The following is a 60,948-nucleotide window of genomic DNA, read 5'->3' as shown; positions in this document are numbered from 1 at the left end:
CAGATTCTTCATTGGTTTTCTTTCACTCTCTATTTTGGCTTGTATTTGTACATTTACTGTGACTTGAAAACCCAAAGATCTCCATTATGTTTGTAAATGATGAAGTGCTGAAGAGATTTTAATTGTTATAGGTTGAAGATATATAAAAATGAGGCATACAAAAAAATATAACATTTATGAATCCTACACAATAAACATACTTTACCTGAATCTTCTGCATGTCAATTACCTCCATTTTGTAATTGACCGATTTGTGTCTCTATAATAGGTATTGCATAGTAAGTATTATCTGAGTCTATTGTGGGGTCATGTCCCTTTACACAGCAGCCTGTAGTGAATGTGGAGCTCTCATAGCACTCGTCTCCTCCCTGCCGTGACTAGCATGTCTACCTGGAGACGAGATGTAACAAGAGACCGAGGTGACATGACAAGCTGATATTGTCACATTATACCTAGATTTGTCACAGCAATATCCTGTTACCAGGGGAGCTGGGTGTGTGGGTGTAGGGAGGTGGATACACAGACAGTGGGGGGATCTACAATCACATCTGTCTTCATTAAAAGCGACGCTCCACCACGGGAATAGGAGAATCAACATAGACAGCTCTTCTAATTTATGTATTCATCAACTTCGGTACATAAGCAGCTTTGTTTGTACCTGTTCTCCCATGACACACACACACACACACACACAGCATCTCCTCACCGTGCCAACGTACAGTACAGTACTCAAACCACGCTGGTCTTTATCTGAAATGGTTTTATTTAAATATAAATATGTGTACAAAGTTACAAGCAACAATAGCTCATTTTTAGCAAATAAAATCCTTAATACATAATTAAAAAACAAAATGAACCAAACCAACAAATGGCAATTAGTTGTGTTCCCAAAAAGCATAGTTCCTCTTTCTGCATTCAGTGATTGATGAACAACGGAACAGAAAGAGAAAAATTGTGGACCCAAATAAAATCAATCAAGATATAGATTTATGTGTATATATAATATAAAGATACTTTACAGTAAAGCAGCTTACAAGCTGTACATTAAGGCTTATATAAAAATAAAGACGAGCGATGATCTTTTTTGAAATCACTTGGTTCACTTAGAGACGTATGTTCTCCAATTGGGCCGACTGACCGGTAGCGCGGCTCTCGACACAAAATGGCAGTACAGGGTTCCAGTAGTGTCCAGAACCGGAATGCAACTGAGCCAGGTGCAGTAAGCAGTCTCTCAAACAAGCATAATGGACATGGAAAAGAAATGCTGAAGAGTTTCACTAGACACATCATCTGCATGCAACAGAGAAAGAATGGGGCTTCTTCACCCATTTGTACAGTTGATCTAGTCAGTATTTCAGGGTAGTACTGTGTTTTTGTAAACATATTGAAGCTACTTGATTGTGTCATGACTGGAGTGTGGATGGTGTCTGAAGAGGGACAGTTTCACAAGTAGAACCCATCTTAGCCTGTTCAAGTTGAGACTGCACCTTGAGATTATTCAAGTTCAAGATTGCCACCATTTTACAAACAACATTCTCTGATTGTTCTGGAAATAGTTTCCATTTTGCGATCTGGTAAACACAGAAGTAATACAGTACTCAGAGGAATTCATCTTTATCCCTAACTCTTTCAATACACTGCTATGTACTGTAGCTCACCATCTTTGGGTTTTTCCATTTCCTTTTCTTGTCCACCAGGGTAGAACGATAACACACAGGCTGTCTCTCTATTAGGCGAAGGTTAGGATACACATTCTCTCCATACCTCACTCTGCTTTCACTTCCCAATAACCCACACACAAGCCAAACGTATTGTTTTGCCGAACGGTTTATGGCTGCCATTGTGGAGCTCAGGCTTCTTTAAATGGATAGAGAGACACGAATGTGCTTAGAACTCCTTTCACATGCCGACAAACACCAAATGACCACAATGTGTTGACTTTTCTTTTTTTTTTTTAAACGAAGACATCTGTATTTTTTATTTTGTTCATAGTCTGTTATAAGTTCTATTTGTCTGAGCAGTCTGTTCTTTTTGAGAAATGTTAGCTATGCTCCAGAATCCAGTTAGTTTAGGCCACCCAAAGTCATGAGATGCTCCTGTCTGGTGATTTCCAGTTTGCCTTCCTCCCATCCCCTCACTGGTAAAACAAAACCAGTGCCAGGACAGAATAGCAGGCTCATCTCTGAAGTAGCAGACACTGTAGTAGATTATTTATTGATGGGGAATGTGAGTGGCACATCACAATCATTGACTCCATTGGGGCTCCATTGGGACCATTCAATCGCAGAATGACAACTGAATAACAAATAAGGAAGGCAATCCCTGTCACCTACATCTCCTTCCAAAACATGTCCAGAAGGACCAGCCATCCAGTCCTCTCTCCTCATGTTAGTCTGGCCACAACTCCTATAGAGATGACCAATGCTTCCCCTTTATATGGCCCTCCGCGCTCCACCCCCTGTTCCGCTGTCCAATCAGACGTGAGTCTGCATGCGTTGTGACGGCCGTCCATAGTCGGACTGCTGGGAGGAGACCTGCGATGATGCATATGAGAAACGGGAGGAACTAGACACCTTGCTGGCCTGGTCCGATTGATCGTAGGCATCCACCTTCTCGTAGGAGGCGGGCTTGACGTAGCTGGTGAAGGCTCGGCCGTACGTGGCGGCGGTGGGCAGGTAGGCAGAGCCGCTGTAGACGGGGTCGGTGGGGTAGATTGCTCCGGGCTGGGCTGCCGCTGCCTGCTGCTGCTCGTAGGTGGAGCGGGCCCCTGTGGTGGTGGCGTAGCGGTGGGAGAAGTCGTAGATGCGGGGCTGTGTGGCTGCCACAACTGTGTGCTGGCCGAAGAGCGGGCTGGGGGAGGGCAGCTGGGATGGCGTGTAGACAGGACGGGGGTTGGGCACGTAATCTGAGAAACCACTGCGGATAACCCGGTCCTCGTGAGCATGCACGTTGTAGTAACCGTTAGTGGGGTCCTGAGGGGAGAGGAAATAACAACAGGGTGTTAGGTTGTTCAACCGCTTTTAAAGATACAGTATGTATATAGAGATTTCAAAAATGTTCAAAACACCCAGCAAAACAGCACATGCAACCAATGCTCAACAAATGTTTGCAATTTTTCCCATGCATGTAAATTGTATAGACATTGTATAAGTGAGTGTTTCTCCTTACGGTTTTTACCTTGATGTCGGACCTCTCGTCCTCGTCCTCCTCCAGTAGGTCACTGTGTTCCGTCCGGGACGTCCCAGGAGACTCACTGCTGTTGGGGGCCTGTGGGGGAAACAACAGGCCCTACAATTACAAAGGTGGAACATCTTAGACTCCGACAAACATGAGCACGACAAAATGACTGTATTGTGTATCATCACATATCTGTTATATAAAGAAGAAAAGGTATTTGAAAACCTACTGAAAGTGATTGAACGGAGGCATTTACCATGGGCTCCTTGACATCCTCCTCATCATCGTTGCCACGGGTAGCGTTGTGGTCGCTGTGCACAATCTGAACTCTGATGTCACTCTTTGAGAGGCGTGTGCACTTTTTACCTGTAAGGATTCAAAAGAGACAGGTGATTTAGAAACGATTCTAAAACTGCTTTTCATGCCTGTTGCCTTTATAGAAATGGATTTGATTGTGCTCCTTTTATGAAGTTGAAACTAGCCATGCATTGCTAAGGGTTGGGGTCAGTTCTATTTCAATTCAGTCAGTTCACATTGATTGAAAAATATTGAGTGAATAGTCATTTACTGAATGTCAATTCATTTCCTTGAATAGGGTGAATTGACATGGAATATAGCCCAACCCCAGTATGGCCCATATCTGACCTTCGACCTCACCTTTCCCGGTGTGCCTGCAGCAGAGAGAGACCAGGGTGACGACACAGATGAGCAGGACACACCCTCCGCCCACCGCCGCCCCAATGATGATCATCATGGGCAGGGCCTCTTTGAGGAGAGAGAGAGAGAGCGAGAGAGAGGAAAAGAGAGAAGTGTCAGGATCTTGCTACTGATCAGAGACAGGCAGGACCAGATCCAGTCTCCTCTTCTAACGCCACTCTACTCATTCCCCCCCAACTAATCTCTGCCAACGCCTGCTCCTATATAAATTCATCTGCAGTAAGCCTCATGGTCCCTCAGAAACACACACGCACATGCACACACACACTTAGAGTCCCCTGCGTCCCCACAGCCTCGGCTATTGTGTCTAATCTCTCTGGAAGAAGGGTAACAAGGCCTGACATGCAATGAAGCAATAGACAGTAATCTAATTAGAGATTCCAGGAGAGAGATACGGCGCACCGCTCAACTCTCCCGAGACCCCGGCTGAGCTGCCTTGATGTAAATTGCTGGCGAGGACCTTATTTTTGGTGTCTACTGCAACAAAGGCCTTCCTTCCTTACCTCCGCCAACTCCAGTGTGCATAGTGTGTGTTTGTGTGTGCATATGTGTGTGTGTGAGTAAGTAATTTGTGGTTTAAGTAAATTTGAAGAGGGTGGCTCTCACACACTTAGAGAGAGAGAGAGGGAGCTTAGGGACCGCCGGCGGCTCGGCCCTGGGACACCTGTGGCCTGATCTAATTGACTTTAGTCCCCGATCGATATATGTTATGGGCCCAATGTATTCATTAAGGCCCACCATCTGCTGATTAAATTATATTGATTAAAATAGTATAATTAAGATAAGCACTCAATTGGAGTTCTACTTTGACCTCATCTAACCCCTCTCTCTTCCCAGCACCGTCTCTCCACAGTGCTCGTCTTAGTGAGACTGGTCATGCTGACTGTGTGAGATGATAGATAATAAGGACCCCTGTCCAGTTCCTACCCGTACCTTGCTCCTTGAGGGTGACCAGCGCGGTGCCTGTGCCGAAGCGGTTCCATGCGGTGCAGTTGTAGCGGAGCTGGAAGTCCTGGGCCAGGGTCTCAGACAGGACCAGGGAGGACAGGACCCCGTGGTCGCTGGTCACCGTCTGGACAGAGAAACGACCCGAGGAGCCCGAGGAGAGGGTCACGTCTCCAAATGTCCACACCTAGTGAGAAAGATGGGAGATGAACAACAGGTGAGTGGCTAGCAGCGCTGTCAGAGCTCAGATCAACCAGTACTTCCCATGATTAGATCAATCACAGGTACCCTCTAACCAACCACCCGCCCTCCCTCTCTCTTTCCCTCTCTCTGTTTTCCTCCCTCTCCATCCACCTGGCTGACATTGCTAAGGGCCGTAGGTATAAATTGCCTCCTACGTCTTTCCCTGGAGGTAAGCCCTGCCAGACCTGTGAGGCTGTGTAGGATACTCCTGTCGGTGCTGAAGCCTCTCTCCTGCTGCTAGGTAAGGTCTACGGGGTGCCTGCCTCTCACTCCCACTCAGACCCTAATTAGCCTCTGTCAGAGCTGCCCATGCACCCAGGGTCACAACGGGGTCAGCCCACCGAGGCCTGATGGATGCAGCGCTAATTGAGCCATGTGGTTTGGCTGCAGCCTGCAGAAGGCCCCCCCCCCCTGTCTAGTTACCTTTCTGTTCTCTCTCCCTCTCTCATCCCCATTGAGTGGTGAAGAGATGATGATGTGTGTGTGTGTGTGTGTGTGTAGGTGGGGGGATTCAGTGTGTATTAAATGTGCACACGCTTGTGTGCGTGAGCACATGCATGCACGCACACACACACACACACACAACATTGAAACAGGAAAGACAGGAAAAGACAAGAGGCTCACTTACAATCTTGTCAGGCGGGGGGCTGTTTCCCACCAGGCACTCTAGCTTGCCCTTGGAGTGCTTGACAGCGTGCTGTGTGGCGTCCGCTGTAATGATAGGTGGGCCTGGAGAGAGAGAGAGAGAGAGAGAGAAAGTGTTTTTGTGAGAGAGATGTGGGGGAGAGAAATAGAGGGAGATTTTGAGACATTGACATATTAAACACAGATGCATTGTCAGATGGGTGACACATTATGCTTGAGTAAACATTCTACATAGATAATACCAAATGTGCATCTTTAATATTCTACATCTAAAAGTCAACCAAAAACATGTTGAAAGTGCTATTGAATTAGCCCTATTTTCAGACTATTGAGACTCATATGAGACTTACCGTTGACAGTGAGCGTGACGTCCCTCTCAGCCACACCGATGCGGGGGACGATGGCCTTGCAGGTATACGTCCCAGCATCCTCCTGGGTGACAGCCTTCAGCTGCAGGGTGTTGCCATTACTGAGCACCTGCGGAGGGAGAGGAGGGGTAGGAGAGCGAGGAGGGGAGGGAGAGGGGAAAATAGAGAGAGAGGGGTGGACAGGAGGGATAAGAGGAGAGGGAGGGGAGAGAGTGAGTGTCTTTTTAGCAGCAGTTCATTGGGACCATTGTTGCAGCAGCACGGATGTGGCCCTACGTACAGTCTCTCCAGCTCCTACACTCTGTTTCAGTTTAATTTAATGGTGGTGACAACGCTGTGGCTTTAGTCACAGACATTAAGCACTCCAGCCACTGCTGCTCTGACTCCAGCTACAGCCAGGCTCCTCTGGAGTGACCATGCTGCTGTGGAGATTGTCCTAATTAAACGTTGCCAGCAGAGCATAACGTTATCATGGTGTGAGTGGGCCGTAGCCTTTAGAGGCTGCTACAGTTCGCTCTACACTTGCGCACTCGTTAGCTCATTGATCCCACCATTCCATCAAGCTGTGATTAATCAATTTACTCTCCCTCTACGCCCCTCCTCTCCCTCCCTCCGTCCTTTCACTCCCACTCTCCATTGTTTTATTCAACCACAATTATAGAGTAACCTAATGAATCCATTACTGGTAGCTGTGTGAGGCGTGGTGGCCGCGGTGTGTGTGGATAGAGAGCACTGCCTGTTTTTTTCTTCCGGAGAGAGTTGGTTCACTCTGGGAGATGGAGATGACAGCATGGCTTTTACAGCATCGCCTGCTGGCCTGCAGCTTTCTTCTCTTTAGCGGTGGCGTTTTTAGCAAAAGCTGCCTCTGAAATCCGATGAAACACCGGGAGAGAGGCTCCCTGGAGATAGCGCTGATAGTGTTGCCTGGGGTGGGGTGGGAGACCTTGAACCAGGATGACGCAAACTAAAGGTGGAACTGTGCTGTTTGTAAGCTACCTCACATAATCCTCCCTGGATGTTCTTTGTGTTGTGTCTTGGTCCGGGTTGAGGAGCGGTTTGAGAAGCTGTTCTCGGAGTGGGATGTGAAATGTGTCGGCTGGTTTTTAACTAGTGTGTCTCAACTGTGGATGTGATTGATTTAGTGGTCACATTGTTATGACAGAGTGTCACCTCCCCTGCTCTCAGCAGGGTGAGAACCTGACAATCATCACATACACTGCCTCTGAAGGTTTAGCTCTGATGTCTGAGGGCTTTCTCTCATTACACACACACACACACACACACACACACACACACACACAGACACGCACACACAGTATAAGTATTGATTGAGCTACTTGTCTTACTACGCTGGAGCCCTGTTTGGTCCAGGCCAGGGTGAGGGGAGGGTTGCCTGTCCAGGTGCAGGTGAAGGCAGCGTCCATCCCAATGTCCACGTTCATGGGCTTGGGTTCCGACAGCAGCCTGGGACCAACTGTAGAGAAGCCCAGGACACCATCAGAACTAATACAGCCCCTATTCACCATTCATTATGACTTTAGCATATCCCCTAAGGCATTTTCAAAGCAAAAAGCACATTACACAGTATCCTCCAAAGACACGATAACTCCTGCGACGAGGGTGAACGTGTTCACAGACACACTACTTGGATTACACTATAGGCTACTAGTACAGTACTATGATACACTGATGTGCTCCACTCACATTGTACATCCACCAGGGTGCTGACGTTGGTGCTGCCTACTGAGTTGGACACCTCACAGGAGACAGGGTCTGTGAAGTACGAGTGGTCTACCGTCACCTCCAGGCTGTCCCCGTTCGCCTCCGAGATGGGGACTCCTCCCTTGGACCACCTGGACCACCAGATCACCACATCACATAGGGTTAGAATGTCAATTTACCACATCACATAGGGTTAGAATGTCAATTTACCACATCACATAGGGTTAGAATGTCAATTTACCACATCACATAGGGTTAGAATGTCAATTTACCACATCACATAGGGTTAGAATGTCAATTTACCACATCACATAGGGTTAGAAGGTCAATTTACCACATCACATAGGGTTAGAAGGTCAATTTACCACATCATATATGGTTAGAAGGTCAATTTACCACATCACATAGGGTTAGAATGTCAATTTACCACATCACATAGGGTTAGAATGTCAATTTACCACATCACATAGGGTTAGAATGTCAATTTACCACATCACATAGGGTTAGAAGGTCAATTTACCACATCATATATGGTTAGAAGGTCAATTTACCACATCACATAGGGTTAGAAGGTCAATTTACCACATCATATAGGGTTAGAATGTCAATTTACCACATCACATAGGGTTAGAAGGTCAATTTACCAGCTCACATAAAGTTGGAAGGTCAATTTACCACATCATTGGGTTACAAGATCACTTTGGTTTACCAGAAGATATTGGGTTACCATGTCACTTTGGATCACTAGATAATTTTGAGTTGTGCCATAATGATAAAGTCCAAACTGGACCAACTAAAAGGATAATAGTTCCATAATAGTGCAGTACACACAATGAAAGAAATGAACCCAACAAAGTGAAGATTGAGGTGCTGTTTTTTACCTGTATCCTGTGATCTCAGGGTTGGCAGAGGCAGAGCAGATGAACAGAACCTTGGCTCCCTCCATGACAGTCTGGGGCTGGACGGACAGGGTCACTGATGGGGGGTCTGCAGGATGGAGGGGAGCACACAACATTACTGAGAGGTGAACATAGTATGTGTCGTATCTATCACTATGGAGGATTCTACAGTATATGAAGGCTGAATATGTGTCAGTCAAGGGAGAAGGAACAGGACAACAGTACTAAAGGAAGCTCTGGGAACACTGGAGGTATGTGTCACTGAGCTAGGACCTATATGAAGGGGGGTGTGTTTGTCACAGAGAGGTTAGTGTATGAATCATTGAAGGGTGAGCGAGTGCATGTGCAGGCAGGCAGAACTAACCACTCTTCCATTAACTCTAAAGTGGTGCTGGGTGAAATGTATTTATTCAACCAAAGCCCTCAACTAATGCCTAAAGTATATAAATAAATATATTATAGATGATATATGTGTATAGGCTACTACCTAGTCGTTATTGGCAGTATATTTGTCACTATAAACTTTACCTATAGGACTATGTCCCAATATCCACACTAGTATCCACAATAGCATACTAGTGTCCATGGACAATACATCAGTACATATTAAGTAGTATGCAAGTGTGATAGTTGGTAGTTGAATGTATTTGACTGAGTTCTCCATCCTCTGAGTGTTGTACCTGAGGTGTGTCCCCATCACTAGGACTAGGGCACTACAGAGTGTTGTACCCGAGGTGTGTCCCAATCACTGGGACTAGGGCACTACAGAGTGTTGTACCCGAGGTGTGTCCCCATCACTAGGACGAGGGCACTACAGAGTGTTGTACCCGAGGTGTGTCCCCCATCACGCTGGATGACTGTAGGGGACACTAAGCGTCACTGAGGACACTCACGCTGGACGTTGATGGTGACCGAGGTCTGGAGTCCAGCGGGGGCGGCAGGGTTGAGGACGCGGCAGGTGTAGGTACGGCCAGAGTCCTTGTCCTCCGGCACCACAGGAAGCATACTGACAGCCAGTTCCCTCTTCCCATCCGCCATCCGCGTCTAGGAGAGACAGACCAGAGACATGGAGATAAGACATCTACGATGTTTACTGTACATCTCAATGGTCAAGACAGACAAGAGACAGCTGTTAAACATGCAGAGGGAGTTATGAGTCCTTATTTCACCTCTTGGGTTAGATCCATGAATTAATATATTTTGGTGGTTTAAGTAGGGAAGTAAGGTATAGAATAGGTGTAGCCTCATGTAAGGCCCTGCTGAGTCTTCCCCCTCTAGGTGTCTGTGTGACACTGCGGGACCTAACTTTCTGACGTGTGAGGCATTCAAATTGCCATCCAGTCCATTGGCATGGCAGTTAAATCATATATTTTATGATGCGCCTGGGGATATGTGCTGTTCCCACATTTCTGAGAGTGCTCCCAGTCAGCGCTCCTTGTTTGTCATCATCTTTGAGATCTATTTATTGCTCACAGGAATCAATACTCCTAAGTGAGGAAAGGGGTAGATTCTGGAGATATCACCCATCGCATTCGAAGGACACACAAAAAAACGCACACGCACACACACACACACACACACGCACACACACAGGGCTGTCAGACAGTGTGCAGTAATGGCAGAGGTGTCTGTGTCTGTATTTCTGGGCTTAGCCGTGAGGAGGGGGGACCGGGGGAGGGTTGTCTCACAGGCAGCTCTGGAAAAGGGCAAGGGCAGAGCAGAGCCCATTCCCTGGATGGACGGACAAACAGACAGCTGAATCAATGAATCACTTCCTCAGCCAGACACAAAAAGCATTTTTACGCTAGATCGAGTCGCATCACTCCCTGTCACCACCCCTCACTCTGCCCCAAGCCACCTCTCCCCCTCTCTACCTCCCACTCACCTCCTCTAGCCTTCCTCCTCTCTAAAAGCACCCGTTTTCTTTCTTTCAGTGAACTGTATCTCAGTATCTCCCACCCTTCTTTATTTTACTCCCACTTTCTCTCTCCCTATCTCTTTCTCTCCCTTCCTGTGCCCCTCCTTTTCTCCACTGTGGGCTCTAGTCTCCTTAAATGTGTCGTTTAGCATAGTTTAGCGTGGTCAGAGAGCATGACAAATGTGACTCTTTCCCTGCTGCGGCTGGTTCACGCTCTGGCGCATCCCCCCATTGTGTTTTGGCATTGTTGTGGGTGATTTCTCCTTGGCAGAAATTCTACTGTATCAAACGCTCATGCCTGTCTGAGCTTTGGCATGCTCCAGTTATACTGTAGTGTCGGTGCATTAGAGTGCGAGGGGAGGGGGAGTAGGGGAGAGAGGAGGGGGTTCAGGTATGAGTGAAAAAGGGGAGGGGGACTGCAGAGAGGGAGGTAGGGAGAGAAAGAACAAGTCCTGAGAGAGAAAGAGAGAGAAATAGAAAACAGAGAAACGGAAAAGGAAGTGTTGGCTTCTGTATTCTGCCCTGAGAGAAAGTTGCTGCATTTTGAGTAGCTGATGTACCTTGCCTTACCTGCTGAGATGGGCTCTGCTGTACTCTGCTGTGCTGTGTTGGTGTTGTGTGGGTGTTAGTGGATCCTGATGAGGTTGGGCATGGCCCTGCTCTCTCTAACCTGCCCTGGCCCAACCTGTTATCTGATTGTGCTGTAGTCTTTCTGTACCTTGGAGTATATGGCCGTGTCCATGACCTCTCCGTCTCTGTACCAGGTGATCTCGGCGGCAGGCTTGGCCCCCGAGGCGCGGCAGGTGAGGTTGTAGGGTGTGTGGGCCTTCACACGTATGATAGGACCCCCCTCCACCACCGGGTCTGTGGGGGGAACTACAGGGAGAGAAGGAGGAAACACAACGCATTCATGTTAGAGAGAAACAACCCACCAAACTGAAAGCTCCTTTTACAGTACAGAGCTTCTGAATGAGAGGAACATCTAGTGAGATTAATGTGATGTGTTAACGCTGCATCAATTCATCCACTGCACACAGAGAAAACAATATTCTTTCATCATCGTGTTGGTTCGCGAGGTGTGTTTCTACTTTGTAGACTGGAATGGAAACTGACAACATTTGGCTTTGAGAAGAAAAAAACAGAAGAGCTATTTCATTTTCCTTCTTAACATTGAGACTGGCATTAGTACTCTCTTTTACTCCCACTGTTGCCCAGTGATGTTTCATCTGAATTGCTTATTTGTTCATTTATTTGCATGGTTTCGCACACGCTGCTGGCAAGCAGAGCGTGCCACCCCTGATGAAGGCGTCTATCTCCCCAGCCAATAACGGCAGACGTAAACAGCAGCGGGCCTGCGCCCCGGTCTATCTATCTCTCTCTCTCTTGCTCCCTCCGCTGAACCAATTTCTGTGTGTGTGTGTGTATCTGAATTGTCAGAGGTCTTTCCGCCACCGCGGCCCGGACACTAATGGAATCCGAGTGCTAGGTGATTTTAATTTCCATGCCGACTCCCTTGGCTGCTCTCCCGCCGTTGACTCCTTTGAATGCGCCGGATTGCTTTGGTCTCATCTGGCTGCATTGATTTCCACGCACACACACACACACACACACACACACACACACACACACACACACACACACACACACACACACACACACACACACACACACACACACACACACACACACACACACACACACACACACACACACACACACACACACACACACACACACACACACACACACACACACACACACACACACACACACACACACTTCAAGACTCTAGCCTCTGTGCATCTGTGTTCTCGAAACAGGCCTACACACACACACCCCGGTCCCTGCTTGATTTGTTCCTCTCTTAATGCGGACGTTCTACAAGGCGTGAGGAAACAACATCTACCGCCTTTTCTGTCCACAAAGGCTAAGGTCAGTGTGACTGCGGAGGTGGCTCACGCTAACCAATCAAACAGTCCATCCTCGCCCACCTCCACTCTGTGCTGTGCGGTGCGGGCATTGTGAAGCAGGGTTTGTGTGGGTGTATGTGGGTGTGTGTATGTGGGTGTGATCTCCATTGACTGTGCTGCACTGTGCTCTCTTGAGAGGCGCGTGGTCGTTGAAGTGTTCCTCATCATGGGTCGTCAGAATTCACATGATCAGCATTTCATTTGCTGCCTTTTCTTCTCGCCCTCGTCTCGCTGCTTAAACGAGCTCATAAAATGACCGAAACAAGCAGGGCAGTGGGGAGACAGTACAGTAGCCTAGCCAAGTTGTTGGTGTATAGAGCTGGGGCTCCAGTGTCTTCTGTAACTGTCTCTCTGCTTTGTTGGGTGTATTTGCTAGATCATCAGAGAGACGTTCAGTAAAGACTAATGAATGTGCTGCAACCTGTTCCCCCATCGGCCACCAGGTGCCAGCAGTGTTTCACTGTCTGGGAGTCCCACGAGGGGCCGCTCTCTCTCCTCTCACCCTCCCCTCCGCCATCCCTCTCTCCACCACCACCCTCCTCTCCCCACCTCTGGATGCCTGGTGAATATGTAGATCACTCACATTGCGTCAATGTAAAAGCTGCCCCACGGTTGACAAATATTGTGACTCACTGTAAAATGTGCTAACTGTGCAGAACTTGACTTTTAAGTGTCCATGCAAGTCATTTGTGACTGCAGCAATCACATTATCCTAGACTTCCACAGTCTTGATTATCGATACTGAAGGGAAATTATTTATTTTGCTGGCTCTGCTGGGTTTGAAAAATATTTACAGGGCTGATATACGGCAGTAAGTACATTTTCCAGGTGTTATTTGTGAAAGCTGATAACAGCAGGTGATGTCATAAACAGTCTCAAGACATAGAAACCGTGAGCATTTTGTGTGTGTGTGTGTGTGTGTGTGTGTGTGTGTGTGTGTGTGTGTGTGTGTGTGTGTGTGTGTGTGTGTGTGTGTGTGTGTGTGTGTGTGTGTGTGTGTGTGTGTGTGTGTGTGTGTGTGTGTGTGTGTGTGTGTGTGTGTGACTGTCAGAACCATAATGAAGATGGGTGCCTGACAATCTCCCTCTGTAGAGCCAACCTGCAGGTTTTGGCTGGAGGGCTGCTGTGCAGATCAGGGTGTGTGTTCCCCTGTGTGTGCCCGTTTGTGGTGTGTGTGCAGCAGCTGTGTATCTTACCTAGAACAGTGAGCTTGGCTCGGTGGGAGCGCAGCCCGGCCTGCGTAGCCTGACACTCGTACACGGCGTCATCCGCCAGCTCTGCCGAGTCGATCATCAAGCTGTGCTCGCCTGATAGCGGGTCGCCCATTAAGGAGTAGCGTGTCCACCCTGCATTAAGCCAACACAAGGAATACAGTGAGTCAGAGAATGAGAAAGAAAACACGAAAACAAACCCAACAACCAACAGCAGAACAACAAACCCAAACCGGAATGAAAAGACTGCAAAATGAACAGACTCACGCCACAAACAAACGCCAGAGGCCTTCAAGACATAAATGGAAATGGTGCTGCACCACCCCTGGTTAAACACTGAGCTGTTCAGTTGGCTGAGCAGCGTGAGACTGGCCAGGGGAAGGCAGCAGCTACATGTGAGACTGGGGCGTGAGGCGACTGACTGTCCTTTAAAGCACAGACAAAATCAAGATCTAGTGTCTAAGGTCAGCACCAAGCCTCTCCACCTTCCCACTAGTCCAGAACACAGCTAAATGTCAGCGCGTGACACCAGCCAATTGATTATTCACCTTGGTACAAAAGCCTCAAAATGCTAAACAACAAATTAAACACTCTTTGTCTGTTTGCGGTAGAGAGGCTGTCTGCAGTATATTTGTTTCTCTCCACCTCCATTAATTTGAGTAGACAGACAGACAGAGAGCCAAGGCTTCCTAATGAGACCATGAATTGATCAGGGGAGAGAGAGAGAGAGAGAAGTAGGGGAGCGAGAGTGTGAGAGAGAAAGACAAACAGAAAGAGGGAGATGGGGAGACAGAGAGAGAGAGGGGGGGGGCAGAGAGAGAAAGACAAAGAGAGAGATGGGGTGACAGAGAGAGAAATGGAGAGAGAGAGAGAGAGAGAGGGTGAGAGAGAGAGAGGGCGAGACAGAGAGAGGGTGGGAGACAGAGAGATAGAGGGGGAGACAGAGCTAGTGAGGGGGGAGACAGAGAGAGAGACACACAGAAACATGTTGGTCAGATCAGATACCTGGCAGATCTCTCTCTCCACCCAGCGCCAGGCCGTCTTTGGTCCACTGCACCATTCCTCGGTACCCCACGATGACACAGGGCAGAGTCACCGATTGGCCAGACACCACTACCTGGTCTTGGGGCTGCTGGGAAAAGTAGGCTGCTTGGGTAGCTGTTGGAAGAACGGGGGTTTGATGAGTAACATGTAATGATATAGTCTAATAGCGTTACTTATTTAGCCTGGCCCCATAATGGACTGGCCTGTTCATTCTGTTGTTTACGTGTTGCCATGTTGTTACATGGGGTGGATGGAGGAGGCTGAGAAGATGTATTTTCCCTTTAACATGGTGTCTGAGATGAGCAGGAAGAGTCAGCTGCCTCATGACTTATTTAACTCTTTCCCCAGACCATATGGCAGCCACCGCGCGGTGACACGAAACAAGCACACTGCGGAGGAGAGAAATCTGCCACTCTTTGGGGGAGCTTTTTGTTAAAATGGATGTTAAACAATCAAAACTTCATTAAGTGTCCCAGGGGAAGCATCCGTCTGAGCCTGCTGAACATCAACCAAGACACCTGCCTCTGTCTGTTCCATTGCTGTGTTTAAGGATGGGACACACACACACCGAACACACACACGATGCTGGAGATTGAGTATTACAAACCCAACTGGCAGGGGAAGTAGATGGCTCCCCTCCAGAGGTAGAGCTAAACCATTGGGGGAGATATGAAGAGAGGAGAGGGCTGAGAGAGAACAGAGTTGGTTGGCTAAGTAGAGAAGAGAAAGAGCGGGCTGGCTTTATCTTTCCCTTTCCCTTAAAAGAAAGAACCTTACTTCCTTTTTTTATTTTCTCTCTCTCTCTATTTCTTTCTCTCTCTCTCTCTTTCAATAGGAGAATGGGGGGGCCAGGGGGAAGATAAAGAGGGGTCTATTCACTCAGTGCTAAGCCCCTCTCCAATGGTTCTCTGGGTGGGAGTGCTTAAACAGACAGGCTGGGGGCTCTCCAGGGGAAAGAAAAGCTGGTGAAAGGAGGGCAACATACGGCGGCCAGAGACGCGCTATTGTCCTCTTGTCCCTCTCTTTTAATAGGCCTCTTCATTTCCAATCAATCCTGCTAAATGCAAGTTTAATAGCTTTTCAATAGCAGATTTTTCCCCCCGAGGGAAGCTAGGATTTTCTCTCTCCTTCTCAACCCGCTCACCCCTCTCCTCTCTCTCCCTCTCCCCTCTCTCTCACTCCATCATTCTCTCTAGCTTTTCTTTCTTTTCAAAAGGGGGCTTCCGAGGTTGGTTGGCGGTGTTTGTTCCCTACTCAATTATCCACTTCATCTAGGGCTGGACCAGGACCACTGACTGAACCCTGTTCTTCCCTCCCTCCCTCCCTCCCTCCCTCCCTCCCTCCCTCCCTCCCTCCCTCCCTCCCTCCCTCCCTCCCTCCCTCCCTCCCTCCCTCCCTCCCTCCCTCCCTCCCTCCCTCCCTCCCTCCCTCCAGTATAATCAGACCTGCCAAACAGTTAGCCCATCAGAAACGTGAGTTCTCCATGGCTCAAGCCTTGCAGCTTGCAGCTCTCCTAACATCTACTGCTTTCCCACGTCTGCCCAAGCACTCTCCTCCTTTCTTCTCCTTTTAGGATGAGAAAGATGGAGAAATGGAAAGAAAAATGGAGAGAAATGGAGAGAATCATGTATAATAGCAGTGAATATCACCAGGAAAGTCCACTAACCCCAATTCCCTTTATATTGCTAATGTCTTTAAATAAGCAAATCAATCTGTATGTATATGTGTCTGTGTCATAGACAGCAGATCAAAAGAGTCCAATTTGAGTGTCAATGAGCAGTGGAATGTTTTCATGCTCAGGCTATTAAGCATTTGGTAAAGGCTGGCATTTTCTAGTCACGCCTTCAAAACTGCTGCTTTTATAGGCTGTCTGTCCCTAATGTTCTTTTTTTTTTTGCTATATCGAGCATTTTCATAGGCCGCTCCGCTGGATGGCGCGTTGGGGAGTTTCCTCTTTATGCTTGCTGCAGAATAAACATTGATTGCAATTAAGTATCTTGCCCACAGTACCTAAATGTTTACAATGGGCCATCCTTTATCACACTGGCAGGTTGTTTGAAATGGATTACATCTGTTACATCTGTTACTCTCTCTCTGTCTCTCTCTCTGTTCCTCTCTCTGTCTCTCTCTTTCTCTCTCTTGTTTTCTCTCTCTCTCTGTCTCTCTCTCTGTCTCTCTCTCTGTCTCTCTCTCTCTCTCTCTCTTTCTCTCTTGTTTTCTCTCTCTTTCTGTCTCTCTCTCTTGTTTTCTCTCTCTCACATTCTCTCACTCTCTCTCTGACTCTCTGTCTCTCTCTCTCTTCTCTCACACACACGTATGAGTACATTTTTATATATAGCCTGTGTGATATAGACTGACAAATTGCTTCACACCATGGAGTGATTCATTGCATTCCAAATTCCTTATTGAGAATGCTCAACAAAACATCTCCGCTGGCTAATGAGTCATTGCGTATTCCTTTAATTCCTCCTTGCTGAATTAGCCAGTTCCTTGACGGTGTATTAGCAGCTTAATTACATGAATACATTTCTGACAGGGGAGAGAGGGAGGAAAGGAGAGGAGAGGACAGGAGGGGAGAGGAGCCATGGGTGTGAAGTGGTCCTCATGTGTTGCTGTCTACCGTCTCACACACACACACACACACACACACACACACACACACACACACACACACACACACACACACACACACACACACATTCAGTCTACATACAGGGGGACCCTTGTCAATTGGCTGCCATTGAAACTACACTGAAAAGGAAGGTGGATGACCTGTGGGTTTATTTGTTTTAAACACCTTATTGAGGAGGTGTGTTTGTGTGTGTATGGTACAAGTTATGCCTGTGAAAGATAATGATGGGCTGGTACTTTTCAAAAACAGGTAAGACCTCTGGTGTGTGTGTGTGTGTGTGTGTGTGTGTGTGTGTGTGTGTGTGTGTGTGTGTGTGTGTGTGTGTGTGTGTGTGTGTGTGTGTGTGTGTGTGTGTGTGTGTGTGTGTGTGTGTGTGTGTGTGTGTGTGTGTGTGTGTGTGTGTGTGTGTGTGTGTGTGTGCATCCCTCCAGTAACAAGGTCAAAACACATTTTAATCCCAATTTTTCTAAACGGAATATCATTTCACGGCAGTGGCTGCACAGAGGAGGTTAGTGTGTCTGTGCCTGTGTGTGTTTGTTGTAGCATAAATAGGGCAAGCAAATTGTAAGGGATTGGAGGGCACATTTAGCAGTTACTTTGACATAGTGACTTTGCTTTCTCCGTCACACGGTCAGAGTTAAGTCCAGAACAGCAGGGCTCACATGGAGCATAACATATTAAAGAGCTTTGCAGTCCCCTGGCACCAGTCTTCCTCTCTCTCTGTGCCATCTGAACGGATAGGGAGGGAGGGAGGGAGGCACATGGCTGCTGATGGGGACAGGATGGACAGATGTCTCCAATGATCCACTACTGGGCATCTGCACTGGGGACTAACATGGCCTTGATGGAATTATGGGGAAGTGTGTCTGTGTGGCAATTTGTATCTGTGTGTCCTGTTCTATTCTCATGTAGTCCAATTAAGTAGTGGATGTGACCTTTGGGTGCACTGGGGCTAACTACTGAAAGCAGCAAATCTCTATAATCATAATCTTTCATGCCAACATAGCGGCCTGGCTAAAACAGGCTTGAAAGCCCTAAACCCCAAAAAAGGGATCTCGCAACACACGCACGCACGCACACACACAAACACACACAGACACTTTATGTATATTTATCACTTAAGTGTCCTCGTCATGCTAGTGTAGTTTCCATGGACAAGCAGGGAGACTCAACAGCCTACTTCAGCTACACAGACTACCCTTGGTTATACAATGACACTTAAAGTGTGTGTGTGTGTGTGTGTGTGTGTGTGTGTGTGTGTGTGTGTGTGTGTGTGTGTGTGTGGAGGTTCTGAGCTCAGTAGAGGCAGGAACAGTCTCTATTTCAGGATAATCTTGAGCGTCCTCACTTCCCATCCACTGAAGGCCGGTTGTAGAGAGAGCCGCCCCAATCTAACAGGCTCTATAAATATGAGCACTCTCAACTTGACTGGGCAATTGCTCCATGCAGTAATTATTAAAAATGTCAACAAAATATAACCAAATATCTACTAGTGTCCTCTACACTCTGACAGAAGCCGTGTTCTATGTCTCAGTAGTGTTGGTGTGGATATTCTACAGTAGCAGTGTTCTATGTGTCAGTGGTGTTGGTGTAGATATTCCAAGGTAGCAGAGTTCTGTGTCTCAGTGGTGTTGGTGTAGATATTCCACAGTAGCAGTGTTCTATGTGGTGTTGGTGTAGATATTCCACAGTAGCAGTGTTCTATGTGGTGTTGGTGTAGATATTCTACAGTAGCAGTGTTCTATGTGGTGTTGGTGTAGATATTCCACAGTAGCAGTGTTCTATGTGGTGTTGGTGTAGATATTCCATAGTAGCAGTGTTCTATGTGGTGTTGGTGTAGATATTCCACAGTAGCAGTGTTCTATGTGGTGTTGGTGTAGATATTCTACAGTAGCAGTGTTCTATGTGGTGTTGGTGTGGATATTCTACAGTAGCAGTGTTCTATGTGGTGTTGGTGTAGATATTCCACAGTAGCAGTGTTCTATGTGGTGTTGGTGTAGATATTCCACAGTAGCAGTGTTCTATGTGGTGTTGGTGTAGATATTCTACAGTAGCAGTGTTCTATGTGGTGTTGGTGTAGATATTCCACAGTAGCAGTGTTCTATGTGGTGTTGGTGTAGATATTCCACAGTAGCAGTGCTCTATGTGGTGTTGGTGTAGATATTCCACAGTAGCAGTGTTCTATGTGGTGTTGGTGTAGATATTCTACAGTAGCAGTGTTCTATGTGGTGTTGGTGTAGATATTCTACAGTAGCAGTGTTCTATGTGGTGTTGGTGTAGATATTCTACAGTAGCAGTGTTCTATGTGGTGTTGGTGTAGATATTCTACAGTAGCAGTGTTCTATGTGGTGTTGGTGTAGATATTCTACAGTAGCAGTGTTCTATGTGGTGTTGGTGTAGATATTCCACAGTAGCAGTGCTCTATGTGGTGTTGGTGTAGATATTCTACAGTAGCAGTGTTCTATGTCTCAGTGGTGTCGGTGTAGATATTCTTCCCTGTGGCTCAGTTGGTAGAGCATTGTGTTTGCAACGCCAGCATGGTGTGTGCAACGCCAGGATTGTGGGTTCGATTCCCACGGGGGGCCAGTACAAAAAAAAAATGCATGCAATGAAATGTATGCATTCACTACTGTAAGTCGCTCTGGATAAGAGCGTCTGCTAAATGACAAAAATGTAAATGTAAAATATTCCACAGCAGAAGTGTTCTATGTCTCAGTGGTGTTGGTGTAGATATTCTACAGTAGCAGTGTTCTATGTGGTGTTGGTGTAGATATTCTACAGTAGCAGTGTTCTATGTGGTGTTGGTGTAGATATTCCACAGTAGCAGTGTTCTATGTGGTGTTGGTGTAGATATTCCACAGTAGCAGTGTTCTATGTCTCAGTGGTGTTGGTGTAGATATTCTACAGTAGCAGTGTTCTATGTGGTGTTGGTGTAGATATTCCACAGTAGCAGTGTTCTATGTGGTGTTGGTGTAGATATTCTACAGTAGCAGTGTTCTATGTGGTGTTGGTGTAGATATTCTACAGTAGCAGTGTTCTATGTGGTGTTGGTGTAGATATTCTACAGTAGCAGTGTTCTATGTGGTGTTGGTGTAGATATTCCACAGTAGCAGTGTTCTATGTCTCAGTGGTGTTGGTGTAGATATTCCACAGTAGCAGTGTTCTATGTGGTGTTGGTGTAGATATTCCACAGTAGCAGTGTTCTATGTGGTGTTGGTGTAGATATTCCACAGTAGCAGTGTGCTATGTCTCAGTGGTGTTGGTGTAGATATTCCACAGTAGCAGTGTTCTATGTGGTGTTGGTGTAGATATTCCACAGTAGCAGTGTTCTATGTGGTGTTGGTGTAGATATTCTACAGTAGCAGTGTTCTATGTGGTGTTGGTGTAGATATTCTACAGTAGCAGTGTTCTATGTGGTGTTGGTGTAGATATTCTACAGTAGCAGTGTTCTATGTCTCAGTGGTGTTGGTGTAGATATTCCACAGTAGCAGTGTTCTATGTCTCAGTGGTGTTGGTGTAGATATTCCACAGTAGCAGTGTTCTATGTGGTGTTGGTGTAGATATTCCACAGTAGCAGTGTTCTATGTGGTGTTGGTGTAGATATTCTACAGTAGCAGTGTTCTATGTGGTGTTGGTGTAGATATTCTACAGTAGCAGCTTTCTATGTGGTGTTGGTGTAGATATTCTACAGTAGCAGTGTTCTATGTGGTGTTGGTGTAGATATTCTACAGTAGCAGCTTTCTATGTGGTGTTGGTGTAGATATTCTACAGTAGCAGTGTTCTATGTCTCAGTGGTGTTGGTGTAGATATTCCACAGTAGTAGTGTTCTATGTCTCAGTGGTGTTGGTGTTGATATTCCACAGTAGCAGTGTTCTATGTGGTGTTGGTGTAGATATTCTACAGTAGCAGTGTTCTATGTGGTGTTGGTGTAGATATTCTACAGTAGCAGCTTTCTATGTGGTGTTGGTGTAGATATTCCACAGTAGCAGTGTTCTATGTGGTGTTGGTGTAGATATTCTACAGTAGCAGCTTTCTATGTGGTGTTGGTGTAGATATTCTACAGTAGCAATGTTCTATGTGGTGTTGGTGTAGATATTCTACAGTAGCAGCTTTCTATGTGGTGTTGGTGTAGATATTCTACAGTAGCAGTGTTCTATGTCTCAGTGGTGTTGGTGTAGATATTCCACAGTAGCAGTGTTCTATGTCTCAGTGGTGTTGGTGTAGATATTCCACAGTAGCAGTGTTCTATGTGGTGTTGGTGTAGATATTCCACAGTAGCAGTGTTCTATGTCTCAGTGGTGTTGGTGTAGATATTCCACAGTAGCAGTGTTCTATGTGGTGTTGGTGTAGATATTCCACAGTATCAGTGTTCTATGTGGTGTTGGTGTAGATATTCCACAGTAGCCGTGTTCTATGTGGTGTTGGTGTAGATATTCCACAGTAGCAGTGTTCTATGTCTCAGTGGTGTTGGTGTAGATATTCCACAGTAGCAGTGTTCTATGTCTCAGTGGTGTTGGTGTGGATATTCCACTGTAGCAGTGTTCTATGTGTCAGTGGTGTTGGTGTAGATATTCCACAGTAGCAGTGTTCTATGTCTCAGTGGTGTTGGTGTAGATATTCTACAGTAGCAGTGTTCTATGTGGTGTTGGTGTAGATATTCTACAGTAGCAGTGTTCTATGTGGTGTTGGTGTAGATATTCTACAGTAGCAGTGTTCTATGTGGTGTTGGTGTAGATATTCCACAGTAGCAGTGTTCTATGTCTCAGTGGTGTTGGTGTAGATATTCTACAGTAGCAGTGTTCTATGTGGTGTTGGTGTGGATATTCTACAGTAGCAGTGTTCTATGTGGTGTTGGTGTGGATATTCTACAGTAGCAGTGTTCTATGTGGTGTTGGTGTAGATATTCCACAGTAGCAGTGTTCTATGTGGTGTTGGTGTAGATATTCTACAGTAGCAGTGTTCTATGTGGTGTTGGTGTAGATATTCCACAGTAGCAGTGTTCTATGTCTCAGTGGTGTTGGTGTAGATATTCTACAGTAGCAGTGTTCTATGTGGTGTTGGTGTAGATATTCTACAGTAGCAGTGTTCTATGTGGTGTTGGTGTGGATATTCTACAGTAGCAGTGTTCTATGTGGTGTTGGTGTAGATATTCCACAGTAGCAGTGTTCTATGTGGTGTTGGTGTAGATATTCCACAGTAGCCGTGTTCTATGTGGTGTTGGTGTAGATATTCCACAGTAGCAGTGTTCTATGTCTCAGTGGTGTTGGTGTAGATATTCCACAGTAGCAGTGTTCTATGTGGTGTTGGTGTAGATATTCCACAGTAGCAGTGTTCTATGTGGTGTTGGTGTAGATATTCCACAGTAGCAGTGTTCTATGTCTCAGTGGTGTTGGTGTAGATATTCCACAGTAGCAGTGTTCTATGTGGTGTTGGTGTAGATATTCCACAGTAGCAGTGTTCTATGTGGTGTTGGTGTAGATATTCTACAGTAGCAGTGTTCTATGTGGTGTTGGTGTAGATATTCTACAGTAGCAGCTTTCTATGTGGTGTTGGTGTAGATATTCTACAGTAGCAGTGTTCTATGTCTCAGTGGTGTTGGTGTAGATATTCCACAGTAGCAGTGTTCTATGTCTCAGTGGTGTTGGTGTAGATATTCCACAGTAGCAGTGTTCTATGTGGTGTTGGTGTAGATATTCCACAGTAGCAGTGTTCTATGTCTCAGTGGTGTTGGTGTAGATATTCCACAGTAGCAGTGTTCTATGTGGTGTTGGTGTAGATATTCCACAGTAGCAGTGTTCTATGTGGTGTTGGTGTAGATATTCCACAGTAGCCGTGTTCTATGTGGTGTTGGTGTAGATATTCCACAGTAGCAGTGTTCTATGTCTCAGTGGTGTTGGTGTAGATATTCCACAGTAGCAGTGTTCTATGTGGTGTTGGTGTAGATATTCTACAGTAGCAGTGTTCTATGTGGTGTTGGTGTAGATATTCTACAGTAGCAGTGTTCTATGTGGTGTTGGTGTAGATATTCCACAGTAGCAGTGTTCTATGTCTCAGTGGTGTTGGTGTAGATATTCTACAGTAGCAGTGTTCTATGTGGTGTTGGTGTGGATATTCTACAGTAGCAGTGTTCTATGTGGTGTTGGTGTAGATATTCTACAGTAGCAGTGTTCTATGTGGTGTTGGTGTAGATATTCTACAGTAGCAGTGTTCTATGTGGTGTTGGTGTAGATATTCCACAGTAGCAGTGTTCTATGTGGTGTTGGTGTAGATATTCTACAGTAGCAGTGTTCTATGTGGTGTTGGTGTAGATATTCCACAGTAGCAGTGTTCTATGTGGTGTTGGTGTAGATATTCCACAGTAGCAGTGTTCTATGTGGTGTTGGTGTAGATATTCCACAGTAGCAGTGTTCTATGTGGTGTTGGTGTAGATATTCTACAGTAGCAGTGTTCTATGTGGTGTTGGTGTAGATATTCTACAGTAGCAGTGTTCTATGTGGTGTTGGTGTAGATATTCCACAGTAGCAGTGTTCTATGTGTCAGTGGTGTTGGTGTGGATATTCCACAGTAGCAGTGTTCTATGTGTCAGTGGTGTTGGTGTGGATATTCCACAGTAGCAGTGTTCTATGTGTCAGTGGTGTTGGTGTGGATATTCCACAGTAAAAGAGAGAATAAGAGGGGGAGGAAACACAAGCGTGTAAAAAAGAACACAAAACAATCGGCAAAAAAATGTCACGCTCGGAATAAACAAGCCCTCTCCCCAAATACCATCTATTGTACTGTGTCTAGATAAGGCCTCTAAATCGGGCAGCAAAATGGAAGCTCCATTTCTCTGTACTGAATGGTTATCCTTTTGTTTTGACTCAGGGTCTTTTGTCTTCCTCTCATTGTCTCTTGCTGCATGTGTTTGTGTGTGTATGTGTGTGCATGTGTGTGCATGTGTGTGTGAAAGTGTAAATATCCCGCTGTATGTGTGAGCGTGTGTAGAACGACAGCACATAATGCTTAGGCAGCCGAGCAAAATAATTTGTTCCAATGGGGATCCCTGCTCCCTCCCGTCTCAGGTCTGATTGGGCCAGGCTGTAATCTCATTACCGTGTCTCCTACAGGAGTTGTGTGGACTTGGAGGGAAGCGACCAGAGGATACCACCCAAACACCACCATAGTCTCTAGTGTCCAGACACAGACACAGGCTGAATCTGTGACTGCCTGCATCTGCTTCTCTGGTCTTCAGACATGGTCCTGGCTGAAGCATGCCTGTGTTTGTCTCTCTCCCTTTATCTGGCCTTGTCTCTCATGCCTTATCTCCTCCCCGCCTCGCATTCCAGACACACTTTTCTTCTCTCTCTACCCATAACCCCCCTTTTCTCCCCTTTGTGCATTTTTGTGTCTAAATTGCAGTCTAACAGCTTTTTAAGAGCTGTTTTGCTGGAGTTTAATCCTCCTAGCCTCCCCTTTCAGCCTTTCTTCCATTGTGAAGATTCTTGGCTCAGACCAGGACCTCTTTTATACGGAGAAGATCGGCTCATCCATCCACCCGCCTGCCCCCTCTCCCCTCCCCTCCCCTCACCACCCAACACCCTCCATACCCACCATTCTCTTCTACCATCCCTCCATCCCTCCACACGTCAGCCTCTCTGCCAGCTTCCCCATACCCCCTTCCCCTGTGTATCTCTCATACTATACAGTCAGTCAGCCATGATCCCTGAAATCAGTGCCTTGCAAGCTCCTTTTCAGAGTTATATAAGGTGTTACTAATTGTTGATTTGCCTTCTCCATGGCTCTTTCTGACACCACTTGCCTTCTCCTCTCCACATTCCCCCCGTCAGCATCGTTACCCAGCCTTCCTTCCTTCCTCCCTCTCTCTCTTTCTCTCTCTCTGTTCTCCATCTCTATCTCTCTCTCTCTCTCATTCACACACTAATTCTCTCTCTCCCTATCCCTTTCTCTCCCTCTTTTTCTCCATTTCTGGCGTGAAAATGGCAAGGGTTTGTGTCAGCTTGTCATCACACTGTGCTAGAAGAACCAGGACAGCGGGAGGCAACAACAAGAAAAGACACACTGGAGTGAAAACCTGAGGTACTGTACGGTTGTAAAGAAAAATAACCGTAAAAGTGGTCTCCTGTCAGGTCTAAATTGTAAAGGGCCGGGGCTGTAAGAGGCGATTGATGGAATGCTGTAATCAGTCCGTCACATGTGCTGTCACCCTGCATGATGTTGATTTCCACGCTGCTCCCATCAGGGCGAGGCGGACTGCGAGGGAGGCGGGCCAAGGAGGAGCTGATCGCATGGGCAAACAGCGGCTGTGTCTCCCTGGGCACCTGCCACCGCAGACACAGTGGATGGAGGGATCGAGAGGTAGAGAGGAAAGGAGGAGGGGACCGAGGAGTGCTGAAGGGAAAAATACTGTGTGTGTGTGGAGTGTGTGTGTCTGTGGAGTGTGTAGGGTGTGTGTGTGTGTGTGGAGTGTGTGTCAGAGACACTGGCACAGACACTTCCTGTGCTCTCTCTGGTGTCTCTAGTGAGCAGGAGAAGTTCTCTGAGTGCCATTATACCACAGTTGCCATCCCATCCACTGCTCCACTCCAGTGCCTAAGAGCTGATACTATACAGGGGGTGGCTGGCTGACTGGCTGGCTCGAGAACTGGAAATGAAAAGCCATGAAAAAAAAGAGGAGGGGAGGGGAGGGGGTTGGCGGTATAAAATTGTCTGTACACATCAGCCAACAGTCTTGACAAGATGTTGATTGAGCCAGCCTTGTCATTTGGTTCCCTCTTGCCCCCTGGTGTTTTCAGTACAAGACAGCTGCTGGCTGAATCAGTGTGTCATACTCACTCCCAGTCCGCCCCCTCTATCTCTCTCTCCTCTGTCTCTCCCTCTCTCTTCTCCCTCCTTCTCTCTAGTACCCAGTACAATTTACTGTGCTTTTAAATCCTTAACTTCTTGTGCTGTTTGCAAAAGCCTGGGTTTAGCGTGCACACAACAGCTGACATGCTGGATAAAATGGCACTAGTGCTCAACATGTGACGGGAGGCCTAGCTGCTCAAAGATGGGACGCAAATAAATAAATAAACTCTTCTTCTTACATCCACCCCACTTCGCTCCCCAGCTGCAGAAAACCACAAGTAAACAACAACAAATAATTAAACACTAGATTAAAAATCTATAAAACAATGAAAAGATAATGTTAAAAAGTGCCTCCTCCCCTTTCTCGCTCTCTTGCACTTTCTCTCAAAGGCAAAGGAAATGAAAACAAAGGAATTCTCCACTTAGACTCCACCACTGGGACTGGGCCCAATGCCCTGGGGTGTCAATTAATTTAGTCCAGGGATTTGTGGCCTACACTTCCTAATTGAGCCCAGTGGAGGCCCCCTTGGCTCTTTGCGATAAGAAGTAGTGCGTTTCATAATGAATACTTTTTTTCTTCCTTTATTATTATTATTTTTTAATTAGGGTGGTAAAGTTGTAAATGTATGCATGTCAGTACTATTGTTGCCTGCTGATGCTGCTGTGCTTTGTGCTGGTGTTGTTGAACTATAAAGCGGAGGCAACCTTTGTCGGTAATGGTGGTGGCGGCACATTGAAGTCAAAGCAATTTTTGTTGTGTGTGTGTTTGAAAATAAAGAAAGACTGGTTCAATGAGTCTCATTAGTACTGCTTAATGTGTGTGCTTTATAAAGCTTAGAGGTTAATGTCGAATTGGCATCCATTCCGTTGAAGCTTCCCTCTAATTTGAGATGGAATTTTCTTCTCTTCCCAATACCTGACAGAGGGCTTCAGAGGGAGAAAACGACTTGTGTGTGAACTGTATATCCAATAGGGATAAACATGAATGTAATTAAACCATTTCACAATGCTTTTTATTCGTTTTCACTCTCACGGTTGCATCACGCAATTTTTTTACATTTTGTCTAGGATACTCTTCCCCACACATCTGAAACTCCCAGGCACGTAACTCCTGAGGATTACACAAATTACCCAGCGACATCTCGGGAGAGCCATAGATCCCGGGGAAACAGCATAGACCTCTCCTCCACAACCCCAGCGCCTGTCTCCTCTTACAAACTGTCTTCAAACCCTCGTTTATTCATCAATGTCCGCTGTTTCAACGGCCACCACCGTTTCTGTTCCCCTTTCTCTGGGAAAGATGGGGAAAAGGCAAGTTTTAATAAAATGGCAAACTTTATTCCATTCATCAGATTACATCTGCCATGAGACACTCTTTTAAAATTGGTGATGACTAAGGGCTTTCAGAGTACAATAAAGAGAGGAGAGGGGGAAAAAAACGTTACCTGGCGAACTCAATACATCCTGCTTTGGGAAAGAAGGGAAAAAATAATTTCCTGAAACTCAATTTCTTAAGCGTTGATTAGTGCAGCCGCGTAATTAGAGTGAAATGTGAAGTCAGGCTTTTTTTTTCAGATTCCACCGCTTCCTCTAGAAAAAGCAGGCCGTGATTAATGAATGAATGATTAATGAGAGAACAAATGAATCAATTAATTATTAAGCAAGCACTCTGAACAAGAAGAAGGGGAGGATGGCAGCCAGCAGGGAAGAAAAGTGATGGAGGGATGGGTTGAGGTGTGTGGTATTAGAAAGAGGGGGATTTGGAGGGAAGGGTCTGCCTGTTTGTTCACTCAGTTTGTATAGTTTTTCCGAGGTGGGAGGGAGGGAGACGGAAGACAAGAGTGAAGCCAACCCTTTAACATTTGTTCAGCTCGTGTCTTCTTCTCTGTAAACTCCTGACTCAGCTAGTACTATCTTGTAAGTGCTGATCTTGTAACGTCAGGCATTGCAACTTCTCCATTACATCAAGGCTGTGGTCATGTGATTGTGTAATGGTGTAGCCTGGCAGAACCTCAAACTACTATGCGGCGGTCTGTGGGCACTGGGCGGCGATGTTGGTGGAGCGGTTACTGCAGCCATGCGGCCACACGACTAACACCGAATGCCCCCCTTCCCTCTCCCGCAGATAACCCAAAGTCCCCCCCCCACACCCCACCCCCTGGCTTTAAGTAGGACACCCCATCAATCTTTGATAATGTGCGGCGTGGGCCTCTCCAGTGTGACCAGGGGCTGATGAGACATCGCAGGGGGGACTTGATGTATGAAATGTGGGCCTGGACTGTAATTGTGATCTACTGTAGTGTTTCCAGTCAAGATTTACCTTTTTTTTCTTCCATATTCATCGCTGCAGTGAAATAAAATATGCGTGATCTATTCCCCCCTCGAGATCCCCCTTCTCCTCCCCCTCTACACTTTACTCAGTGCTGGGGGGACTGGCAAATGTCCCATAGTGTACCCACACACAACAGGATATGACACACAAAACATTATTTTATGATGGGATAGGTTTACTGAGGGCCATTAAAATGCAACATAACTCTATAAAGCCTATTCTTCTCCACCCTACTCCTACCCCAACCTCCTCCCTTCTTACTCCAGGAAAACATATCCTCAAAGCTTGAACATGAGAGGAACAGCTTTCATCCCGGCTTGGTATCCTTCGTAGCATTTATTGCTGGCCTTATTAACAGAGGCAGAGAGAGAGAGAGGGGCAAAGAGAGAGAGAGAGGCAGAGAGAGACCTCCTGACAAATGTATGACCATATTAGAGATACATACTGCCCTCAGATTAGACAGACTCACAAAGAATTTGAAAACAACGCCAATTTTGATAAACTCCCATATCTACTGGGTGAAATACCACAGTGTGCCATCACAGTAGCAAGATTTCTGACCTGTTGCCTCAAGAAAAGTGCAACCAGTGAAGAACAAACACCATTGTACATATTTATGTTTATTTAGTTTCCCTTGTGTACTTGAACTATTTGCATATCATTACAACACTGGATATAGCCATTACATGACATGTGGAATGTCTCTATTCCTTTGGAATGTAATGTTGTGCCATGTTTACTGTTAATTTTTTATTGTCTATTTCACTTGCTTTGGCAATGTAAACATATGTTTCCCATGCCAATAAAGCCCTTTGAATTGCTAAATGACTTAAATGTAATGTAAATGAATTGAACTGAATTGCGAGTGAGGGGGGGGGGGGCTGCAGGGAGGGTCTCTAAGGGCCCTCTGGAGAGAAGGCTGCTGCAGCCCTGTGGAAGAACAGAGAGATGGGGCCACAGCACAGGGCATCATCCTCAGCCTGCCTGTAATGCCTGGTAAAGGCCCTTCTTTCTCTCTCTCTCTCTCTCCTCCTCTCTCTCCCTCTCTCTCCCTCTCCCTCTTCCCCTCTCTCCCTCTTCCTCTCTCTCCATATCTCTAACTCGTGTATCCCTAGTGTTGACTCACTGGTGCTGCTTTCTGGCCTAATGGCACCGTGGAATTGCAGATTGCCTCAGAGCTCAGTGGGTGTGAATGGGTCTTTGTCCTGCTGGCTGGGCTGGCCCATTGACTGGGGGACCTGGACATATGGTCCCTGACTGTGTGATGTGCTGGGACGTGCCTAGCTGAAGAATGCTGTGGGCTGGGCCCTTGACCTCTGCCTGGCCCTTAACACCTTGCCTGCCTGAGCAAAGCTGGTGGCTTGATAAACTTAACCACTTCATTGTGTCACTCCATTTTTCTGGAGTGGGGTTTATTATTTGGGGGGTTTGTTAGTTGAGGGACAGATGTGTGACTGTTTCACCACTCACACTCAAACACACACACAAAGGAAGAGACACAAACAAACACACAGAGATGCAAACAGAGAAAACACACACACACACACAAAAAGAGAGAACTAGAGAGAGAGACACACACACACACACACACACACACACCCACACGTTGCTCTGCAACTCGCCAATCTGCCTGGCTGCAGTAATGGATAGAGTCTTGGCGCCGGTGCCAGTATCTTTGATGTTCAGACTTATATTAGGAGAATCTCACTGTGCTTCAGTGTGATAAGGGCTTTAAATTAAGTGTCTAACAAGGACGTCCAGGGAGTCTGCAACGGTGACATTGCCACCCAAGTATAACCCCATCAAGCAGGGAAATGGACCACTATCTACCCACACCATGACTGTCCACTCCACACAGCAGCCAAAAAGTTTTAGCTAGTGCAATTATGCCAAACGGCTATCTCTCTTCTCTCTCTGCAAATACTGATTTATACATTTTTTCATTTGCAGTTCACAGCTCATCTGTCTGTGTCCCCTGGTTTGTGGCCCTGATAAACAAGTGGAGCATTGCAGGCTCTTAAAACCATCCGGGGAGATTATCGATCATTAGACAGAGCTGAGAGATAACCCTCTCAGCTGGCCATATCGTCTCCACAGGATAAGGTATGAATCACAGGAATTTGAGATCAATCTACTGTATATAGATTGTGCCGCTTGATTACAGATAGGAGAAAAAAAATCCCATTTGGCTTAAACCACCCCAATGCCTGCGAGTGCGTTTGTGTGTGTGTTTAAGCACAAGAGAGAGAGGAGATTGGGAAAGAGAGAGATTGTGTGGCATATCTTTTTCTATTTCTGTGACTTCTGGTGTTTACTGAAGCCGCCTCTCTGCATCCCATCCTATTCTACCACCGCCATGCAATCTGTCCCACCTCCACTCCTTCACTCTCCTCAGCCTGGCCTACTCTTACATCTTCCTTCTTGAGGAAGGCTTCTTTTAAATCAGAATTAAAACAGACTCCAAACCTCCAGCTCTCCCAGGGGCCGAATGAAAGAAGGCTTAGAACAATCAAGCAAACAGATTAGAATTGAAAAGAAAAGAGGAGGAAGGAGAGTTGGAGAACCGGAGAGAGGGAAACAACCCAAAGAATGGAATGGTGGAGAAAAATATTGAGAGAAGGTAAAATGTATCCTTTACTCCACCTCCCTCCCTTCTTCCCTCCCCCCTCTCCTCCCTCCTTCAGCTCTGTCCCTCCTTGTCCCTGACCTACTGCCATTCAGCTCTTGGGTAGATTAGGCAGCGAGTGGAGCCGGAGGACAGGGCAAACACTATGGGGGAACAAAGACCAACAGGAGCCCACCTTATTGGATTGTAATTCTGAGCTGGGGGAGAGCTTGTAGAGGGGCATGTTATGAAGTGCTGTGGGACACAAGTTAGAGTAGAGTGGTAACACCAGGCCAACTTTACTTTCATCACCTAGCCTACACTCATCCCCCACCCTTTCACTAATATTCACTCTCCCCCTCTCTCCCTCTCTCCTCTTTTTTTCCTCTCTATCTTTGCCGGCTCTTACATATTGCCTGTGAGAATGGCAAACAGAAGCTTCTCAAAGCACTCCTCAGAGAGCTATTTGTCATCCCCCTTTCCCGGGTTCTCTCTCTTTCTCTCCCCTTCTCTTTTAACAAGGTGGAACGAGACTAATCCCCTAGAGGCGGCTGTTTGAGCGATAAGGTTAAAATGGGCTGAAAAATTGGGGAAGATTATTTGATATTGGACAGATTGAATTATCTGGAGTGAGAGGGAGGGAGGGAAGGGAGTAGAGCAAAATAATTGTTCTGCAGTGCCCCAGGAGGAAGGGCTAGTGTGGAGGAGGAGAGGAAAAAGAATGAGAGAGAGAGTCTGGTTTTATATTAATGGTCACCAAACTCAAAAACAAGTCAGGAGAACGAAAAAAATACCCCAATCCACATCCCTGCTAATTTTACTGTGAAAACGCAGTCTGTCTGAGTCGAGACAGGAATTATACATATGTGTGAACTTTGGTTTCTGGCGTTGTGGCCAATCAAACCCATTGGCCCCTCTGATTAGGCTTGTGTTCAGGTCTCTCATGTTCCCACTCGTCCCCCTGCGCTAATTACAGAGTGGGCTAATTAATGTAAAGTGTCAGAAAGAGAGAGAGAGAACGGTCTAACATGGGAGAGAGAACGGTCTAACACGGGAGAGAGAACGGTCTAACACGGGAGAGAGAATGGGGGAAGAAACATACCCGCCCACGTGCTGGCAAGAGACAAGCCATCGTCACCTCAGCAGCCTCACAAAGCGATTCATTAATTGTTGTGAAAACACACACACGCATATGTACACACACACACACACACACACACACACACACACACACACACACACACACACACACACACACACACACACACAAATACACACACTAATGTTATGGGTATTCTGAGAAGCTGTTGCTCGTTAACACATTACCCAGAAGGGAGGGAGAGCGAAGAAATTAGAGAAAAGAAGAGTGGTTGGTTATATGGAGCGGAGAGAGGGAACATTTTAACCCCAGTGTTGTGTTTGTACCTTTGTGGTGTTGGCCAACACAGTTCATGTTTCACACAATGTTTCACTCTTTTCCTGTTAAACCATAAGATGTAAGGATTGGAGAGAAGGAGGAGTGTCTTAAGTGGCATATATATATCTGGATGGGAGACATGTTGGGTTGTCTGAATTACAGCCGTACAGAAACGTTGGGAAGAATTAAACTTGGTTAAAGCTTCTCTAGTGTCCGTAAGTTATTTACTCTGAAAAATAAGAACCTAACAGTGTGAAAGGCTTTTCTTGACCACTGTGAATTTCTAATCAAAGCTGCAGGAAATGAATCAGAAGCAACAGTTCCGATTCGACCCCAGAGGTAAAGGTGGAATTGACATGGCTACTGTTCATTTTCACACCATTAAAGCAAACGTCATGCTCCTACGGCACAACTGAAGAACCATAGATTTCCCCTCCCCATTCATTCCTGTTCTCACCTAAGAAAGCCATGCACCACTTCAAAAACCTATCTGCTGTTAACGAAACCCGAACAATCAACAAAACCACAAAACAAACAAAACCTTCACATAACATAGTCACTATTCGAACTCCCGGAGGTGCAAGACAAAGGAGCCCAATTCTAACTGGCTTTTAAAGACCTCCCTGAACAATCAGAAATCTTTTTTAAAAGAGAGTTCACTCTCTCCAGCCCCTATGGTCTTTCTAAAGGAGTGCTCAGTCACTGTAAGGCAGTTAGGCCGTGGTCTATGGAGCAGTGAATGGCTAATCCAGAGTATGAAGGACCCAGACCCGCCCTCCTCGAGCCCAGGCTGAATGCAGACTGAATGGGCATCGGAGTAGGACTGATTGCCCCACAGTCTATGGTCAGCTTTTTTTAAGTAGCCTGTGATTGAGTGGTTCCATTAATGTCCTATTTATCTTCCTTCCCCGCGCCAGAGCTCTGAAAGAGCGGGTGACACTCCTGGACACACCCACGCAGAGACAGGAGAACGGAGCATGCGCTCGGGCTCACACGCACACTCACTCACACAAATGACACAAACGTGCATAAACTATCTCTCATAGACACACATACACACACTGGAGTCGTGACTGGACACAAGCTTTTCAGAACCCCAATATTACCACTTTATGTCTATCTAGTGCACTACGAGCAACTCAAAACTGCCAGCACTGTCACTGTGTTAAAAGATAAACAACTGTGATGGCTTGATACAATAACTCAATAGTTCTCAAATAACACCCGAAATACTGTCAGTCTCTCAATAACTCCAAGGACATCTGTCGCTCAGCATACACGCTTTCAAAATACAGAAGGCCGAATTAATGCAGCTGAAGGCCCGGGGCCAAGAGGAAGCAAAAAAAAGATTTATATATTTTTTTACAACAAATAATAATAAAGGAAATATATACTTGTATATATTATCTACAGTTGAAGTCGGAAGTTTACATACACTTAGGTTGGAGTCATTAAAACTCGTTTTTCAACCACTCCACAAATTTCTTGTTAACAAACTATAGTTTTGGCAAGTCGGTTAGGACATCTACTTTGTGCATGACACAAGTATTTTTTCCAACAATTGTTTACAGACAAATTATTTCACTTATAATTCACTGTATCACAATTCCAGTGGGTCAGAAGTTTACATACACTAAGTTGACTGTGCCTTTAAGGATAGGGGGCAGTATTGACAATTTCGGAAAAAATATGTGCCCATATTAACCTCTCTTGGGTAGGGGGCAGTATTTTCACGTCCGGATAAAAAACGTACCCGATTTAATCTGGTTATTACTCCTGCCCAGAAACTAGAATAAGCATATAATTGTTTGATTTGGATAGAAAACACCCTAAAGTTTCTAAAACTGTTTGAATGGTGTCTGTGAGTATAACAGAACTCATATGGCAGGCCAAAACCTGAGAAGATTCTATACAGGAAGTGCCCTCTCTGATCATTTCTTGGCCTTCTATAGCCTCTTTATCAAAAACAGAGGATATCTGCTGTAATGTGACATTTTCTAAGGCTCCCATAGGCTCTCAGAAGGCGCCAGAATTGGGAATGATGACTCTGCAGTCCCTGGCTGAAAAACAGTAGGGGTTTTGGATAGTGGTCAATCTGAGAACAATGACACGGGTGCGCACGTGCATGTAAAGACACCATTTTCTTCTTTCAGTCTTTGAACGAAAACAACATCTCCCGGTCGGAATATTATCGCTATTTTATGAGAAAAATCGCATAAAAATTTATTTTAAACAGCGTTTGACATGCTTCGAAGTACGGTAATGGAATATTTTTAAATTTTTTGTCACGACATGCATCGGCGCTTCACCGTTTGGATAGGGACCTGAACGCATGGACAAAACAGAGGATATTTGAACATAACTATGGATTATTTTGAACCAAAACAACATTTGTGGTTGAAGTAGAAGTCCTGGGAGTGCATTCTGACGAAGAACAGCAAAGGTAATCAAATTTTTCTTATAGTAATTCTGAGTTTAGTGAACGCCAAACTTGGTGGGTGTCAAATTAGCTAGCCCGTGATGGCGAGCTATCTACTCAGAATATTGCAAAATGTGCTTTTGCCGAAAAGCTATTTTAAAATCTTACACCGCGATTGCATAAAGGAGTTCTGTATCTATAATTCTTAAAATAATTGTTATGTTTTTTGTGAACGTTTATCGTGAGTAATTAAGTAAATTCACCGGAAGTTTTCGGTATGTTTGCTAGTTCTGAACATCACATGCTAATGTAAAAAGCTGGTTTTTGATATAAATATGAACTTGATTGAACAAAACATGCACGTATTGTATAACATAATGTCCTAGGAGTGTCATCTGATGAAGATCATCAAAGGTTAGTGCTGCATTTAGTTGTGGTTTTGTTTTTTGTGACATTATATGCTAGCTTGAAAAATGGGTGTGTGATTATTTCTGGCTGGGTACTCTCCTGACATAATCTAATGTTTTGCTTTCGTTGTACAGTGTGGTTAGATTAACGAGAGTCTTATCTTTAAAATGGTGTAAAATAGTCATATTTTTAAAAAATTGAAGTAATAGCATATCTAAGGATTTGAATAACGCGCCACAGGATTCAACTGGCTGTTGAGTAGGTGGGACGCAAGCATCCCACCTAGCCCAGAGAGGTTAAAGACAAGACTCTCGTTAATCTAACCACACTGTCCGATTTCAAAAAGGCTTTACAACGAAAGCAAAACATTAGATTATGTTAGCAGAGTACCCAGCCAGAAATAATCAGACATCCATTTTTCAAGCTAGCATATAATGTCACATAAACCCAAACCACAGCTAAATGCAGCACTAACCTTTGATGATCTTCATCAGATGACACTCCTAGGACATTATGTTATACAATACATGCATGTTTTGTACAATCAAGTTCATATTTATATCAAAAACCAGCTTTTTACATTAGCATGTGACGTTCAGAACTAGCATACCCACCGCAAACTTCCGGTGAATTTACTAAATTACTCACGATAAACGTTCACAAAAAACATAACAATTATTTTAAGAATCATAGATACAGAACTCCTTTATGCAATCGCTATGTCCGATTTTAAAATAGCTTTTCGGCAAAAGCACATTTTGCAATATTCTGAGTAGATAGCTCGCCATCACGGGCTAGCTATTTTGACACCCACCAAGTTTGGCACTCACCAAACTCAGATTTACTATAAGAAAAATTGGATTACCTTTGCTGTTCTTCGTCAGAATGCACTCCCAGGACTTCTACTTCAATAACAAATGTTGGTTTGGTTCAAAATAATCCATAGTTAAGTTCAAATATCCTCTGTTTTGTTCGTGCGTTCAAGACACTATCCGAAGGGTGACGCGCCCGACGCGTTTCGTGACAAAAAATGTCTAAATATTCCATTACCGTACTTCGAAGCATGTCAACCGCTGTTTAAAATCAATTTTTATGCGATTTTCCTCGTAAAAAAGCGATAATATTCCGACCGGGAAACCCTGTTTTCGTTCAAAGACTAAAAATCTAAAATGGACTCTTCTCGTGCACGCGCGCCCCAGTCTCATTGTTCTCTGATCGACCACTATCCAAATGCGCTACTGTTTTTCAGCAATGGGCTGCAAAGTCATCATTCAACGTTCTGCAGCCTTCTGAGAGCCTATGGGAGCCGTAGGAAGTGTCACGTTACAGCAGAGATCCTCAGTTTTCAATAAAGAGAGTGTAGAAGGCCAAGAAATGGTCAGAGAGGGCACTTCCTGTAAGGAATCTTCTCAGGTTTTTGCCTGCCATATGAGTTCTGTTATACCCACAGACACCATTCAAACAGTTTTAGAAACTTTAGGGTGTTTTCTATCCAAATCAAACAATTATATACATATTCTAGTTTCTGGGCAGTAGTAATAACCATATTAAATCGGGTACGTTTTTATCCGGCCGTGCAAATACTGCCCCCTACCCTAGAGAGGTTAAGGTTTTTGAATTTTGCGCCACTCGATTCCACTGGCTGTTGACTAGGTGGGACGATTTCGTCCCACATACCCGAGAGAGGTTAAACTGCCTCCTACTCAAACTCAGAAGCTAGGATATGCATATTATTAGTAGATTTGGATATAAAACACTCTGAAGTTTTTTCAACCGTTTGAATGGTGTCTGTGAGTATAACAGAACTCATATGGCAAGCAAAAACCTGAGAGAAATCCTACCAGGAAGTGGAAATCTGGATGCATGGGCTCTCTTCAAGTTGTTTCCTATTGAATAGACAGTGACGTGGTAATAATTGTGCACGTCCTACGGCTTCCACTAGATGTCGACAGTCTTTACAAAGTTGTTTGAAGCTTCTACGATGAACAGAGCTCGAATGACAAGGAGGGGAAGTTGTTGAGGCAGGGGGTGACATCACTTCTTGGGGCGCGTTCACGAGGGAGGATCCTCCCGTTCCAAAACCTTTTTCAAGACACAGGAACCGTCCGGTTGAAATATTATTGAATCTTTACGTTCTGAAGGCCCTAAAGATTGATGTTTTACAACGTTTGACATGATTGAACGAACGTAAATACAACATTTTTTTACTTTTCGTCGCGACATCGTCCGCACGCTTTCTACACTTGGAGTAGCTTACTGGACACACGAACAACAAGGAGTTATTTGGACATAAATTATGGACTTTATCGAACAAAACAACATTTGTTGTGGACCTGGGATTCCTGGAAGTGCCTTCTGAAGAAGATGATCAAAGGTAAGGGAATATTTCTAATGCAATGTATGATTTTAGATGTCCCCAAGATGGCGGCTATCTGTATAGCCTAGTGTATTTTTCTGAGCTCAGTACTCAGATTATTGCAAAGAGTGCTTTCCTCGTGAAGCTTTTTTGAAATCTTTCATAGCGTTTGCATAAAGGAGATGTTCATCTATAATTCTTTGAATGACAGTTTATTTTGTATCAATGTTTATGACAAGTATTTTTGTAAATTGTGGCGCTGATTCACCGGCAGTATTTGAGGGAAAATATTTTCTGAACGTCACGCGCCGATGTAAAATGCTGTTTTTATATATAAATATGAACTTTATCGAACAAAAAATGCATGTATTGTGTAACATGATGTCCTAGGAGTGTCATCTGATGAAGATCATCAAAGGTTAGTGCTGCATTTGGCTGTGTTTTAGGTATTTGTGATGCATGCTAGTTGCTAGGAAAATGGCTGTGTGGTTGTTTTTGTCGATGTACTCTCCTAATATAATCTAATGTTTTGCTTTCGCTGTAAAGCCTTTTTGAAATCGGACAACGTGGTTCGATTCAGGAGAAGTGTATCTATAAAATGGTGTAAAATAGTCCTAAGTTTGAGAAACAGAAATGATTAGATTTGGTTCTCAATATGGCGCTCTGATTTTTTCGCTGGATGTTGATCCCGGTTATGGGATCCGCGCGGCAAGAGTTAAACATTCCAGAAATTCCAGAAAATGATGTCATGGCTTTAGAAACTTCTGATAGGCTAATTGACATAATTTGAGTCATTCGGGTGTACCTGTTGATGTATTTCAAGGCCTACCTTCAAACTCAGTGCCTCTCAATTTTTTGTAGACCTTCACAAGTCTGGATCATCCTTGGGAGCAATTTCCAAATGCCTGAAGGTACCACGTTCATCTGTACAAACAATAGTACGCAAGTATAAACACCATGGGACCACACAGCCGTCATACCGCTCGGGAAGGAGACGCGTTCTGTCTCCTAGAGACGTACTTTGGTGCGAAAAGTACAAATCAATCCCAGAACAACAGCAAAGGACCTTGTGAAGATGCTGGAGGAAACCGGGACAAAAGTATCTATATCCACAGTAAAACGAGTCCTATATCGACATAACCTGAAAGGCTGCTAAGCAAGGAAGAAGCCACTGCTCCAAAACCACCATAAAAAAGCCAGACTATGGTTTGCAACTGCACATGGGGACAAAGATTGTACATTTTGGAGAAATGTCCTCTGGTCTGATGAAACAAATATAAAAAGGGGGAGGCTGCAAGCCGAAAAACACCATCCCAACCGTGAAGCATAGGGGTGGCAGCATCATGTTGTGGCGGTGCTTTGCTGCAAGAGGGACTGGTGCACTTCACAAAATAGATGGCATCATGAGGCAAGAAAATTATGTGGATATTGAAGCAACATCTCAAGACATCAGTCAGGAAGTTAAAGCTTGGTCGCAAATGGGTCTTCCAAATGGACAATGACCCCAAGCATACTTTCAAAGTTGTGGCAAAATGGCTTAAGGACAACAAAGTCAAGATATTGGAGTGGCCATCACAAAGCCCTGACCTCAATCCTATATAAAATTTGTTGGCAGAACTGAAAAAGTGTGTGTGAGCAAGTAGGCCTACAAACCCGACTCAGTTACACCAGCGCTGTCAGGAGGAATGGGACAAAATTCCCCCAACTTATTGTGGGAAGCTTGTGGAAGGCTACCTGGAACGTTTGACCAAAGTTCAACAATTTAAAGGCAATGCTACCAAATACTAGTTGAGTGTATGTAAACTTCTGACCCACTTGGAATGTGATGAAAGAAATAAAAGTGGAAATAAATCATTCTCTCTACTATTATTCTGACATTTTGCATTCTTAAAATAAAGTGGTGATCCTAACTGACCTAAGACAGGGAATTTTTACTTGGATTAAATGTCAGGAATTGTGAAAAACTGAGTTTAAATGTATTTGGCTAAGGTGTATGTAAACTTCAGAGTTCAACTGTATCTACAGTGCCTTGCAAAAGTATCCACCCCCTTGGGGTTTTTCCTATTTTGTTGCATTTCAACCTGTAATTTAATAGATTTTTATTTGGATTTCATGTAATGGACATACAATACATATTATATTTGTAGTATGTATATATTTTGTTTTACTGCAACCGCCAACCACAGGAGGATTTAGGAGTGTATACAGCCTGCTGCCGCTCTGCTAATCATCATATAGGGAGGAGAGGAGGTATGGGGACACGTCGGTAAGTGGGGGGCCCTGCCTTCATTGGGTAACTGATTAATAAAAAGTCAAAAATTAATTGCAATAATAAATACGTGACTGGTCAATTGTGTGAGTCAGGGGTTTGGCCCAAGCGACAAAATAATACCCCCCCAGGAGCCCGGTCTCAATGTTCAAAAACACCAGAGAGCATCAATTAGCCACAGTGGATCAATAGTTTATCAAAAATAACTGTGGATTAAGTTTTATCACAAGCGCATACAGGTAACTAACAAAATAAAGGAAACACCAACATAAAGTATATATATATATATATATATATACACTGCTCAAAAAAATAAAGGGAACACTTAACACAATGTAACTCCAAGTCAGTCACACTTCTGTGAAATCAAACTGTCCACTTAGGAAGCAACACTGATTGACAATAAATTTCACATGCTGTTGTGCAAATGGAATAGACAACAGGTAGAAATTATAGGCAATTAGCAAGACACCCCCAATAAAGGAGTGGTTCTGCAGGTGGTAACCACAGACCACTTCTCAGTTCCTATGGTTCCTGGCTGATGTTTTGGTCACTTTTGAATGCTGGCGGTGCTTTCACTCTAGTGGTAGCATGAGATGGAGTCTACAACCCACACAAGTGGCTCAGGTAGTGCAGCTCATCCAGGATGGCACATCAATGTGAGCTGTGGCAAGAAGGTTTGCTGTGTCTGTCAGCGTAGTGTCCAGAGCATGGAGGCGCTACCAGGAGACAGGCCAGTACATCAGGAGACGTGGAGGAGGCCGTAGGAGGGCAACAACCCAGCAGCAGGACCGCTACCTCCGCCTTTGTGCAAGGAGGAGCACTGCCAGAGCCCTGCAAAATGACCTCCAGCAGGCCACAAATGTGCATGTGTCTGCTCAAACGGTCAGAAACAGACTCCATGAGGGTGGTATGAGGGCCCGGCGTCCACAGGTGGGGGTTGTGCTTACAGCCCAACACCGTGCAGGACGTTTGGCATTTGCCAGAGAACACCAAGATTGGCAAATTCGCCACTGGCGCCCTGTGCTCTTCACAGATGAAAGCAGGTTCACACTGAGCACATGTGACAGACGTGACAGTCTGGAGACGCCGTGGAGAACGTTCTGCTGCCTGCAACATCCTCCAGCATGACCGGTTTGGCGGTGGGTCAGTCATGGTGTGGGGTGGCATTTCTTTAGGGGGCCGCACAGCCCTCCATGTGCTCGCCAGAGGTAGCCTGACTGCCATTAGGTACCGAGATGAGATCCTCAGACCCCTTGTGAGACCATATACTGGTGCTGTTGGCCCTGGGTTCCTCCTAATGCAAGACAATGCTAGACCTCATGTGGCTGGAGTGTGTCAGCAGTTCCTGCAAGATGAAGACATTGATGGTATGGACTGGCCCACCCGTTCCCCAGACCTGAATCCAATTGAGCACATCTGGGACATCATGTCTCGCTCCATCCACCAACGCCACGTTGTACCACAGACTGTCCAGGAGTTGGCGGATGCTTTAGTCCAGGTCTGGGAGGAGATCCCTCAGGAGACCATCCGCCACCTCATCAGGAGCATGCCCAGGCGTTGTAGGGAGGTCATACAGGCATGTGGAGGCCACACACACTACTGAGCCTCATTCTGACAGCCTGTAGTGTGGTTTTCCACTTTAATTTTGAGTGTGACTCCAAATCCAGACCTCCATGGGTTGATAAATTGGATTTCCATTGATTATTTTTGTGTGATTTTGTTGTCAGCACATTCAACTATGTAAAGAAAAAATAATTTAATAAGATTATTTCATTCATTCAGATCTAGGATGTGTTATTTTAGTGTTCCCTTTATTTTTTTGAGCAGTGTATATATATTTATTTAATTTTATTTATTTAACCTTTTTTTAACTGTGTGTGTCTTATAAGGGTGTTGGGCAGGCACGAGCTGCCAGAACAGGTTTAATGCACCTTGGCATAGATTCTAAAGGTTGACCTATTTTTATTTATTTCACCTTTATTTGAACCAGGTAGGCTAGTTGAGAACAAGTTCTCATTTACAACTGCAACCTGGCCAAGATAAAGCGCAGCAGTTCGACACATACAACAACACAGAGTTACACATGGAATAAACAAAACATACAGTCAATAATACAGTAGAAGAAGAAAAGACAAAAGTCTATATACACTGAGTGCAAATGAGGTAAGATAAGGGAGGTAAAGGCAATAAATAGGCCACGGTGGCAAAGTAATTACAATATAGCAATTAAACTCTGGAATGGTAGGATGTGCAGAAGATAAATGTGCAAATAGAGATACTGGGGTGCACAGGAGCAAGATAAATAAATAAATACAGTATGTGGATGAGGTAGTTGGATGGGCTGTTTACAGATGGGCTATGTACAGGTGCAGTGATCTGTGAGCTGCTCTGACAGCTGGTGCTTAAAGCTAGTGAGGGAGATAGGAGTCTCCAGCTTCAGTGATTTTTGCAGTTTGTTCCAGTCATTGGCAGCAGAGAACTGGAAGGAAAGGCGGCCAAAGGAGGAATTGGCTTTGGGGGTGACCAGAGAGATAAACCTGCTGGAGCGCGTGCTACGAGTGGGTGCTACTATGGTGACCAGTGAGCTGAGATAAGGTGGGGCTTTACCTAGCAGAGACTTGTAGATGACCTGGAGCCAGTGGGTTTGGCATTGAGTATGAAGCGAGGGCCAGCCAAAGAGAGCGTACAGGTCGCAGTGGTGCCAGGAAAATGCATCCCACACCATAACATATACTTTGTATCCCTCATTTACTCAAGTGTTTGGCAGTTACAGGTATGCCTACAGTCAGGAAGGCTCCAGTTTGGGCAGTATGCATGTCAAATATACAGTTTATTGCGTGGCCATAGACATATAATCCATAGAAGGATATTGTAACCTTTTACCCTGGCAATTTGACTATTAAACTCATGGGTACACTAGCAATATATACCAGTCCTGACTTGAATGGGAACTGCCATCTATGGATTATATTTCTATGGTTGGTTGCAGCTGTTGGTTTGCGTTTTGCAGAATTCAAAGTACAATTGCGGAAAAAATGTACTGTTTGTAAAGCAAATGGCTACTGCTGAAAAAAGAAGACTAGTCTGTCTGTAGAACCAATAGAAACAGTTTTTCTCAACAACTCCCAATTAAATTTTTTAATCCGGCCCTGAAAGTATAACAGGAGCTGCAAGTTTTTCACAAACGATCTTCCCCTGACTGATTAGTCTTTGGATGTAGTTTCAGACAGTAACCAGTAATCATCTCACTCCAGACATCTCTCCATTGAACAAGTTGAAGGACAGACTGATTAGTCTTGGGCTGTAGTTTCAGACAGTAACCTGTAATCATCTCACTCCAGACATCTCTCCATTGAACAAGTTGAAGGACAGACTGATTAGTCTTGGGCTGTAGTTTCAGACAGTAACCTGTAATCATCTCACTCCAGACATCTCTCCATTGAACAAGTTGAAGGACAGACTGAGGACTTGCTGCTCTTCTGTTGTCAGCATGCAGCTTACTGCTCCACATGTTCCCCACCTCCTCAACCTCGCACACTCACAAACCAGGGTGTGTGTAAAGTGGTGTCGGGGTGTGGGTAGTGGTGCTGGGATGTGTGTATAGCGGTGCCAGGGAGTGTGTGCTGTGTCTTCTTAGTGATGGTTTGGCAGGTGGCTGTGTTTGAGGTGTATGAAACAGAGATAAAACGGTGTGTGTTTGTGTGTGTGTCAGGGTTGTGTGAGTGTGTCAGGGTTGTGTGTGTATGTGTCAGGGTTGTGTCTGACGGAGACAGGAGCAGGGCCCTGTGGCCTCACACATGGAGGTTGGAGACCCTCCCAAACAACTGAAAACAAACAGGCACTTCCAGGGACCAGACACTGCCTTGATATGGAGGAGATCTATCGCTGTCTGCTTTCCTCTCTCCATCTCTTTCACCCCCCCTCTCTCTCTCCCTCTCCCCTCTCTCTCTTCTGCTTCTCAATGTTAACATTTCTCTCTCCTCCTCTTTCTCAACCTCTCTCTCTCTCATTCCTCATCTCCCCCTGCTCTCTCTCTACCTCTCTATCCCCTTCCCTCCCCCTCTCCCCACCTCCCTGAATCAAATGGGGTGACTTTTCAGGCAGCATTTGGCCTCAAAGTGCAGGCTGTGAAGACAGCTTTTCTCTCCTCCTCTCTCTCATCCGTTATCGTTCCATCTCTCTCTGTCTCCTTTACTTTATACCGCACCCTTACTCCTCCTCCTTGGCAGCCTTGAACGTTGAAATGGAAAGGGAAATTTCCGTCGTCTACGCATCTCATTTCATCTGCACCTCTGAATCTATCTCCCTGTGGCTATCTATCTCTCTTCTCTGCCTTTCTCTTAATCTATATGTCTAATTATGCTGTCTCACTTATGTAATTAGAGCAAAAACAAATGGCTAAACCCCCCCTAGCAGAGCCCTGAGAAAACAAATGATGGAGAACAATCCAAGATGGCGTAGCAGTCAGACGTCTGTCTTTGTCCTGTCGTGTCCCTTGTATATATATTTTTACATCTTTTTCTTCGCATATCTTTTAAAAATATTTTCCTAAACCTCAACTTCTAAATACTCTCCTGCAACCCGCCTCCCCCAATGTGGCGTGGATCTGTTTTTTTTCGAAAGTATTTTTTATTTACTTCGGATCTGGAATCCCTCAACTGAAGCTAGCCAGCTAACTACCTACCAGCTATCAGTCAGCAAACCATTGCTAGCGGTCATCAGCTAACCTTTAACTCTGAAAGCCTTCGCCAGTTCGAACAACGTGACTCAAACCAGAGCATAATGGACCTATTATTATTTTAAATTTTTTTCCCCATATCCCCGGATTCCTACCGCAAACTCTGAACATTTTCATCTGGATCTTCGCAACTAGGTAACCGCAATCCCGGGTGACTACTCCTGGCTAGCGTTTCCATCTCAGAGCAAGCACCAATTAGCCTGAAGCTAGCCCGGCCCGGGCTCCTGTGCTACCACCGAAGCCCACTCCTGGGCTACAATATCCGGACCCCTTCTATTGCCGGTATGGGGCACGGAACCCCGCCGATCCTCTACGACTGGAATACCGACATAATCTGCCCGAGGATTCCGACAGGCCCCTCAGGCGCGACGTCCGCTGAAGGCCCATTCTGCTAACTGCGGCCTACTAGCTACCTAGAGCTACTTGGAACCCTACTAATTCCACGACTGGTCAATCGACGTCACCGCACGAAGAGGCAAAAACAGACTTACCCTCATCGCGACGTCCCCCAAAGTCTAACTTGCTAGCCCCAGTCTGTTAACTGCTTGCTTGCTAACCCGGTCTGCTAACTGCTAGCTTGCCAGCCCCGGTCTGCTAACTGCTAGCTTGTTTAGCCCCGGCCTACTAACTGTTAGCTTGTTAGCATCGGCCTGCTAACTGTCTGAATCGCCGTGTCCCCAGTCAGCCCAACCACTCACTGGACCCATATGTTCACTTGGCTATGCATGCCTCTCTCTAACATCAATATGCCTCGTCCATTACTGTCCTGGTTAGTGATTACTGTCTGATTTCACTGTAGAACCTCTAGCCCAGCTCAATATGCCTTAACCAGTCACGTTGTTCCACCTCCTACATATGCGATGACATCACCTGGTTTAATAAACGTCTCTAGAGACTATATCTCTCTCATCATTACTCAATGCCTAGGTTTACCTCCAATGTACTCACATCCTACCTTAGCTTTGTCTGTACACTATGCCTTGAATCTATGCTATCGTGCCCAGAAACCTGCTCCTTTCACTCTCTGTTCCGAACGTGCTAGGCGGCCAGTTCATATAGCCTTTAGCCGTACCCTTATCCTACTTCTCCTCTGTTCCTCTGGTGATGTTGAGGTTAATCCAGGTCCTGCAGTGCCTAGCTCCACTCCCACTCCCCAGGTGCTCTCATTTGTTGACTTCTGTAACCGTAAAAGCCTTGGTTTCATGCATGTTAACATTAGAAGCCTACTCCCTAAGTTTGTTTTACTCACTGATTTAGCACACTCTGCCAACCCAGATGTCTTAGCCGTGTCTGAATCCTGGCATAGGAAAACCACCAAAAACGCTGAAAACTCCATTGCTAACTATAATATTTTCCGCCAAGATAGAACTGCCAAAGGGGGCGGTGTTGCAATCTACTGCAAAAATAGCCTGCAGAGTTCTGTATTACTATCCAAGTCTGTACCCAAACAATTCGAGCTTTTACTTCTAAAAATTCACCTTTCCAGAAACAAGTCTCTCACTGTTGCCGCTTGCTATAGACCTCCCTCTGCCCGCAGCTGTTCCCTCTATCCATATGTGAATTGATTACCCCCCATCTATCTTCTGAGCTCGTGCTACTAGGTGACCTAAACTGGGACATGCTTAACACCCCAGCCATCCTACAATCTAAGCTTGATGCCCTCAATCTCACACAAATTATCAATGAACCTACCAGCTACAACCCCAAATCCATAAACACGGGCACCCTCATAGATGTCATCCTAACTAACTCGCCCTCCAAATACACCTTTGCTGTTTTCAATCAAGATCTCAGCGATCACTGCCTCATTGCCTGCATCCGTAATGGGTCTGCGACCAAACGACCACCCCTCATCACTGTCAAACGATCCATAAAACACTTCTGCGAGCAGGCCTTTCTAATCGACCTGGCCGGGGTATCCTGGAATGACATTGACCTCATCCCGTCAGTAGATGATGCCTGGCTATTCTTTAAAAGTGCCTTCCTCACCATCTTAAATAAGCACGCCCCACTCAAAAAACTAGGAATAGATATAGTCCTTGGTTCACTCCAGACCTGTCTGCCCTTGACCAGCACAAAAACATCCTCTGGCGTTCTGCATTAGCATCAAATAGCCCCCATGATATGCAACTTTTCAGGGATGTTAGGAACAAATATACACAGGCAGTTAGAAAAGCTAAGGCTAGCTTTTTCAAACAGAAATTTGCATCCTGTGTACTAACTCAAAAAAGTTGTGGGACACTGTAAAGTCCATGGAGAATAAGAGCACCTCCTCCCAGCTGCCCACTGCTCTGAGGCAAGGAAACACTGTTACCACCGATAAATCCACTATAATTGAGAATTTCAATAAGCATTTCTCTACGGCTGGCCATGCTTTCCACCTGGCTACCCCTACCCCGGTCAACTGCCTGGCACCCTCCACAGCAACCCGCCAATGCCCCCACTATTTCTCCTTCACCCACATCCAGATAGATGATGTTCTGAAAGAGCTGCAAAATCTGGACCCATACAAATCAGCCGGGCTAGACAATCTGGACCATCTCTTTCTAAAATGATCTGCCGAAATTGTTGCAACCCCTATTACTAGCCTGTTCAACCTCTCTTTCATATTGTCTGAGATTCCCAAAGATTAGAAAGCTGCCACGGGTCATCCCTCTCTTCAAAGGGGGTGACACTCTAAACCCAAAATGCTACAGACCTATATCTATCCTACCCTGTCTTTCTAAGGTCTTCGAAAGCTAAGTTAACAAACAGATTACCGATCATTTCGAATCCCACCGTACCTTCTCCGCTATGCAGTCTTGTTTCAGAGCTGGTCATGGGTGCACCTCAGCCACGCTCAAGGTCCTAAACGACATCATAACCGCCATTGATAAGAGACATTACTGTGCAGCCGTATTCATCGACCTGGCCAAGGCTTTCGACTCTGTCAATCACCACATTCTTATTGGCAGACTCGACAGCCTTGGTTTCTCAAATGATTGCCTCGCCTGGTTTACCAACTACTTCTCTGATAGAGTTCAGTGTGTCAAATCGGAGGGCCTGTTGTCCGGACCTCTGGCAGTCTCTATGGGGGTGCCACAGGGTTCAATTCTCGGGCCGACTCTCTTCTCTGTATACATCAATGATGTTGCTCTTGCTGCTGGTGATTCTCTGATCCACCTCTACGCAGACGACACCATTCTGTATACTACTGGCCCCTCTTTGGACCTTGTGTTAACTAACCTCCAGACGAGCTTCAATGCCATACAACTCTCCTTCCGTGGCCTCCAACTGCTCTTAAACGCAAGTAAAACTAAATGCATGCTATTCAATCGATCACTGCCCGCACCTGCTCGCCCGTCCAGCTCTGACTTAGAATACGTGGACAACTACAAATACCTGGGTGTCTGGTTAGACTGTAAACTCTCCTTCCAGACTCACATTAAGCATCTCCAATCCAAATTTAAATCTAGAATCGGCTTCCTATATCGCAACAAAGCATCCTTCACTCATGCTGCCAAACATACCCTCGTAAAACTGACCATCCTACCGATCCTTGACTTCGGTGATGTCATCTATAAAATAGCCTCCAACACTCTACTCAACAAACTGGATGCAGTCTATCACAGTGCCATCCGTTTTGTCACCAAAGCCCCATACACTACCCACCATTGCGACCTGTACGCTCTCGTTGGTTGGCCCTCGCTTCATACTCGTCGCCAAACCCACTGGCTATAGGTCATCTACAAGTCTCTGCTAGGTAAAGCCCCGCCTTATCTCAGCTCACTGGTCACCACAGCAGCACCCACTCGTAGCACACGCTCCAGCAGGTATATCGCACTGGTCACCCCCAAAGCCAATTCCTCCTTTGGTCGTCTTTCCTTCCAGTTCTCTGCTGCCAATGACTGGAACGAACTGCAAAAATCTCTGAAGCTGGAGACTCATATCTCCCTCACTAGCTTTAAGCACCAGCTGTCAGAGCAGCTCACAGATCACTGCACCTGTACATAGCCCATCTGTAAACAGCCCATCTATCTACCTCATCCACATACTGTATTTATTTATTTATCTTGCTCCTGTGCACCCCAGTATCTCTATTTGCACATTTATCTTCTGCACATCCTACCATTCCAGTGTTTAATTGCTATATTGTAATTACTTTGCCACCATGGCCTATTTATTGCCTTAACTTACCTCATTTGCACTCACTGTATATAGACTTTTTGTTTTCTTTTGTTCTACTGTATTATTGACTGTATGTTTTGTTTATTCCATGTGTAACTCTGTGTTGTTGTATGTGTCGAATTGCTATGCTTTATCTTGGCCAGGTCGCAGTTGCAAATGAGAACTTGTTCTCAACTAGCCTACCTGGTTAAATAAAGGTGATAAAAATGGGTAGAAATGGCTCCTGCACCAAACCACATGATGGATGCAGCCTGGAACTCTGCGTCTCATCCCCCTCTCCCTCCCTCCATCCACTCCTCTCTCCTCCAATGTTATCTCCTGCTCTATCTGTCTCTGTTTGGAAACTCCCTGAAAACCTGCAGTATCTATACTCTCTCCTTCCCTCCCTCCAGCCCAACTATCCTATCAATAGCAGGCTATATCATATGTCATAGACTGACACTGGATTCACACTCACATCATCCTAGACAATGTCATCCCTATTGTGTATGTGTCTGTAACACTCTCCCTCTCTCTCCCTTTCTCTCTTTCCTCCCTTTCTATCTCTGCTTCTCCCTTCCCTCTATCACTGCTGTTGCTTCTCCCTTACCTCTACCCCCCCCCTATCCTCCAGAGCGTTCCATTCCATGGCTGGGACTTTCAAAAGCAAACAGACATCATCCTGTAGCAGAAGGGCATAGAAGCCCAATCTGTGGAGGGAACAATCAGTTCAATATGATGAGTGCTGGGATGCCGACATCGGACAGGTAAAATGTGCTGGAACAACGGATGGGCTAGGGTTGCTTTCAATAAATTCCATGGTTTTCCCAAAATCAGAAGGGAATAAGCAGAAAATCCGTAATCCTTTTGGGAAAACCAGGGTATTTATTGAAAATGTATTGAAAGTTCCCGGAATGGTGCAACCCTAGGAGGGACTGCTGCTGACTCCTGGCGGGGGTGCAGGGGTGTAGAGGGTTATAGGGTTCACCCCTGTCAGCTTGGGAAGCACTTAGCTTTCCAGACCCTAACCCCGCTGGAATTCTACTGGAATGTTGTCAGGATCAGGAAAGGCCACGGCCCATTGATTATTTAGCACTACATCATAAACTGAGATAGTTTTGGAAGGGGGATCAGATTCACTTCTCCAACACCTCACCCGCCCTTACCACACACACACACACACACACACACACACACACACACACACACACACACACACACACACACACACACACACACACACACACACACACACACACACACACACACACACACACACACAGACAGACAGACAGACAGACACACAAAAACAACCTCTTCAGAAACCATTCTGTGTCTTAAGTCCATCTACCTGGCAAAGGGATACCTCAGGTTGTAATGTTTCGCCCTGAGGCGTTGAAACAACCCCTTTCAATTCTTCCTCCCCGGATTCTCACTTCAGTTACATCTTTGTTATTCTTTTAGCTACCCTGTGCTGGGAGAAAAAACACAGGTTCGCTTTACACCAACACAAGCATATCCATTACCTTTAATGCTATGCTGCTGGCAGTAAATCCTTCTGACCCCCCTCTCTCTTTCTCTCTCTCCCTCTCTGTGTGTCTCTCTCTCCCCTCCCTCCTCCCCCGGCTGAGGCACAGCTCTCTCTCTTTCTCTGTCTCTCTGCTCAGACCAACATCTCCTCCCAACCCCCTGTCCAAAGGATCTCCAATGCCTCTCTCTGTGTGAAGCTCCTGCTTTTCATCACCACAGAAGTTGGAGACCCACCTTACCCACCTACTGACTCTCACCCCTATCCCCCAAACCCTCCACCGCCCCCGGCTGTCGCCCCACCCCTCACTGCGCCTCTCATCTCCAACACGGCTCGATAAAATTACCATGTTTGGACATTGAGGGAGCCGCAGTTAAAAGCCTGATCGATGAGCTTTGACTGACACCCCTCAGTTGATAGCAAATTGGCCGGCTTTCCTAGCGGCCTCCCACGGAGAGTTTCAAAGCCTTGCTCTAAATTCCCCGCTGGAGGAGAAGGGAGAGAAGAAAAAAAGTTGCTACACTTTCCGCCAACCCTTCACCCAGATGTCTGCCACTCAAAACAACACAGAGAGGCAGAGAGACCTACCTTTCTCACTGAGAGAAGGAGAAAGAGAAAGAGAGTTTAAGAAGCGATTTCCTTTCCTGACCGCCGAGCCCAGTATTTTGTTAACGGTTGAGTCACTATCACAATATTTGCCCTCAGATTCCTGTCAGCTTAAACTGGCAGGAAGCAGGAAGATGGAGCTCTTTGTTTGAGGAGGAGAAAGAAAGCCAGAGAAAGGAATAAAGAAAGAAGGAGACAGAGAGAGGGGAAGGAGGGGACCTGAAGCCCAAGGGAGCATGAGAGTTGTCCCTCCCTGCACGCACTCAACCCTCTGGTCTCTGTAATGTCCACCCAGCCCAGCCAGGCCATCACTTGTTTCCTTGAGTGCATTCCTTTCCCCCTGGTTGAGTTGAGTTGAGTGGAGACATGACATCCTGAGAGATAGAGAGTCATTAATTAGACAGTCGGGCTTTGACTAACCGCTCCATAAAGGGCACATAGCCCCAAAGATGGGAAACACTCATCTCAGCTCATCATCCTCTGCCCCAATGCATGCCCTTGACCCCCTGTCTTAGTGTGTGTGTGTGTGTGTGTGTGTGTGTGTGTGTGTGTGTGTGTGTGTGTGTGTGTGTGTGTGTGTGTGTGTGTGTGTGTGTGTGTGTGTGTGTGTGTGTGCACTATGAGCAACACATAGTTTAGGGCGTTGCTTTGATAAGCTCCTCATGAGTCACTTATGGATGTGCACACACAACAACCCTCCAAAATAACACACAATGGCCACATGATATTAACGTCTCTCTGCTCAAGAGGAGACACTGAAAATCGGACCGCATCTCAAGAACGGACTGAGTGGGGAATAAAAATAGATAAATAAGTAGAAAATATATAGATAGACAAATAAATAGCTTCTCACGGGATTCATAACTGAATGGGTTTTTCCCCTTCAGCCCCTTCCCAGCTGCCTGAATCACCCCCCAACAGGGCAATCTTTAAAAGAAGGTTGAGGAACACGGCTAGTGAAGATAACATAGGCCCAGATATTGCTGCAACACGGGAGATACATTTCAATTTGCTGTTGGTTTCTGTGTCTCGGCAGGAGATAGGAAATTCTTGTCTTTGAGGGCAGAAATTGATTGGAAAATAAAAAAGAAAGTTTGGTCTAGTATGTTGGAACTCTCTCTATGCTCTCTCGGTTTCTTGGGTTGGAGGTCTTGCCAAATTGTGATACATCTCTCTAGAAAGATGTGACACTTGTATCCCCCCCCAAAAACTATAAAAAAATACAATTTGTTTCCCTAAAATAGCTAGCTGGCTTGCTAGTGTTTGAACACAGAGGCTGTGCTACTGCTCTACTCTCTCACTCTGAGCTCTGTTTTAATGATTTGTAAAGAATTAACCCAGGGTTCCCTCTCGCTGTACCACTGTTTGGTGCAGGAGAATGCAGAGAGTAAACAGCCTCTGCTCTCTCCCTACTGTATTCTAATCAGTGGGTGATAATAGAGCCCAGTAATCTGCTGGCAGTGGATGGAAGTGGGGCTGTTGTAGGACTGGTAGGGGCCCTGGGCTGAGAGGCTGAAGGGCCGGGCGGCATGTGTGTGGACCAGTTATTTGGAAGAGGAAGCTGACACAGCCCCTCCATTGTCCCTGTCTTTATGTGTCACTTCCTGCAAGGATCTTCCTCTGCCCCGGAGGGAAACAGAGGTGAGGACGTGCAAAGACAGAGACAAGGAGAGAAGGAAGAGAGCAGTGAGAGTTAGAGAAACAGAGAGTTAGAGTGAGAGAGGAGAGAGAGAGAGAGAGAGAGAGAGAGAGAGAGAGAGAGAGAGAGAGAGAGAGAGAGAGAGAGAGAGAGAGAGAGAGAGAGAGAGAGAGAGAGAGAGAGAGAGAGAGAGAGAGAGAGAGAGAGAGAGAGAGAGAGAGAGGATGAAAAGAGGGGGAGAAAATAGAGCGAAGAGAGAGGAATTGAGAGAGAGACAAAGACAGGGATAGAAGTGGCCAAGTGCCCCAGCTGGTAGTACAGCTCCAGCATATCTTGCCTGGCTGCCCACACAACACAAGGCCTTCCCTGTTGTGTTGAGCCGTGCCATCAACCACATCCAGTGAAGTAGCTAACAGCTGATAACAAGGCCCCTGGACACAATGCCAAGTTCTTTATCTCTGTTTCCCCGCATGGCAAAGCTGATTAGCAAGACAGAGCTTGTTTTATGAAGCCCCATTGTTTATTTTCTCCCTCCAATTTCTGCCTCTGTACACAGCAAAGTTGTTGAGGGGATTGGGGTTGGGGGGATTGGGGGCCAAAGATGAGTGAGGAAGACCCCAGGGGTCATTGTGTTGTTAGTCAAGGAGGCGAGGTCCGAGGAAGAAGACAATGCCAGTGTGCGTGAACATGTCTTATGGCTGGAAGACACAGTAACCCATTGTTATAGCTTCTCCCCTCTGCACCCCTGTCTGTCTGTCTGTCTGTCTGTCTGTCTGTCTGTCTGTCTGTCTGTCTGTCTGTCTGTCTGTCTGTCTGTCTGTCTGTCTGTCTGTCTGCCTGCCTGCCTGCCTGCCTGCCTGCCTGCCTGCCTGCCTGCCTGCCTGCCTGTCTGTCTGTCTGTCTGTCTGTCTGTCTGTCTGTCTGTCTGTCTGTGGATGGCTGTCTGTCTGTGTATGGATGGCTGTCTGTCTGTGTATGGATGGCTGTCTGTCTGTCTGTCTGTCTGTCTGTCTGTCTGTCTGTCTGTCTGTCTGTCTGTCTGTCTGTCTGTCTGTCTGTCTGTCTGTGTATGGATGGCTGTCTGTCTGTCTGTGTATGGATGGCTGTCTGTCTGTGTATGGATGGCTGTCTGTCTGTCTGTCTGTGTATGGATGGCTGTCTGTCTGTCTGTGTATGGATGGCTGTCTGTCTGTCTGTCTGTGTATGGATGTCTGTCTGTCTGTCTGTCTGTGTATGGATGGCTGTCTGTATGTCTGTTGGTTTGTCTGTTAGTACCTTCGGATGAGTCAGTTCTGAGTTACTGGATGGAAAGTGAAAGTGCAGGGAAAGGAGGGCTCTCTACAAAAGGTTAAGATGTGGTTGGGAATGGATACGAATCGTTAGTTTTCTGAGTGTACTGGTCTGGGGGGAATAACTCTTGCAGAGTGACTCATGAGTAAGTATCTACAATTTCACTCAAAATAAAACAAATCTTAAGAGCTCTCATGCCATAAACAAAAACGACCTTTAAAGTTTGATTTGTGCCCCCTCCCCTGAATCCTATTCCTTTCCATAGTCTATGAGGTCTGTCTGGAAATCAAATCTACACCAGTTTGAGCCATGGGTCCATTGCAGAGAGCACTCCTAGTGTGGGAATCAAAGTAGGCCAAACTCATCCATATCTTTGCCATGGGTGCGTCTCCTAAATAATGCAACAGACTTCTACACCAGACGGATTCTGCTGCGTCAGCGCTATTGTAACCGTGCACCCCTGGTCTGACACTCATCCTCAACTTGGCTTCTCTTCTCCCTCTCTGCCTTCCAACTTATTCTCTCTCATTTTACTTTCTCCTCAATCCTTTTCCCCCCTCAGCAACAGATAGAAAATGAGGGAGAGAGATAAGCGGGAAAGGAGAGAAAAGATGGAGAGAAGTTAATGATGCTCCATGGTATTCCCTAACGTTTTCCCTCCGCGTGTCAACTTGATCATCACACTGGTAGTTACACTTCTGAGTCCTGTCTCTCTCCTCCTCCCTCTCCCTACAACCCCTTACACCCCCACTCCTCTGTCCCCCGCTCACTCCGCCCAAGCCTGACTCCTCCACAAGAATTCAAAGCAGCGGAGGTTCATGAAATATGCACGGTCCCCCTAAAACAAACCTCCCTAGCCAGGCTGCCACCGAATCGCCCAGAAATATTTCTGCCACACAGCTCAGATCCAGGACAAATCTCTGCTAATGGGGAAGGGGGAGGAGGTGTGTGTGTGTGTGTGTGTGTGTGTGTGTGTGTGTGTGTGTGGGGGGGGGGTCAAGGCAAAGCTATATGTTCCTCTGATGGCGCCTGTCTAGGCCTCACTGTGTATTTACAGTATATCCATGGTGGAAGGCTGTGTTTGTTTGTGTGTAGATGAGTTCTACTAGACTTACTAATGCCCCACAACACATTCCCCTCACTGGGCAAGTTCAGAGGAGGATGGTGATGGTGATGCATTTTCAGGGTGCTTCACTGGGTTTAGACACGAGTGGCGACAGCCAGGACTTGAGGAAAAAGCAGCGAGGGAAACGTGTGATCTCAGCTCCCAGCCTTTGAACTTACCCTATGAGACTCAGCAAACCAAAGCTAAAGGTTCCAAAAAAGAGCTTATTGAAGATTACTTGGAATACTGATGCAGGGTGGAATCCAATTCCAGTGGGAAGCCAGGGGACATTCTGAGAAAGCAAATGATGGATAGATGCTGCCGTTGCTCCTGCTGCAGAGGAGGGCCACAGAGAGGACATACATATGGATGGGTGAACAAGCATTGAACAACCACGTTTTCTGGGACTGTGTGTGTGTGTGTGTGTGTGTGTGTGTGTGTGTGTGTGTGTGTGTGTGTGTGTGTGTGTGTGTGTGTGTGTGTGTGTGTGTGTGTGTGTGTGTGTGTGTGTGTGTGTGTGTGTGTGTGTGTGTGTGTGTGTGTGTGTTGCAGCCTGTGAACCATGCTGGCTGCTGCCCCTCCCCATCCAGCTACTGTCTGTCAAGGAATTGTTCTGCTGCTGGTGTCATCTTACCCCCCCGATGATCTGATGAGAAAAACATGCGTGACAGACACAAGGTACATCTATGACTACTCTACCATGACATTACAGTTTGTTTGCCATTTGTGGTGTTTGTTTGTCAGGAATGGATCCACTAGGACCCTGGAACTCTGCTGTTGTTTGTTTGTGCTCCTCACAGTCAATAGTTAGGGGAATACTGTATTTCCCGACCCTCGTTGACAATTCTTTAGGAGGGAAAAGTCTGTTTGTGCTTGTGTTCCAGTTCCAGCAGGCGTTCCATCTCCATCTCCTCTCTCTTCTCCTCCCAGAGGAGAGTGGGTGTCAGTGTGACGACGTTGTGTATTCTGATTCAACATTTAAATTTAATTACTGCCTCCCCATGTGTCAGTACTCGGCTCTCGTTCATCAAAGACAGTGGGAAGAAAACACGGCTTAACTGCCAATAAACATTTTGTTTTTAATTCATTTACTGAAGCGTTGACCGAAAGCGCTTTACTTTACTCCTGGATGCTCAATGTTAATTAGAAGAAGTAAGATCCTCTGAATCCCAGGGGTCGGGGGTTTTGAAGCCTTTATCTAGAGCCGAATCAAAGCCGGCGTTAATAATACACCAAAACTAAGGAAATGTTTGTTTAAAGGCGTGGAAACTGGAAACAACAACACACATGCATAAAAATAGAGCAATGAGGGGTTGGGTATGAAAATGTACATTTTCTATGACTGTGGTCTCACTCAATCAAAGGGCCCTTAGAACCTCAATAGGGGCCATTGTTGTTTACTTTCCAATACAGAATGATGTATGTTTTGGCTGGTGCAATCAGATTTCTTCTCTGGGGGATTAATAAAGGATTATGTTATTTTACAGAATAACGCAATAGCCTATGGTGCTGTATCTATGGAAAAAGTACCCTAAAGGTTTTATTTGCTCTATATGGGTTTTACTTCTATTATATTCAGGCATGTTGATATTGCATAACCATTCAAAGGCCACATCAACTGATTTTCTAGCGCATAATAACACACACACATGCACACACACACAGCCAAGATTAGTAGCCTATCAAAAGAAAGACCCACTGTTTGGAACAGTTGAATGTGAAACCTCCTTTCCTAAGAGGCACACTAATTGGACATTGCAGAGACTTGTAAGTACAGCGACAGTTTACTATCATTGGCATAGGCCACTACACAAATGATTGACACGCTAATGTTGACTCCCATCAGACGATTGCCCCCAGTGGCTGAAGTCCTCACGATAAAATAACACAAACAGCAGTTGCACAGATGAAAGAAAAATCATTTCACCATGCCCGGGGTCTGTTGGCTGCCTTTAATAGACATTTACTTTATTTCTAGATCGTTTCATTATTGACCTTTTCCGTGTAGCCTAGTGGTGGTGCAGCCTTTTCCACCTGGCTGAGTTTGGCTATGAAATTATTAATTGGAGACGTGTGTTTAAAAGCCGTCTCAAATCCAACCCCATGGCTGTTTATGCACTTACAACGAGAAATAGCCTAGATGTCCCCCCTCTTAAACATATCGAACGCTATTTGGTCTGGACGTTCGGCTGAGTGAGGTCTGTGATTCAACTTTATAGGCTACTAGAGGTTAGGCTACATTGTTACTTCCATATAGAATAATAACACAATAGTGTTGTCTGATACATTACAAATACAGGTTCCACAATAGGCTAGTATATATTTTAATATGAATGACACACAGTGGCATTGGATAAACTTCTGTTAAAGGTCGGCTAAAAAAGAGATTGAGAGCTTGTTTCGGCGGTCTTACAACATAACGTGGTTTCCTCACACGCGTCAATCGTTATGTAATTCCACTCTGTTTAAAATATAAAGCCCATTCAAAAATAAATTAAATATGGGTGAGAGAGGGGGTGTATGGGGCGAGAGAGGGAGTGTGTCGGGGTGGAGAGGTCGATTCCTAGCTGGTGCATTTTAAGGTCTGCTTGGCTGCATTAGGGGAGTGTTCCCAGTTTATCTCTACTAGGTTTCAGCAGAAACGAGCACCTTGTTTTCCCCCACATCTCATTAGAAATTATGATCGGTGATACCTGCGGCCAACCTCATAGGCTACTATCATTCGCCTGGTAGACTAGCGCGAATATCTAGAGGCGGATATAAGCACTTTCTCTCCGTCCCTCTCTCTGCTTTATCTCTTTATTTCTCTTTCTCTTGCTATCTGCCTCTTGCTCTCGCTCTCTCTCTTTCACTCACTCACACACACACACACAAACCACTTGCTTCAACAGCGACTTTTGATGTCACCGCAGACCTCAGTGGCAACAAGCCCGGATTGCACGAGTTTTGGTCTGTCAGCATCGTTTCTAGCCTTATGTCTGCCTATCAAATAAACACGTGCACTAACATGATGGACTGTTTCCAAACGACCAGCAAAAAAACACCCCGCATAGCCTACACCAGATAAATAACCGAATGCGTAAAACAACAAAAACCGCATCACCTCGCCACTGTGCACTTTGGTAAGGATCGGCGTTAGTGCCATTGAACCGGTACCCCGGGTCAGCTCTTTCAGTAGCGGAACTTTGTCTCAACATCCCTAGAAAACTATAGTCCCTTGGAGCAAAAGCAGAGCCGCAATATTATCTCCTCTCTAATCCCCGTCAGCACAGCGCATCGACTAGGATACAGTTTGACGCAGCGCGCCCTGAACGGAACACGGAGCGAGCATCTCATGAGTTTATAGCAATAGCGCAGAAAAACAACCAGCAAAAAATGTGACAAGAACAGTTTTCTCACCTGTTCCCATAAGGCAAAGGACGAGGTAAAACGGCAACATTTTGTCTTGTCTTCTGTCGCCGGTTTGGCTGTGTTTTCCCCGAAAGTGTAGGACGGAAATCTATTGTTCCGTCAATGCGACTGGGGTGAGGGCTGCCGCTTGCTGGTTATTCTCCACCACCGTGCAAAGCAATATCACTGCTTGGGTAAATCAAACGTACCGGCGATGTCCCTGTCTCTGGAATCGTATGCTTCTCAAAGCACTGGTATTGTCCGAACACTTTGCTTACAGTCATTTAGGAATTATTTTCCATAGTTTGGAACTTTTTCAGTATGACAGCGTATATGTATCCTCAGTCCGGTTGATGTATTCCTCTTCCCTCTCAAGTTGTTGCAACTCACTGCTTTTGAATGAAGTACATCTCACCGTCTGTTTGTCCACAGTGGTGTCCTGAAGGCTATTCTATCTTTTTCCGGTCGGTACTGATGCTGAGCTGCGCTCCGTCCTGCTTCTCGCGCAGTTCTGCCTAAACTCAATGAAGTTGCTACTCTCTCACTCCTCCACTCGAGTTTCACTCTCTCGCTCTTGCTCTGCTCTATCTCTCTCTCTCTCTCTCTCTGTATCTTCAGCAGCGCATACATTCTCTCTCTCTCTCTCTCTCTCTCTCTCTCTCTCTCTCTCTCTCTCTCTCTCTCTCTCTCTCTCTCTCTCGTAGCAGTCTGCTTGTGGAGATAATCCACACTGACAATCATCTGTTTAGGATCCCCTGAATTTAGGCATACTGAAATCTGCGAAAGGGGGGGCTGCTGTGAGCTGGAGCTGAGAACTCCCCTTTCCCATTGACAAGAACACAAACTAGTGACGAGGGGTTCACTGGCCTTTGCTCCCGGGGACCGGGAGACAGAGCATGGGGGGATTAACATCCTTATGCAAAAAGGGGTTGAATCTCCAATATGGAGAAGGAGCTATACAGACGTTTATTTATTTATTTCACCTTTATTTAACCAGGCCAAGATAAAGCAAAGCAGTTCGACACATACAACAACACAGAGTTACACATGGAATAAACAAACATACAATCAATAATACAGTAGGAAAATCTATATACAGCATGTGCAAATGAGGTTGGATAAGAGAGGTAAGGCAATAAATAGGCCATGGGGGTATGATCTTAATTTGAGCCAGTTTCATACAGCAGGAAAATAATCCTGCAGCAACAGGGAATGTGATTTATTATGTGGATTATAATTAATTTAAATTTTTGTAGGGGTTGAAAGGGTAATATTGGGGTAAACACCCATTGTTTTGCATGACAGCAATCAAGTGTTCGAGATACAGTTGAAGTCGAAAGTTTACATACATTTAGGTTGGAGTCATTAAAAGTCATTTTTCAACCACTCCACACATTTCCTGTTAACAAACTATAGTTTTGGCAAGTCGGTTAGGACATCTACTTTGTGCATGACACAAGTAATTTTTCCAACAATTGTTCACAGACAAGATTATTTCACTTATAACTCACTGTATCACAATTCCAGTGGGTCAGAAGTTTACTGTTGACTGTGCCTTTAAACAGCTTGGAACATTCCAGAAAAGGATGTCATGGCTTTAGAACCTTCTGATAGAATTGACATCATTTGAGTCAATTGGAGGTGTACCTGTGGATGTATTTCAAGGCCTACCTTCAAACTCAGTGCCTTTATGCTTGACATCATGGGAAAATCAACAGAAATCAGCCAAGACCTCAGAAAACAATTGTAGACCTCCACAAGTCTGGTTCATCCTTGGGAGCATTTTCCAAACACCTGAAGGTACCACGTTCATTTGTACAAATAATGATACGCAAGTATAAACACCATGGGACCACGCAGACATCATAACACTCAGGAAGGAGACGTGTTCTGTCTCCTAGAGATGAACGTACTTTGGTGCGAAAAGTGAAAATTAATCCCAGAACAATGGCAAAGGACCTTGTGAAGATGCTGGAGGCAACAGGTACAAAAGTATCGGCATATCTGACCACGACTCCATTTTGTTGCTCCCAGCCTATAGACAGAAACTAAAACAGTAAACGCCCGTGCTCAGGTCTGTTCAATGCTGGTTGAACAGACTAATCTGATTCCACGCTTCAAGATTGCTTCGATCACGTGGACTGGGATATGTTCTGGATAGTGTCGAACAACAACATTGATGTATACGCTGATTCGGTGGGCGAGTTTATTAGCAAGTGCATCGGTGATGTTGTACCAACAGCAACTATTAAATCCTTCCCCAACCAGAAACCGTGGATTGATGGCAGCATTCGCGCAAAACTGAAAGCGCGAACCACTGCTTTTAATCAGGGCAAGGTGACCGGAAACATGACCGAATAAA

At 45.7% G+C, this 60,948-nt stretch overlaps 1 protein-coding gene across 24 annotated transcripts; it reads right to left on the bottom strand.

Moving 5' to 3' along the window:
* Positions 1–745: 745 nt before the first annotated feature.
* On the bottom strand, positions 746–59,214 carry kirrel3l (kirre like nephrin family adhesion molecule 3, like). Of its 24 annotated transcripts, none has more exons than XM_014201457.2 (15): positions 58,596–59,214; positions 14,821–14,973; positions 13,801–13,950; positions 11,353–11,510; positions 9,610–9,760; positions 8,699–8,804; positions 7,800–7,957; positions 7,433–7,569; positions 6,078–6,204; positions 5,711–5,811; positions 4,822–5,026; positions 3,823–3,942; positions 3,407–3,543; positions 3,169–3,288; positions 746–2,972 (listed from the first exon to the last, which is right to left on the bottom strand). In XM_014201457.2, the coding sequence occupies exons 1-15, from the start codon at positions 58,633–58,635 to the stop codon at positions 2,475–2,477; spliced, it is 2,361 nt and encodes a 786-aa protein (XP_014056932.1). In that variant the 5' UTR covers positions 58,636–59,214; the 3' UTR covers positions 746–2,474. The 24 variants fall into 24 exon arrangements, with proteins under 24 accessions (XP_014056932.1, XP_014056942.1, XP_014056940.1 ...); XM_014201467.2 differs by having other exon boundaries at positions 3,434–3,543; XM_014201465.2 differs by having other exon boundaries at positions 3,169–3,267; positions 58,596–59,213.
* Positions 59,215–60,948: the final 1,734 nt, after the last annotated feature.

The sequence above is a fragment of the Salmo salar genome, chromosome ssa05, assembly GCF_905237065.1.
Source record: "Salmo salar chromosome ssa05, Ssal_v3.1, whole genome shotgun sequence".
Classification (NCBI taxonomy): Eukaryota; Metazoa; Chordata; class Actinopteri; order Salmoniformes; family Salmonidae; genus Salmo; species Salmo salar.
Note: the sequence above shows the minus strand (reverse complement) of the source record. Positions and strands in the feature narration are given on the sequence as shown.

Coding starts and splice junctions, on each gene's coding strand:
- kirrel3l (XM_014201457.2), bottom strand. CDS start 58,635: ATGTTGCCGTTTTACCTCGTCCTTTGCCTTATGGGAACAG. Junction 11,511..13,800: donor AGCCAAGCTCACTGTTCTAG/GTAAGATACACA, acceptor CTCTCCCTGTAG/TTCCCCCCACAGACCCGGTG. Junction 5,812..6,077: donor CGTCACGCTCACTGTCAACG/GTAAGTCTCATA, acceptor CTCTCTCTCCAG/GCCCACCTATCATTACAGCG.